Below are 72089 nucleotides of genomic sequence, written 5' to 3' on the forward strand. Positions count from 1 at the left end.
TCCTCTCCCTAAGTCCATGTAATTACTGAAGGGTGGCCCTGCCTTGTTCCACCCTAAATTCCTGATGGTATTTCTATACCATAATTGTGGACATTTATCACCGTCAGTTCTCTAGGCAATCTTATGACTTGGACAGCAGAAGTATCTGATGTTTAGCATTTGCTTTGTACACTTCCCAAGTGCTAAACAACCTTTCATTACCTGTCTTTGGCAGCAGCCCAGAAAACTTCAGCTTTTCAAGCCCATATGAGGTTGGGAACACTAATAAAGTAGCATTCTCAGAATCCTGGATCTACCTTTACTTCTGCTGCAATTTCTGTGTTTTTTCAGATAGGTAAGAGCCCCAGAAAGCTGCTGGTGCAATTTCTCCACCTTTATACCAGGTATCTTGCAGTGCTGCATCCCTCCAACCGCATTGTGAATGCACATAGGGAGCCAGAGAGCTGTGGTGACTGAGGTATTGAATCCAAGTGAAGAAGGTGGGCTTAGAGGGTGAAGGTATAAGCTCAGGCCTTTACATGATGTCAGTGTTCCAATTAGAGTGAGCTTGAACCTACCTAGAAGAGGTTGAACAGGAACATCCATCGCTTACTTCATCCAAACACGCAGTTGTCAACCTGGAGACCCCCATAGCAGGGCTGCTGATCATCTGGTGAGCTGGAGGTGTGGAGAAAAGTCTTCCAAAGAGTCCTTCGGGTCAGTTTTAGAGGATGAGGCTGCCTAACAACTTAAAGCTTTCCATTTTGCAGAACTCACATAATCTAAGTGCATTTTTTTGTGCTTGTTCTGGAGTAAAGTAGTTGAATGCCTTCTTGGGGGAAAAGGGATTCTTGTGCTTCAATCATTAGGGAAGGCCACAGTCTGTGCATTTCCAGAGATGTAAGATAAATCACAAATGGTGGGATTCAGTGGTCTATCGTTATGTTAGGGATTTTTCCCCACAAAAATCACCATCCAGTCTACTGGCTGCTGTATCAGGGCAGGAATGGGCTCAGCAGACAAACTACAAGCCCTGGCACACTCAGGGCTTAAAAAGCAAACCAAACAGGTAAACCAAAACACAACAAACACACAAGCAAGCACAGAAAAATGACAGAGGGCTGGGAAAATACCTGAAATGCTTTTTATCTCGATGTGTTTTTCTGATTTCACACTGCTCCCTTCTCATGCTATACATGAAGTGTTGTTACATATTATTACTGTTAACAGCAATATATAACAGCACATCAGAGAGAGGGGAAAAAAACCTAAAAGACAATCTTCTCGAAAGAACAAATAAGTCTAATAAATTGACCATGACTAAATGTATCCTTAATTACAGACAGTTTTTAACTATCAAAGCGTAAGTATTTTTCTTCTAGTGCAAGCAGCACACACAATACAACTCATTCATTTATGCTTTTAAAGGATTTTAAATTTTAAAGAGAGGATTTTCACCTCCTTAAACTCTAAATTACTCCAAACATACTTGCATGTCCCTTTAACAAGGAACGGTGATGAGTCCAATGCCTGGAAAGAGTGAAAAGCCAAAATTCCCAGCTGTTTGGGATGAAGGAAACACAGATTCAAGCACCCAAACTGAATGAGAAAAAGCAAAAATGTGAACTTGCACTGGCCCTCCTAGATTAAATCTTGACCACTGGGACAGTTTCTTTCTCAGGACAAAATAATAAAAAAAATCATCCTGGTCTCTGGCATCTTTTCTAACGCAAATTTCAACACAGCTGGTATGCTCCTAGGAAACAATGATGTTTTGACAAGTCCATATCTCTTCCTGACTGCTAATTTAGTGGGGAAATATTCATCTTGCTCTAGTTAGAATCTCCCTAGTCCTACCTCAGTGCTGTAATTTCACGCTCTGCCACAATCTTCACTATAACTTTCAGGTAGTCACTTCATTTCCTGCATACCCATAGCGCTGCATGATGCTGTGATTTTACCTCTCCATAAACTTTTCCAAGAAATGGAGTGTCTATAATTGTGACTATAACTCATAGCTTCATCTTCACATCTCAGAGTACAACTGCAATAAAGCTCAGGGCAAGAAAGCTGCCTGGAGAGATCAGCCCCGTTCAATCTGAGTTCTTGGACTGAGTGTTTTAAAAAGCTTTTCATATGCAACGATCCCTCAGGTTGCACAATGTGACTCCCAGTACCTTTAGCATCCCAATAGGGACACACCCATTCATCCAGAGCCAGGTATAAGTCAGCAGAATACAAATTCCCCACGTTCAGCTCATCATGAAGATGTAGCAAACTTCTGTGAACTTCAGCTGTGCACGTAACCAGGCCTGCGAGAACAGCGCGTGAGAGTGTGTTCACCCACTGAATCACAACAAACTGCTGGCTTTCAGTAGCTACACAGCGCTGCAAAATCACTGCATTATTCATTCAAAGCCATAGTGCAACTTCCTCTTATTGATTCTGGATTTAATGCCTGCTCCAGCAAAGGGAAGGGTCAGATAACAATTATGAAAGGCTCCACAGAGCCCCCACAAAGCTACCTTAGATAACACAATGAGTCATTCCATGTACTTGCCCCTTAATCTCTGCCTGGGGCCACCACTAGTCTCCCACTAGCACTGGCAACTAAATAGGTATGATTACACCTCTGGCTGTATGAGTGTTGTGTCTATGAGCACATGTGTATAAAAAGGAAGGATTGTTTTTTTCCTATTGCTACATAGGCAGTTCTCCCACCATTTTCTGGGAGAAAATATTCAAATCAGTGCTGTGTCTGAAGATTAGATTTACAGGCAGAGGCTTGTGCAGTGTGTTTTGAAACAAACTACTACTAAAAAGCAACGACAAGCAATCATATAGATCTGTCCTTGCAATCCACTTCTACTCACTTTCACTACATTTTAGTGAAAACAGATGATTTAGTAACATTTTCTTGTAGACAGCATTGCAGCTCATAGAGAATCCAGTCTGTATTTTGTAATCTCTCACATTCCATCAATACAATTCTTAATCAGCTTTGAGAGGCAGAGCCAAACTCCATTGCCCTCTGATGCACCTTCACACACCCTCTGAAACTTCAGGTGTTGCAGAACTCTTACTGAGGGCAGAGCAGTGAGAACTGTGACAAGAGTACAGTGTGGAGTTTGTCTGGCAGAATTTTCCCTTAGTGCCCAATGCACTGTAAGCTATTCTGGTCAGATTTAACAAGTTATAACTGTGTGCCTGATTTTTTATTAATAAATCTAGCAGACATAGTAGATACTGAGAAGTAAACACACATCTCACTAATTGTACATCATAACAGAGCCACATGTTAATAAGACTTTGTTAATTTATCAGAGAAGTTTGAAAAACAAAACAACCTCTCTAAGATGCTAATCTAAACTTTCTTTCACTTACTTTCTGCCACTTAATTCCTAGGGCAAAGCTATCAATTTTCACCATGGATTTCTTCTATTTGAGAAGCTGCATTATTTTTTTCCTCAGGCCATCAGACTCCTTATGACTCACCCTCTCCTGCCTGTCTTTAAGATCATCATAGAATCACAGAATGATTTTGGTTGGAAGGAACCTTTAAAGATCATCTGGTTCCAGCCCACCTGCCATGGGACACCTTCCACTAGATCAGGTTGCCCAGAGACCCCTGACCAGCATCACTTTGAATGCTTCCAAGGAAGAGACATCCACAACTTCTCTGGGCAATCTGTGTCAGTGCCTCACCACTCTCACAGTAAATATTTTCTTTATAATATCTAACCTAAACCTACTCTCAGTTTAAAGCCTTTATCCCTTAGTCAAGAATTCCATATTTGACAACGATTTGGGATAGCCACCTAAGCAGGCTTCAATATGGTATTTGACCTGAGGCAATACACTTGTATTTTGTTGTGATTTTTTTGGTCAGATTTATAAATACAAGTGAAAAGACTAACATTATAAATCTAGCAAAGAAAAGAAGAATGGAGTCGGGCTTCCCAATTCCTAATGTTTATCTTAAAAGCCATCTGATTATCCCATTCTGTTCTAGTCTGATAACTATTTGAGTATTCTACAACAAAGTAGAAAATGGAAGTAATAGAAAAGAATAGAATATAGAAATAATTCTACCTAGGGAAATAATTCTACATAAAGAAGTTCACAGCCTATATTACTGTGAGATGCAGTGATGAGGTTTTTTTCCTGCAAATTCCTTGTTCCAGTCTCTGCTCTGAATCAGTGGAAAAGGGCTTTGACTCCGATTCCACCACCCACAGATGTGTACCAGAACCACGAGAACAGAATCATCAGAACCAGAGAGAGCAGATCAACCTGCCCTGGTTTGCTTTGGCAACTCAGGCCCTGGGAAAGAGGCTGGACATTTCTTTACCTCTGATGGTTAATTAAAAGAAGTTTGTGCACCTGTGGAATGGCTTTGGTTCCTTGGGAATGAAAGATGCATCTGGACATGTCAGATAATCCATAACACATTAGCTTCTCCACAGCACTCCTGAATATGCTTGCAGGGGATCAGAATAACAGCTTTTTGAAATAAAAATTGGTCTGTGAAAGACAGACTAGTTCTCAGTGCTCCACTTCTTTACCAGTAGGTTTGGTACTGTAAAAATAGGGGAGACACCATGCAGGGATGCAGGTGCAAGCATCCTGCAAGAGCAGGTCACTTCACCATCCCCAGCGTTCCTGCCTGCTTAAACTGTTTGTCTCTGGTGACTGGTGCCCTGGACAGCCAGAGTGCAAATATCAGTGGAGGACTAATCCAAGCTAATCCCCAGCATTATGGATGAATGACACCTATTAACTGTTGTGCTGATGCTTTAACTGAAATTTTGCAACTCATTGAGCACATCAGCAGAAATAATGCTTTCCTGGCCAGAATTACAGCAGTAATGCAGCAGCTTTGCAGTTGGAAAGGGACATAAGAACTTATTATGACAGAAAGAGACAGCAGAAACAGTGGTCCATGCTGTGAGCGTTGCAACTAATTGGCCTAGATTTTACATCTTAAATGTGTTCCTTTTTTATATTTTTCCTGTTTGACATACACAGGAGATAATAGAAGTGTTGATCTGGATCACTTGGTGATTCTCTAAGAACACGTTAGAATAGTCTTTGGTAATCAGCTCCACTGCAAAGCCAGTGGAAGTATCTAAGAGTCACTATTGTATTACACAGCAAACACAATTTAGGAAGATTAGAATTATTTAATTAGACAGTGAAGCAGAATCTATTTGGAAATGCTACCTGTTTTAAAATTCAGTGATTATCTGAATTGATATTTTCTTTGTTAGTTAGGAGAGACAATATTTAAAGGGGGATGAAGAGAAATAAGTATTGCTTTTGCCTTTTTTTTTTTCTTTCAGTGAAACTCAAGCCATCTCTTTTTCTTCTTTATGAATTCATTGTGGGAGAAATCATAACTTTACTCTTGAGATAAAATGAAAATAAAACTAATAAGTTTGCTAGATTATTTGTACCAGATAAGACCACTGGATGCCTGCGAGTACAGCTCATGCAAATACAGCTCTCTGATTACAGTATCCCCACAGTTATGTTTTGTTTTTCTTCATCTAATGTGCCTTCATATAACCTCAAACTCTCTTAACAATAGAAAGGGAGTGTGCACTAGGAGTAATGCTTCTAAGTCCCACAGCAACCTATGTAAATAAACAATTACACAATCCTCTTTGCATACACCATGCTACCTGTAGACTGGTTGCTTCAGGAGAAAACTCACATATACTTTCACTGAAAATACAACCCTATTTGTAATATGAGCTTTCTAAGTGCTGGATTTAAACTTAAAGCCTATTCAGAATGCTACTAAAATCCCATTAAAATGGAAATGAATTTTCTGACTCATTCTTTTATCAAAACTTTCTTTTCAGTTTCCCTCACTGTCAGTGAGTTTACAATTCAGTGTTTGTAGCTTCATATTTAGTCCAGTAGAATAAGCAATATTAGCAGGGTGAAAGCTTATACTAATGCATAAAATCTTAGGTATTTTTAATAGTATTAGGAAGGGAAATGTAAGGCTACAACAGCACAGCTTCCCTTATAATCGTGTCACAGCTTTTACAGAATAACAACTTGTATAATGTGAAGTTCATAAAAAAGGGATGTTGAAGTATTTGGTTAATTTGAGACTCTCAGCACATCATTTGCCATAAAATGGGTTCAGGTAACAAATTCTTACCCAGAATGCAAGCTATAGCAGTAGCAGAGAACCAGTAACTCTTACCTATTGAAGCACTCATTCAACCTCTTTGTCTCTGTACTTCCCTGGTCCAGGTAAGATGAAGCGTTGCTTTCATGTCTAATCCATACTTCACAGGTTACCACCAAATTGCATGGAAATTGCAATCCTTTCTCTGGTTCTGCCACATGCTCAAACTTCACACTTCTTTCTCCTTAGCAGCATTTTCTAATCTCTTTCCCACAATACAGGTGTAAATACAAACACCCAAAGCAGGGGCAATTCAAAGCTTACCATAGGTCAAGCAAGATCATTTTCAGGGTAGTTTTGCCTACCTTAAATGAAGAAAATGCACTAAATGAGCTCCATAAGTTTCCTTCTGTTTTGTTTTCTGTGGCTTCTCTGCTATTTTTTCCTACATAAGGGAGAAGGCCAATACTGACATTGCAATCACAAGTCACTGAAAGCTGTAAGGCACCAATATAGGTATATCTGCTTATCTACATTCATATATACACACCCCTACACCATCATCTTACCTGGTTTGAGCTAGAAAACTATATTTCTAGTTTTTCCCATCAAAAAGTAAGGGAGCTGGACAGGACAGGACTCATTTGCAGCCAAGGGCAGAAGATGGAACAAGCAGCATTTTTAACAAGGTGCATATGAAAGGGCAAAAGTAAAACCAGGACCCTGCTGTGTAGGGTCTGATGTGCCCAGAGGTGAATTTTTTCCACTGAGGTGTTTGTACAGCAGGTTGATGGTTGGCTGGAGCAAGGACACAGACAGAGATACCACACCTTGCCTGGGTGCAGAGGGAGCACTTTAATCTTAGCCATGGAAAAAGAAGAAATGAATAACAACAGAAAATTATAACGCAAAACTAAAGTTTCATTAAAGGAAAAGGATTAGCAAACTCAGTGCTAATGGGCTTCCATTCTACTAGTTCTCTACTGAAGAACAGGCCTTGCTTTTTCCAAGGGAAGTCACACAGTTCCGCTCGATGCTGAAAGCTGGTCCCCACTGACACACTTCAATGAGTAGCAGCACATGTTTTATACATTTTTAAGCACTAGAAAGTATTGGAAACTTTCAAATATTGATAGAAGTGTTGCAGATGATGAAAGACTGAATGTATGTGGAGATGGCCAGCTCCAGCCTTGTTGGAAGACGTGTTTCTACCCATGAGCACAAAGAACTCACTTTGTTAGTTGGGACCTTTCCCAGAAATTTAATTTCTTTCACAAATCTATTACTCATTCAAAACTTCAGAGCTTTACTCAACCACACCCGTGCTAGACTCCTTTCTGGAATATGATGTTTCAGTGTTTTGCAATTGCCATTAAATCCACAAACCTCCTGTCAGCTCCCAACATCACTGCTCAGCTGGATTTTTCCACCTGCGTTTTGTGGACTGGATGAAACCATTCAGATGCTTGGAGGCTGCAACAAGAACAGCACAGCAGCTTCTCCTTTGTCAGGCATCAGCTTTCTTTCACCACAGAGGGCTGGAGCACAGGCACAGAAGAGAAAATCATGAAATAACTGTCAAAGGCATCTAACATCAATTACAATAGACTGCAGGTTAAATTGCACATGACACTTTTTCAAAGCAAATCACCTTCTCCTATAAAGAAGTTTTATGTCATTTTTAAATTATAATGATTTGCTGAAAACTCAATACCAGGAAAAAAAGAAAAAAATCAATTATTTTCTACAGATGGCCGGTGGTCTCAGATGCAGCTGTGGTAGAGATGGGATGGTCACAGTGACATGGCTTTTTCCCTCCTGTTAGCAGAGATTATACTGCATTAGATGGTATTAAGAGGGTGGAGAGAACTGGAATGCTTCTACGACAGTGATGTATTGTAGAGATGGATGAGCTAATTTTAGACCATTTAAACTCAAAAATTGGCAGCAGTTTTTCTGAGAGCTCAGTTAAAGCTAATTTACCTCAAATCATGTACTGAACTCATCCTGGAGATCACAAAAACGTAAAACTATCATGCACTTAGAGGATGAAGAAAATACTGTGCTAGTTCCTGCAGGTTACATAAAAATCCTTTTAGAAGCAGTAATGCCAAGAGGACATGACTTGCATTTTTATACTTATGAATGCTCTTCCACAGTAATTAAAAATGACATACCCTATTAAATCACTTAGTACATACCTTAAAGCATATGATGCAGAGGTTTCTTGAAAAAGCCAATTACACAGTGTAGTTCTGTAAAAGGCCAATGCTTCAAAGCAATTTTCAGATTTTATGAGTTACATATGCTTCATAAAGGGACATTTTTTTTTTTTTTTACTGGCAAGAAGGTACACTGCAAATAACACCCCCTCTACTTCCTTTTTTTGCTGCTGCTTTGAATTAAAAATCCATTGCATATCTTAGCTTCAGCACAAATAGTCACAAATTATTAGAGAGGTCTTTTAATGGAAGAGGCTCCTCTTCAAGCTGAACTTCTGAGTAAATAAAGCAGTAGTAATGATTAAATGATGGAGAGGAGTTTTGGTATTGTTTGCCTATTCCCACCAACACTACTGCTAGAATCCATGGGTAGCCAAAGCCTTGAGTCTTTGCTGTGTAAAAGGATACTGTATTAATATTACAGGACTGCAGAGTCTATGTATGTCATAGGAAACATTTAGATTTCTTTCCATCACCTCTGTTTAGCCAAACACAGTTTTGCTGTGTTGACTCTAAGTAAAAACAGATCATAAAAGAAATTTTTCTCCTACATAAAGATAGTTTTCTTTCCCAGAATTGAAACAGTGGCAGTTTTAATGAAAACTTCATTTTCATCTGGACAAGGTAGAATTTTTCCCTTCTGTCTGAGAAATGAAAGCTACTCTCAGACCAGAGGGCACTGTCAGCACAGGCCCCAAAGTTACAAAAGCACAGTGCTGGGAGAAATAATCAAGAACAGAAAGATCCTTCTTGAAAGGCAGCGGGCTTTGCTGGCAGCACAGCACCAAACACTGAGGTGGGGTCAGACTCTAACAAAACCCATGTGCAAATTGTAAGCAGAAATAATGTCAGGATGATCTTTATCTTGTGAGCTGAGCACACAGTAGGGGCATGTCCCGACATCAGCACCAAACCTGACTGTAGGAGTTGAACAGGGAATCTGATGCTGCTGCTTTTTAACCTCTTACTGAACAGGGAGTACATGGCACCTCAAAAAAATCCTCCTTTAATGCTGAAACTCACAAGTTCATTATACAAATATTTTTTCTCATAGAATCACCTCCTGTCACTTGAAATTCAACCAATTGTTTCATCTTCCTCAACAATACCTGCAAAATTTCTGCTTTGTTTCCACTACTGTAACCACATTGTTCCATGCAAGGATTCAAAGATAAACAAAAATGAAATATTTGAGTGGAGAAGGAGATTTTTGACAGCCTAATTATGTCCATGACACATGCAAACAGCCCTTTTTACTCCAGTATTCTGTTGTTTTTAATAAAAAACCCTATGAGATCACACAAGATTAATTCCCAAGGAAGATAAAGAATACTTCCAACAAATTGTCTTCCTGAAAATACCACTGGAAAACAGACAGGATAAGGGAAAAATAATTTTTGTGATGACAAAAAAAAATATTAGAAGCTGAAGCTGGCTCTTAGCCAGAGAGCTCTTTAAACCTCTAAAGAAGCTTTAAAATGCTCAGGACCCTTTCTCTTGATAAAGTTCATTACAAAATTATATAGTCTTGACATTTTTCCAATGTTTAGCACTGGCTTTGACAGCAACAGCCAGATGTTCCCGCTTATTAGCAAATGCAAAGCCTGGCCCAGCCTAAGAGTAAGTTTATCATAAACACTTCCCTCATAAATTTAAGGGCATAAGTTTAAGGGACAGATTCTTGGGAGATGACAGGTAATTAAAAACAATGACACCTTTTTTATAAGTAGTTGAGAAGATAATTGAAAAATACAAACATGTCTGAGTTAGGGCACCCTAAGTTCAGTTTGCTGAGTGGGAAAGTGCTTTTGCTGCCTGAGCTTGGTGACTTGCTATTGTCCCAGAAAATGAGTCCTGGCTGTCCTTTTGAAACAGCACTTTTGCAAGGTCAAATGTTAATATACAAAGGAGAAGAATGGGACTTGCTTAGCAGCTGGAGCTGAAGGATCAGTTCTAGCAATATCCATATTCATTTAAAGTCAACATCATACATCATTTTGGTTACAGGTATTTATAGACTCACGGGGACTTAATTTCTGAAAATTAAGGGGGAGAGACAAATGGACTGGGGATCTTTGATTCCGATACCTGTCCCTCTGCCCAGACCCTCTTGAAAAGCTGACTGCAGCTGGAGTGGTCATCTGGCACATGCCAGCAGACATTGTCACAGAAAAGGATGGTACTGGGATGGGCAGAAGCAAGTTGGAATGGTGTACTCCCTGTGCTTTCACAGCAGATGTGCCATTCAATAAAACCCAGTAAGCTTCCACATGCTGACAGCAAGCTATGCTCATACACCAGATGTTTGTGTGTTGGAATTGTATTTTACTTAAAAATAACATTGGTGAGATCAGATCTGTGCAAACTACAAGGAAACATGTAAAAACATGTTTAAAAGGCACTTTTTTTGTGGTGGCAATAGAATTTGCTTCTGTTTCCGTCAATAATTTATCCATCTTCCCAAACTGCAGCAAAGGACTGGGAGTTCACTGCTCCATGCTGAAAATGCCACATGAAAAAATAGCTGTAGTATAAAAAGTGCCTGAGAGTTATTACTTGGCATTCAAAACCAAATACCCTAATTATCAAGAGACCAATCCACAACTCTCCAAAAGCCATAAAACTATTTTAAACACTCATTCTGTGCTTCAGATAGTAACATCCCAGGGGTTTCCCGAGGCAAGTCCTCAAATTCCTTGAATACTTGGAATCATTCACTTTTTAAAGACATAAAACTAACTTGGTTGTATTTTAACACATTTTAAACATGAATATTTCTTTGTTAAAAAAAAAAAAAAAAAAAAAAAAAGGATAGCTTTGGTCCAGGATGGAGTATTGTCTATTTGATGTACTTTTTTTGAGACTGTATCACTACACTATGGGATAGAAAATGGCTATCCCATCCCTGGTTAATCTGAAATGAGAACTGGGCTAATGTATTATAGGAAAGCCAGACAACATCACAGAAAATTTAAGATTTATGAAAACACAGTTTGCTGCCCTTTTATTGGTTTTTCAGCTCTCCCATACTCTGCATAAACAGCTCAAGGTATTTGTCTTAGGATGTGAGTCACTTGGTACAGACAATTTCACCATGACCCTTATACACTTTCACTGCTTTCTTTGCCATCTGACTGTGGATGAGAAAAACAATCCTTCACCTCATCTCTTACATTTTCATTATTTTTTCATCATGATGAACTAAGTTTGACTGAAGTTTAGAGAACTGAGAAGTATTAGATAAGTCAGCTAACATTAACATCACTTTTTACCATAGAAGTAATCCTGGTTTCTTTCTCTTTCTTCAGTTCATTGGCCTCTTCTTTGGCACAAACGCAAATATGCAAAGACTTTAGGAAAAAACCAGAAATAGAACAGGCAGCAGCAAGACTGGTTCATAATACTTGTCTCTAAACAGCTATTACTAATTCTAAAATACCCCAAAACCCAAGACAAGGCTTTAATCAGAAGGGCTGCTATTTTCCTCATATTCCTGCTGTGTAAATGCTGGATGCTACAGTCCTATATACAGGATTCATGGACTCCCCTCCATCTGTGGGTTAATCTTACCTTTAGAGTACACAATACAGAAAAGAAACACTCCTCCTGTCACTGCCAATCCTGGGTAACTAATATTTTACTTCAAACAAGTGATCTTGATGCAAAATGTACATCCTAATTTTGATGGAGTTACATATGTCACTTGTTGAAAACAATTTCCTTTTCACCTAAGAACCCAAAAGATCATAATTCACAAGTAAACAAATTTCAAATAAGCTTGTGGTCTTTCTGAGCACAGAAGATCATCTAAGCACTTTACCTACTGTTTTCCTTATTATAGAAAACAGCCTATGTTTCCTTTACTTTTAAAAAAAACTGTCTCATTTTTATAGCAATTCATTCACAAAGCAGTAAATACGAAGAATTTGTTCTACTTCTAATTCAGGAGACAGGACTTTTCCCACTGTGGATTTTAAGGGAGATAATATACACCTGACAAACTACAGAAACCTTCCCAGAAACACAACTGAGAAATAGATAAAGTCATTCTTTTACTAGGAGGAGGCTAATTCTATACACCATCAAGATTTTCAGTCCTTTTCCTGTCCCTGTTTGGGACTATGGCCTGTGTTAATCCAGACATTATTGCTTTAACAGTAGCCAAGAAAAAAAGCCCTCATAAGACAGAAGTTTGCTTATGTGTTTTGGTCTTGTACAGAAGATTCATTTCAGTACCTGCAAACAGTTTGACAAGGCATAGCTCGGAAATTGGGAAGGTAGTAAACACTTGCTTTGTGGGAGACTAACATCCAAGAAAATCAGCACCCTGTGCTACAATCCAGTATTTAGAAATAAGTTAGAATAACTTATGCATTCCAGTTGTTTTTTTTCTGAGATGCCCTGTGGTCTTCATAAATCAGAAGCATCGATTCCTTATTCTACACTAATTCTACAAAGCTTTCACTATGAGGGCTGTGGGCTGAATGAGATTAGAACATTCCTTCAGGATGTTTTCTGCTGTTGAGATATAAACTGTGCACTCTCCAAGCAGATTAATTCTGCTCTCTACACTGACTGCTGAATCTCTGAAGAGAAAGAGTTTGGAAGGAAAGACTCTTAATGGCTACTTGAGCTCACCTAAGAAAACAAGAAAAGCAAAGCAGCAACTGGGGCTGAAGAAGGGCTCCACACAATATTTTTATCTTTGCTTCAGCTACTGGCATCCTAATTTTAATGTAACACAAATCCGTGATAAAGAGTATTAAACTATCGCTTAGTTTCCTTCGCGGTGGGTAAGAACTCCTCAAATTAAAGGTTACAATCTTTCATGTTGTAATAATTAATAAATACATTTAAAGTACCATCATTCTAGAAAAGGATGACTTAGGAAACCACAGGAATAAAAAAACCTACAACATTTAGAGTAAGAATTACCTTGACATTTTTATATTCCACTTGGAAAATCATTAAGTTTTTAAATGCATGTTACTATTTTTAGGGCTGGCTGGAAAAACTGTTTTGATCTTCCAGGTATTAATCATCTACTTACAGCCTAGAAGCAATTGAAAAGCAGCAAGGTGAGCACTCCATAGCATAGCCCACCAAGTCACCTCTGCCAGAGCAAGTGGTGATGCCATGTAAGACATGGAAAAAAGCCACAGTGTTGGCCAAAGTCAGATGAACTGGCCCATGTCTAGTACATGTTGTCTTGCCTGCTTCCTGATACAAATCACAAGGTTTTGGAAGAAAGCTGCATTTAAAGCAATTCTTTTCCTTGAGTCATTAAATCTTAAAAAAACACCAAACCAAAAAACAAACAAATAAAAAACCCAAGTAAGAAATATAGCAGATTTTTATAAGGGGATGTAGTGTGAGTAGTTAATCCCATTTGTTTATGTTAGGTTTAGAGACGATAAAATGTGGTTTTTCATCTTGTATTTTGTTATACATAAATATCACTTAAAAAACCACTAGTGATAACAAAAGTGTGCTAAAAACAATTTTTTTTTTTTTTTCAAGAACAGGAGAAAACAACCACATAAAGAAAGTGTGCCCAAACTCTACTCAGGAACTCATCTTTACAATTTTCTGAATTTTGAAATGTGTTGCTTTCTCAACATCTGACAAATACAGTTGTTTTTCCTACTGAGTTGGAAGAAAGTAACTCTGGGCTTAACAATCTTCTGCAATATTTAGGGGCAATCTATGCTTGCTATCACATGCCACTAGGATGAATTGTAAAGGTAGTTTAAACCCAGACTACAGGTACAGACTTTTGGAATGCCGGAGCAATGCATGGATGGTGTGATACTAAACAACAGCTCTGTCATACCCACAGTATTTTGTGGACAGCAGCAGGACCACAGGAAAAGTGCCAAGCCATGGAATCCCTTCTCAAAAGCACTAAGTGCCTTTTTGTATTTGATATTATAAAAGGGGGGGGTGAAGATGAAAGTGTAAACTTAAGTGTCTGTGGGAATGACACACATCAGAGAAGTTTGTGGAGGACTGTTTTCCCTGGAACAAGCCCACATTGTAGCAGTTGCTGTTGTAGCAGGGAACAGTGTGAGAAAGGAGCAGTGGAAATGAAGAGTTACGACTTGACCACAACTCTCCATTCCCCATCTCCCTGTGGCTCCAAGGAGGAAGCAGAAGAGTTGGGAGTGAAGTTGAGCTGAGGAAGAAGGTAGGTTTAGTTTTTATCTCTCACTATCTTACCCTAATATTGATTAACAGTAAGTTAAATTCTTCTTCCCAAGTCAAGTCTGTTTTGCCTGTGACAGTAACTGATGAGTGGTTTCTCTGTCCTTGTCTCCAGCCCTAAGCTTTCTCATTGTGCTTTCTTACCCTGTCCTGCTGAGGAGGTAGAGAGCAGCTTGTTGGGTGCTTGATGCCACCCAAGGTTAACCCACCTCACCCTGCTTAAAGAATTTGAGCAGGGAAATCTAGGAATTCAGTTTCTCACAGGGCTCCCAAAAAGACCTAACACAACTGCAGGCCATCTGCCAGAAATAGATCTGCATCAAATAGATCCTGTCAGTGACATTGCTCTTAACACATCTCATTTTATAACTTTAAAATGCTGTGCAAACAGCAACTAATCCTCTCACTCATGCAATATAAGCTTATCCTCGGAGACTTTAAGTAACCAACTCAGTCACACCACAGATGCAACACAAAGCAGAGCTCTAACCTCTGCCGTCACTGCCCAGATAACAAACCCAAGTACAAGGCACAAACACATTTTAAAAGTCTGCATTTCCTGCTGATTGAGGTCAGGATCAGCGAGGTGAACTTCAGCCCCTGCAGAGTGCAAACTAAATTAAATGTGAACATCTCAACAGCAGAATCTGAGGCTTCCTAATTTAGAAACTCAGCTCCTTTACTAAGAGCGAGAGACAAACAGGAGCCTGAAGGGAAGGGGCTGTTTAATGATGGTTCATCCAATGTGGGAGGCAGCTGGCCTGCTTCCCAAGCTTTTTTCCCTCCACCTCCCTGGCCCAGCAGAGACCTTCAGTGTTATGGAGATGCCAATCTGGCAGTCAAGGAGTACCTTTCATCACCTTTGAGAGCAATAATCCTTCTAAACCTTATCCCTCTGGTGGAAGGAGGAAAGGGATTGGCAGAGGTCACTAAAATTGACATTCAAGAGCAATAAAAATGTAATGGGGAGATGAGGACTGTAATTGAAAGCCTGGAAAGGGCCAGAGCAAGGGGAAGAGTATTAATTTTTAGAGATGTTTGCTCCAGGGAAAAAATGGGGCCTCTTATTTTGGGGAAAGAGAGTAGGAAAACCTCATGTCCCACAGGGCATGCAATTATCTTGTCAAGGGGGACGGGTGGGTAGAGGAACAGAATGAATTAGGCTGAGGTAAGTTGTGGCTGCAGATGGATGGAACAGTGCATAGTGAAGTCTTTGCTTCCCAGCCTGCCTGCTGGTATCACTACCCAGGAAAGTCGGGATGGAAGGAGCAGACACATCACCTGACAACAAACCTGGTTGATACAGTCCCAGCACACGGTTTTAACCACAAGGGTGTAGATGTTACATGATGATTTTTCTTCCTGCTTGAGGTGAGTGAGGAAAAGAGAGGTAGGTGAAAAACGCCAGATGAAACCAATCCTTCCCACCCCCACCAGTTCTTTCCTTTTCTTTCCTCTTTCCCCTAGCAGTGCACCATGCCAGCCCATGACTTCCACTCCATCACCATCTGCAACAGTTCAGACACCAGTGCTCTAAATTGCCCTCCACCCACACACCACGCAAGCCCCAAGTCAGAGCATGTCCAAGGGAAGATTATGTAAGGAAAAGTCAGTGCCAGGTTTCCAAGTCACCTTTTTACAAGGCAAGAAGGTAGAGAACCAGACCAGCATGTACACACAACCAGCAGCCTCTGCTAAAAGCAAATAGGAACAACAGTGCAAGTGCTACTTGAAGGGATTTCTTGTCAAGACACTCACAGGTTCACAAACCTCAGTTCTCAGTCCACTTAGTTACAACTTACATGTGCCTGCAGTTGGCAGGCACAGAGCAGCAGCAGAAACAGAGAGGTCAAACTGATCAGCAGGGTGTAGTTGGAAAGGGAGACAAAGTGAATTCCTTATAGGTCATGGTAAATACAAAATGCCCCTACTCTTATATTTCATTTAAAAAAAAAGAAAAAAAAAAAAAAAAAAAAAAGACTGCAGTAAGTAATTTTTATCCAAGTTAACTAAAGAAATAGCACTTCTGTCCTTTCAGTGGACAAAACAGAGCTGCCAAATGTTGACAAACCTTGTTTATTACAAATGAAAACTTCCAAAATCTCCTTTTTTTTAAAAGGCTTTTACTGTTTAGAAGTCAGAAATAGACTTTTTAGATTTTTACCACTGTTAACATCCAGAATGTAGGTGCTGTCAGAGTGGCAAATTGTTTAAAGAAAAGCTAGTAAAAAATATTGTAGCTCAAAAAAACCTCCAAACTTGGCTATCTACTTGAACCTCTAGTTAGAGAGTCATTCTTTTCTTCCCTATCCAGATACATCTGCTGCAGACACTTACACAGCTGGTTTCAGTAATTTGATCCTTTCTCCCCATGCAGAGCAAGGGCCACAAAGCACCCACCAGCACGACAGTCATGTTTGCTGGTGCAGAGGAACCACCAGTAGCCCAGCAGATCAGTGACACTGGCTCTGCAAAATAAGCAAATCTTATTTTCTATAGTGCCTTGCAGTTAGCAAGCAGACAATCAGTGCTGCCTGCCAAACATCTTGTCATTCTAACACTTCTGAGCCAGCATAGTTCCTGTTTTTGCTATGCAAAGAAGTTATCTCAAGGGATGGTCACTATTTTTAGGGGCAACACTGGAAAATATGAAACTCAGCTCCAAATTGTGAGCTCACACACCTTAATGGAGGTGAAGATATTCCATCACACACTCACCATGTATTGACAATTAAAAAGGAGTTCTAAGTCTGTCTCTTCATTTACTTGAATTACAACCTGGAGAATAAAACACATAATGTTGCAAACTCAAAAAACATCGTTTGCTTCATTAGATCCACTATCTATTTTTAGTTAAAATGCTTGATCCTTCCTTCCTCTGCTGTTCTCACCGCTTCTAAGGCACATCCAGGAATTTTTCCCTTGCCAATATTTGGGGGAGGCCTGACAAGCACAAGGTTTAAAGGTGTAGGAACTCCATTTTAAAGCTAACCAACCCCTTCTATTTTTCAATTTTCTTCCAGTATGAGATGTGTTGAAAAAGGTAAACACTTCAAGACTTTGTCAAAAGCAGCTCTGAGGGATTTGTGAGAACCTGAAGCTTTTAACAGTTCAGTTACACAGGAAAAGTCTTTCATGTCTATTTCTGTAATTTCAATGCTTATTACAGAATATTCAGCTCCCCTTTTTGTCTCTGACTTGCCCCCACAGCTTTTGCACAGGCCAACAGGCTGCTTGTGTTACTCAAGGCAAATTACAGTGCTCAAAATATAATTAAAACTCATGCTATGAGGAAAGCCATCTACTAATTTGATGATTAAGTGTTTTCCATGTTTACAATAACTATAATCATAACCACTCCTGGACCTGGAATGGATAAATTTCACCAGTAAGTTAAAAACCCACATAGTTTTGCTGTTTATCCACTCTTTCAAGAGCTTCAGTCCAGATACAGAGTGCCACAATTATCAGTGATCTAGACAAAACAGCTAAAAGCAGATTCAGTCACAACTGAGCATTTTCAGATGAAAACTATAAAAGGTTCCTGGCATTACAGCATGAATAAACACCAGAGTATTTTCAGGACATTCTTTCAGAATTTAGTGAACGTCTAAGACAACAGAAGTGTAAACACACCATTTTGCCTTTAATGCCACTGCTGGAACATCCTTACCTCTCAAACTCAGGGTATTTACTTGGTTGTTAAAAGTTCTGCTTCTCAGATTGTATCTTCTTCTCCAACACCTACTGTCCAGCTTAAAATTTTGGCTTTGAACTCTCTTGTTGTCATAGGACATTTTATTTTACACAAGTGACATGTTCACTTCCTCTTGCTATTAGCAACTTACCGTGTATTTTAACTGGAGAGTTTAAAGCTTAAAAGACTAATTGCACAAAGTTCTCAATGCCATCACTCTAAGCGTCACCTAGAGCTGACAGCTTGGGCAAGCTTGACACAAGGAACATCTGCAATTAGTACACTGTTAGAGATATGCAAGTGGTAATTATTGATCAATTAACATGAACCTGCAAATCAAATATGAATTTGAAATAAAACTCAATTAGTGCTTACTAATAGCAAATTCAGGACTTAATCATTCATCAACTTGGCTTCCTTCTTCACTCCCTTCCAGCTGGGTTACACCAGGTAAACTTTGCCATTCTGGGTCAGTTTTTCCTGATATAAAGCCTTCTGAACACTTCACTGTTTACTAAGTTTCATTTCAGCCATTTAGATTTCACAGTCTCCATCATATTACCTGCTCCCAGCTGTCCACCCTCATCCACACTCACCTCCCCTGACTTTTTACAACCGCTCAGATGAGCCTTTGATTCATCCACTGCAACTCAGTTTTACATTATTGTTGCACCTACTTCACTCCAAACTATAACACCTGACGCATTGAGGCAAACTTTCAGACACACATTTTGGCAGTACCACTCTCAAGGGTCACTGCTGCAGAAGTGACAGCAAGCATGTGGCTCTAGCAAATATGAGACCAGAACGAGTAACTCCCCAAAGCTCTGCAGCAAAGTAAGAGCTCTGCAGCAAAGCTCAGCAGCTCAGTGTCTCCACAGTCAAGTGAAAGTGTTTTTCAGTACTACAGGGCCCCCCCAGCAAAACCCTAGTCTCCAGGAGTTATTAAATTTGAACACCAGCAAGAGTTGTTGCTAACAATCTAACTAGATTCTACTGAGCGTCTCTGAGCTGTGTTATAGTTAAACGCTATAACATAGGTATTTAAGATCTTCTGGAATATACAAAGTGGTATAAAATTGTTCTCTTAGTCTGAGCAGAGAGAATTCTGTACACCAAAATAGAAGTATGTTGGATTTCTTGAGCAAGCCTCCAGGTGTGACAAAACAACTTGTTTCTCCATTTAAAAGATTACAGCATGCACAGCTCTAGAGAGGTTTTAATACTGTATGGGATAAACAACATAATTGAAGTACAATAAAATCTCAGGCAACATAAACCATGAGGTCAGACACCACACAGTGTGTTGTATGCATTGTTTATTGAACTTCAAATTCCATGGTACATCACAGATTAAATAGTTAAAAACTGTTTACTATCATACAATGCTCAGAATAGTCTTTCAAAACATCCCTTTGAACAAAACTAAGAGCCAGATTCAAGCACAATTCCCCCAGAACAGTATGCTAGGGATGGAAGAAAGCTTCAGAGTACTGACTGTACACAACACTACACAAAGCACACCAGGTCATTGCTCTGTGCTGCCACACATGATTCAGAGAGCAGTTCTAGGCAATGCTTACTACCATCATGGGCAGGCACCTACTTTATTAGTGGGGCAGAGTCTGCTCCCCTCAAGACTTCAGTACTCCACTTCAGAGCACAGACTTATAGTTGTGGGTTCTGTAAGGTTTAAAGTTACAGAGCTGAAACCAGACTTGGTCAAATTGCAAGGTCTTGCGCTTATGCTCTTCAACCCTGACACCCAGGATGCCTGCAACTTAAATTTTTATTTTAAAGACATGTCAGCACCTGAGGTCAAACAACTATGAATGTGAACAATAGCAATGTCTCATTTTACTTTGAAGTTTTAGCCTGGTTGAGGTGGGAGACTAGTGCTTGAACTGCACTGCACAACACTGCATTCTACTTGCGCCATCTCGCCTCAACTGAATATACAACTAAGTATAACAAAATTCATCAAAAAGATAAATCAGTCAACTGTAAACTGTTGGCAAGAATCATTCAATTATGTATTTTTTCTTCTATTTCAAGCATTTGTACAAGACACTGGAACCTAGAAGCATCAGCTTTAATTTGTGCAATTTAAGGATTTCCTTCAGGAGGAGTTCAGTCATGTGACTAGAGGGAGGATCTCCCAACCTTGCCTGGAGCCATCAGTCGTAGCTCACCTCACGAGAAGGTTCCGAGCTAGAACGTCAAAAATGCACCACAGTGCTAATTCCAAGCAAAGCCAGGATTTACAGTCCAAGATTTTCCTGCTGTATTACTGTTTCCATGTGCAACACAACTTACTGAGGAAGGCTCTCAAAGGCACCACTCCCAGCTGCAGCACATACAGTGGTACTGATGCACACGTTTACTTTGCTGCTAAGCAGTTGGATGTGTTAGAGCTTCCCCAGAACCAAGTGTGAACAACATGGAAACATGTAAAACAGCAGGTTTAACCTCAGCAGCCCTTCTGACTGATGTCTTGTCCAGAGGCCTTTGTAATATCCATCGTAGTGAACACCTGTAACAGATCAAGAGAACAGCTTGTTTACTGTTGCCTGCATTATCATCCACATGGAGATTGATCTCCTCTTGTAAAGTAACAATACTACATTTCTTTGAACTGTTACAACAGAGAACAGGTTGCAGTGCACAACTAACACGTTTTCTATCACGTGTCAGTATCTTGACGGTTAGGAGTCAAAAAAATACTAAATAAATCTCAAAATACAATGTAGTAGTCTTTCCTTGCATCTAAGTAAAGTGGTCTTCAACAGCAAGTTTTAAATCAAGCTGTGCCTTGCCCCTTCCTTACCTCTGCACAAGTAGGATGGATACCAATTGTTTCATCAAGCTGCTCTTTGGTGAGACCACATTTTATTGCAGCAGCAAAACCTTGGGTCACTTCACCAGCATTAGGCCCAAGAACATGAAGTCCTATCACACGATTCTTTACAACACATGAGAGGAAAACATGAGTTAGTACAAGGCAAAGTGCAACAAAAGCTCTAGTGTGTAACTCCCACTACACTAGAAATGTGTGTTATGCAAGCAAGTCAACAGCAGAGTCTTTAACTACTTCAAATGAAGCAGATCTGCAGTTCTTTCCAGTCCAGTGTAGCAGAATGAAACAAGCTTTAAAATGATTACTCAGCACTAATTCAAAGACACTGCATAAAACTAAATACATTCTAGTTTTATAAGTTGTTTTTATGATTTATAGATATACAGTATCTTTAGTACATTCAGATTTAATATTATTTTTCTATGTTGAAATTAGGTCAGATAGAGGATCTGTTTATACTGGTTGTTAAAAAAATCTGATACTAGAGCTTTCACTGGCTGTTCCTCCATCCCTAAGCAGTTAACAAGAGAAAAAAAGAAAACATAGGGTTGAACTCTGTCTTTAGTCAGATCTAGAGTGATGGCAGTAGGCTACAAGTTAAAAATGGGTGTGGTTTGTTTCAATTTGTTTCCTTAATTGTTTATCAAGAGGGATACAAGCTGTGTTTTAAAACATTTTCCCAGGATGTTCCTACACCTTCAGAGATACCCTAGCACAAGTCTGGTCATGATTTGCAAGACAGGATACAAATTCCTCAAAATGAGTGACTTTAATACACTATTTACCTTACATTCTCCTCAGGCATCCTAGGAAAAAAGCCTTTCACATAAAATGTAAATCAAGTCCCTCCTTCCACTGCATTATTTTGCCACAACAAGAACCTGCTAATCACTGAAAATTCCTGTATCTCATCAGTTTTCAAGGACCAACCACATGTTTCCCAAGTTTCTATGAAACATGCAAAACTGCACTTCTCAAGGGACAAAAACCACAAGGTCCAGAAATCTAAAGCAAAACACCAGGTGGCACAGTTACTCAAACCCATTTAGAAGAAAAACCTCTGGCAAATTTCTTTACAAATCTATCAAATAGGAATTCAGGATGAAGTTTCATAATGTATAAAGCCACCACTTGCTCAAATAGCTGCTAAACAAAAAAACCCAAAACACAAAAAAACCCCATCCAAAACCCCAAACAAAACCATCAGCTCCCTCCACATTGATTAGCCCATTTGAAACAAATGCTTATTTTAACAGACTGGGTAGAGCTGGCCTCAGGCAGGCTGAATAAAAGATCTTAGTCTTTTGGTCTGTCTAAAAAATTTCAATACACTCAGCATATCCACTCCAGCCTGCTACTTACATTGTCCTGTTTATTGCAGATAATCTTTGCATAACAGGTATTGTTATCTCTGCCTGGTACTGTCCATTCAAGTGGCCAGAACAAAGTGTGATAAACCTGGGAGAATGACAAGAAAAAGAGCATTAGAATTTCACAAATTAATTCAGTCAGACGTAATTGTAATTTTTACTACCTTTATAAATAGGTGGTTTGACGTTTACCCCACTAAATGTTTATTATTTAAATAATAAATAGACAAGACAGTGATTTCTGTTTCACCCAGCCCACAGAGGCCATCCTCCAAAAGTCAGCAGAAGACTTGACTCAAACCATGCATCCCTGTTTAAATACTTGATTAAAACAGCAACAAATACACAGCATTTAAGACTGTACTTTTAGAAAGAGAAGTGCAAAGTTAATATCCAGTCACTGTAAGTTTAAACCTCTTCAGCAAAACAGTTAACAGCAGGGGCTAAATAATGCCAAGTGATTTCAAACACGTAAAGAGTTAAACACAAGGCATGCAAGCAGTTTTAATGAAACTCCCCAGGGAGGTGCAGAAGCCAGAAATTACTGAAAAACATGGAAGTTATGCCCAACACTCTTACAGCCATATGATAAGGCCAGGAAAAAACTGATACCCATTTCTGAACCAGTAGAAAATAGTCAGCTCACCTCAGGAGTTTGGTACACTTCAGCAGAAAGTCTTTAATTCATGACAACAAATAACAGTTTTGCAACCCAGGTTTGGCCCCCTGAGGTCCGATGCTTTTCAGCTGCCTGCAAACAGCTACGAGCAATTCTAACGGTATTAAGTCCAGTATCTTATTAGCCAGATGAAAACACTGCCAAAACAGTTCTACCTATCTTGCTAACCTGCTAATCTTGTTTTAACACTATGCCTTGAGAGTAAAGCAGCAAGGCCCAAGAAAAACACTCTCAAGCTACAAGTTAAATGACTCTTGAGTGCTCCTACCTCCAAGTTTTGCTTTCCATATTCTTCTATGGCTCTTTCTTCAGGAAACCCACAGCTGCCATACTCTAAAGGAGTAAACACTGTCGTTGGTACGTTGATATAGTCACACTAAAAACAAAAAATCATATTTAGACTATACAAGTTCTATACATTTCACAACAGAAAGAGTTGTATTAGCAACTCTTTTTTTCTTTTTTACAAAACATTTGCAGAGCCCACAGACAAGTGGAGAAATCAGCTCACACTACCGCAATTTTGAGGCAAAAATAGAAATAAGTTGAAGATGTATGCTCATAGCTTTACCTTTCTGGAACTACCCCCATACAGCCTGCGGGCCAGCAGTCTCCCTGCCTGAATGGCAACTGGGGTAAGTTCAAGCTTTCCATCCAAGATATCCCCAATAGCATAAACATAAGGCACATTGGTTTGTTCTTCATCATTTACAGGTACTTTCCCATTCCTTTAAAACAGACAGAACAAAATTCAGTATCACAACCCTCCTCAGAGCTCCGCAAAAAGACAGAGGGGAGAAGCTCTGCAACAAAGGTGTTAGGCTAACTACTGAGTACATTATATTGAATATGCTTATGCCTTTTTTCACTTCAAAAAATCTTAAAGGTTCACATAAATGCCAGGTATAACAGCATTTAAAAATAAATAAATAAATCAATCCATCAGTACCACTAGGTATTGTTAAAGAGTTAAAAAATCCTTACATTCAGTGGTTTAAGGGAGTTGAGCAATACTCACTTCTCATTGATTTTGACACCAATCGTCTCTAAACCAATATTTCTGGTACATGCATCACGACCAATGGCTATCAAAACCTAAAAACAAAACCCAAAATTAAATACAATAACTTTATGCAAGAGAAGCATAACATAACACTTCCTTTGGTCTTCTGCTGAAAAAACTGAAGCACATGAATGAAGTGACTGTCTCAAAATTTTTTTTAGGATCCACTAACAGTTCAGTCTTTCCCATGTGCAACTTGTTTCAGAGATGCAACAAACAGCAAAACAGTACTTTCAGAACAAAACCAGAAGCAACTGTTCATATGAACTGAATTCCAGGCACAAAGTTCCACCCATTCTGCTGACAGGGTTCAACTGAAGATGAATATTGAATTTTCAACATTTTTTTTTACACCAGTAATTTAGATTTTTCAAGCAGAATTTCCCTTTAAAAGTTGTTCAAGAAAAAAAGTACTTTTCACATGTATCTTTATTCAGTTATTTCAAATCCAGAAATGCTTACAGTGTTATATTCTCCTTCAAAGATTTCCTGTCCCTCAGTAGACTTTGCCGTCACTTTCAGCCTTCCCGGCATGCCTTGCTCCAGCTGCTCAACCTGTGCAAATTATCGTAAGATTAGAATGACCCAAAGAGCAGAGATCATTTACACTGTCACTTCAAGCTTTGACCCACTAATCTATCACTCAACAGTAAAACAGCTTAGCCTCATAAAACATTTACTTCTGCAGAGAGCCAAAGCCTTCCCAGACAACACCTGCATTTTACATGTGCTGTTCAAAGTAACCTTGTGTGGAGAGAAGAAACCTAAAGAAAGCACTTGCCTGAACAGGTACAAACTTCTTGACAAACTTCACGCCGTGTGTTTCCATGTGAGCCCCTACTTTCTCAGCCATTTCTTGGTCAAAGCCCCGCAGAAGGATGGAACGCACCATCACCGTGACATCGAGGCCTAGACCAGCAAGAAATCCTGCACACTCCAGAGCCACATAGGAAGCACCCACAACTAGAGTTTTGCCAGGACAGTAAGGCAGGGAGAAGAGGTCATCACTGGAAAGAGGAAGTGTAAGTTACGAGGTTGTTCCAACACAAGCTTGTTTGACAAAGTTCAGTCTATTATACCTTGTTATCTCACCTTGTAATACAGAATTCTTTATCTCCAGGGATACCCAGATATCTAGGCCTTTCTCCTGTTGCCAGGACAAAAGTCTCTGCTGTGTGATAGGTTACTTGTCCTTTTCTATTAGTTGCCTGTTGATAAAGATGCAGTTAGAGAGTCCTTTTCATAGGTTTTAAAATAAAATCTATGTTTAAGAATCAAGAACAAGTGGTTTGAAACAAGATCTAATGCATTTAGAGATGCCACGCAGGTGACTGAAGAACAACAGGTTTAAATAACAGACTATCAGGCTTTTCTCACATTAGAGCACTTAAAGTCACTTACTCTTTGAATCCTGCCCATTTCAACTACTCATTTATATTGAACTATTTGTAACAACTTCACTTTCAGGTTATAAAAAGCCACAACCAATTAAGACCCTCTCTGCCGCCCCTCCCCCCCAATAAAAGGCCAACACAAGACTAATGGTAGAATAATATCAATTAGCTCTTAGGCTAATGTGGAAATTAAAAAATTAAACTAGCTGAATGATTTCAGAGAGCCTAAGATCCAACCTTAAGTGAATTCAAACTAATTTAACCTCTAGACACTCTTGGTCTTTCTCTCCCAAAATCTCACCTTCATTCTTGCTCTAGTTGGAAGATACCAACTCAGATAAAGGGAAACTTCCCCCCCACATTGAGTCAACAGATAATTCAGGTTGGAAAAGATCTCAGGAGGTCATTGAGTCCAATCTCCTGCTGGAAGTCTTTCTGTTCTACTTCATTTATTGATTAAGAACACTTAAGTAGATGACCTGCATGCCTGGACACTACAACAGTTGGTACATGAGGTACGCTGAACACACTATTATCTTTCACTGCTGGTCTTTGGGTTTGAAACACACGTAGCTCACCCTTCATATTGAAAACAGACAATTACACCCACTGAATGTGACAGCTGCCTTCAATATGCACTTTTCTAGGTTAACCTTGCTACATTATGATCACTTACAGCAAGATTGCCAGCACATGCTTTGTCTTGCAAAACTGACAGTTTAATTTGTATGCTGATACAGCATAAGGTTCCAGCAGTGCTGTTATGCAAGTGCTTAATCTGAATTTAATTTCAATAGTTTTTATGCTTTAGTATGAAGGTTTTCCAAGTTGCAAAATCATCCAGCTAAAGCTTTTTTTTTTTTTCCCTCCTCACTCAGGCTGCTGAACTCAGTCTTGAAGTTAGAGACTGAGACCACCTTACTCTATTCTATTCACAGGTTTACAGATATCCACATTACTCTTATGTAACAGTTACTAGGTTTGCAGACACCGTGGAACGTACTAAAGTACAATAATTATTTAAATCTATAACTTATTTCACAAATGAGCTTTTAACTTCAGTTGACCTAAGCTGGCAATGTTAAGGTGAAGTCTCTTCTGTGCTGGATTTTAAAAGGCAGTTTTAGAACACGAGTTTTCCCTCCCAACTAAGCCTTTTAAATGCAGTGCATACCTTAATTTTGTGTGGTTCGACGAATTCTCCATAAGAATTGAGGTATGTCACAGACTTTTCTCTCAAGGACACTCGATAGCCCCAGTTTAAAGAACCAATGTAGTTCTGAATTGCTTCTACCATGATCTCCCAGTTGTGTTTAACTGAAATAAGACATTAATTTCATATTTAAAGAAATAAAAGTGCAATGGACCCTTTAAAAAAACCTTATTCACTATACATCATGCTAAGAAAACATCATTATCAATAATGAGGATAATTATTAAGGTCTTGTTCTACTATGCTAATATTTACTTGACTTGTTACTATCTGAAATAAGCCCATTCTAGAAGTTCTTTCATTTATTTCAGATAATATAGGGAGCAAAACACAATTAACTTTCAACCCTAAAGGTTTTTATGACTCAAGAAGGAGGATGCCTTCTGATCCACCTAAGAAAACTACTGAACTCTGCTTCTAATTTACTGAGTCCAAAGTGCAAGAACAGTCTTGAGCTCAGCATCTCATCTGTATGGTTTTGGGTTGTCCTCCCTGTTCTTACTAACCTTGTTCTTCATACTGCCACCCGTATTTCCTTGAATCTTGGAGTGCCTGGCCCAGAAGTGCTGCTTGATGCATTAGCTTCTTAGGAATGCAACCTACATTTACACATGTGCCACCAAGTCCTAAGATGGAAAGAACCACGTTATTATTTCCATAAACAAGACATTTATGCTTTTCTTATTATGTGCTTTATATAATCACCCATATATCAGTTGGTGAAGTTTGCTGTAGTCACGCAAGTAACATGACATTTCTGTTGCAAGAGACATTTTAAAATACAATGAACACACTAAGCTTTGTAAGTTTGTATTCAATTTAAGAAGTGAGTAGACTCACTGAACCAAGATGGGCACAGTGTATCTTAAACACAGACCCAGGTTATCTATTCCACAGTGCTTAAGATTTTGGTCAGGTTGGCAAGTAAGCAAGGTAAAAAGCCCTGAGTTCCTAGAGTTCAGTATCACCTATCATGAGGAATTTGAAACACGCATGTGTTTGAAATACTAGCTACAAAAGCACATATATTTCTCAACTCAATAAAATGTCACCAATTTCCTTACTCATTCTCAACTGCCACTATCACTTACAAGGTCAGACAGCAGCTGTCTTCAGTTATGGAAAGATGAGACATATACAGGCACTGTTCTCAAGGCACTTGTCCACAAAATAGAACCAGTGCACACACACTACCCAGACACTTTTTGAAAGTGACCAAAACTAGAACATTTGACAGAGTTAGCAATGCACAAAACAGCAATAACTGTCCAGAATAGCAGTAGAAATGCCAGCAAAACATCTCCTTTTGTTATCTGTTTACCAGAATTACAGGAATTTAGCCTCAATTTCTAAGAACACAAATCTGTAATATATAACATCTCATAATGTATCACTGGTACTCAAGTATCATAAAATACATAACAGAAGTTTACCCCACGAGGTTCCAAGAGGTGTTGGAACAACATAATCCAATACCATTACTTTCTTTCCCAAGGCAGCAGCTTCCTATAAAAGATGGAGAAGACCAATCAGCATTACTCAACCAAGAAGGCCTGTCCAGTCATTTATGTTCATGATGCACTTAGCACTAATAGAAGGCTTCTTTACTACCTTTACTAGTTAGTCTCATTACCATATATGGCTCTTCTATCTCCTTCACTAGACAAAAATTGAAGTCCCTCAAAAACTATTACTTTCTTCCAAACTTTGAATGTCTGCTTACATGTTCAATGCTGCATTCAGATCATCCTACGCTGTCAAAACCCATGAACTGAAAAAGGTAAGAAATGGACTTATGAGCCTGTGATACTCTTCTGCCTCACATGAAGAAATATTTTCGCTGTTAGGTCTCCTTTTCCCTTAGAGGGGCAGGACTGACCTGGCATGTTCATGGATGAGAAAAAAAAAGTGACAGCTGAAAGCACTTCATTTCAGATGACTGATGATTCTGTATCCTAAAGTGTTAAAAGTCTTCAAGAGTAGCCTTTAAGTTTTCTAGATTACTGTTTGGAAGCATTAAAGTGCCTGCGTATTACACATGAAGAGGTACTTAAATATTTGGTTCCACCCTCAGTCAGAAAACTAAAACCTATTATTATGATCAAGACCTGAACAGACATTGGCTAGAAACTGGTCCACACAGACCATTATCTCCTGAGTGAGCACCACTACTGGTTCATTAATTAACAAGTTGAATAATAATACTCATCAAAATATAGACTGTTTTATAGTAATATAATTGAGAGAGTAGCTTTTGAAGAAGTTTTACATACAACCTGCTCTCTAATGAAATATTCATGTCTTACCTTGGAACATGCAAGTCCACCTGAGCCACCACCAATAATAATAAGGTCATATTCATAGGGTTCTGTATCTTTGCTATCCCCAAGAAGTTTCTGCAGTGATCCATCCTGATAAGCCTGAGAGGGAAAAAAAAAATCAAATTAGCACACGCATTTCTGAGCAAACAGCAACTGAGTCACATTGCCTCCTCTGACCTAGAACACCCAGTACAATATGTCACACAAAATTTAATTATGATCAAATAGCAAATTCACTCAGTCTTGTCTACTTCCATCTAATTTTAAAGTCAAGTTACCTGGTACGTTGCATCACAGCCACCTATGTGAGTTCCATTGACAAATACATTAGGCACTGTCCTCTGATTTGTTAACTCTGCCAACACTTGCTGAATACTGGCCCCATCATCTAAGAAAAAAAGAAACAGGTACATTACAAACAATTTCAGGAAGAGAGCTTTTAAAACAATCTGAAGTATTAAGGGTTTGGACTGTGATACACCCCAGGCCTGCCAAGAAAACAATTCTATTATAAACATCACATCTGAGGTTTCCTGAACATAAGCAAGTCTTCAGAAACTACTTCTCAAAGCAGCATGCTTAAATACAGAGGTTAAACTGGTGTTTCAAACCATAATTCTACAGAATGAAGTTGAAGTAATGAGTTTAGTCCTTGTATTTCCTGGATTCTTATCAGTCTCTTCCTGACAGAGCCACAATTGGTACTACACAAAAATTCTTTCCCAGATATCTCAGGAGATCACACAGACAGCTTTTCTTTCATGAGAGCTGTCTGGTTTTGGAGTATGTTCTGTATCCGTGCACATAATTCTGCCCAGCAGCTCCGTACTATGAGAACACAGAAATGAGAAGTATGAGCATGCTTTTTTACTTACCCTAAAGCTACCTTGAAACTTTTTCTACCCACCACAATGCCTTAAACTTTCCAGTTTTAAAATTATTGCTTGACCTGACCTGTCATCTGAATCATTAGTACCTAGACACAGGCTCAATTTGGATGTCCTAACAGTAAATGTGGGAATAAGCATTTACAGTAATCACTTTGACTAAAATCTTTTTATTCCAAGACCTTGTCTATTTCATATCAGTAATCTGAGAAATTGCAAGGGAAATACATTATTAAGTAGGAGCAATTCCAGGGAAAAAAAATAAAAAAGAAAGGGCTGTGCATTGTACTTTGCATATCTTGGGCTATAATTAGTTCACAGTACCACAACTTAGATAAAATGTAAAAACTATGAAGTGATGAATAAATACATACATTTCTCCCAGGTATTGCTGAGATAAAAAACACTTCAAGAAGACATTAGAACTTAAAAAAAAATTGGAAACTTAAGTTTTATACAGAAAAAAAATTGATAATATATATTCAACAGCTTACGAACAGTGCAACTTAAGGTTTATTAAGAATCATGCAAGAAACTACTTGTTCCTAAAACTACATTAAAACCTACATGCACTACGTACATATATGCATAAGGCACTGCACACGTCCTAAAACTAAAGCACCTTGGACTTTAAAAAAACCCCACCTCAAACTAGAAGCAGTCAAGGTTCCTGGAATTTACCCTTCGTTCCAGTGACTCAGCAACTTTCCCAATGAAGGTCACCCACATACCAAGTCAAACATTAACGACTCATCTAAAGCCACAAGAGAACCAGAAGTAGGAAATAACACCACAGGCTTTTTCCCAAAAGACAGTGCTCCTTGCTAGAGAAATCAGACCTCACATCCTCTATCAGTTGCTCATTTTTACAGAGGCAAAACCTTCAGTCCTATTAAAAACACATCCTTTTTTAAAATCCACATTGAAGACTAATTACTTGTATCTCTGCACATATTAAAGTGTATTTTAATTGGTTTTGTATATCCTCCAACTAGTTCAAGATAGCTTAAGGAATCATGCCCAGTCATCCATTTTTTAGTTACATTAAACAGCACATGATGGATTTTCTTTCTCCCACTTACCAGTCACATCAAGCTCCAAAGCATAGTATTCCACACGCATCGAGCGGAAGAGTTCCTTCACCTGCAACACAAACAGACACGAGGGCAGTGCAAAGCTGGCTCAATATCTGACACTCAGCTCAGGGTAAAACCTGATATACACAGGGAACCTCTCAGTCTCAGTTACTACGCTCTGAGGGCTGGGTTCTACGCAGCTTTGCTGAAGTTTCCTGTAACTTCTGTGTTTTGCACTTAAAGCCGGGCTAGTTGACCTTCCGAGACAAGTTTCATTATCTGAAGAAAAAGTTTCTACATACAATTTCCTTAGCTGCAGACTCCTGCATCCCTGACATACCAAAAGCCATGGAAGTGGCTGCCATATAGAAAAACAACAAGGTTCCTTGGGAGTAATAGGGGAAAAAAAGAAAGCAAAAGAAGGGAGTAGAGGATGACATGCAAAACAAAACACTCTCAAGAAAATAAAAAACCCCACATCTGTCATTACAAAAAGCTGCAGAAAATAGTAATACTTTTCAAGTGTACTCAGCTGGGTGTTTTTCTAACCTCAGTTCTGGATGGACAGAGTGTACCATTACCAGATTCAAACCAGGCAGCCTTTTAGAAATGAGATTTTTACAGTAGCATTATTTATTAAACTGCCAGTATTCAAACTGTGAACCATCTTTCCAGATGGACAGTGCCATACCTCATGGCACAGGATGTAGTATTACATACAGCAGTATTTATTCCTTTGAAATATAATTTGCAGACATGTCCATGCAAATAAATATCTTAAGACTATGCATTAAAAAAATAAATCTACTTTAATCATAACTATTTGGATGTGAAAACAGCTCTAGCAAGAATCACTAAATGCCTGTGTGATGGATCCACTTGCCAGCATGGAGTCTGAACATTTTACAACCAGCTTTCTGACGAACCTCAAATTTACTGACATCGCTACATTAAGAGTACGTTGAGTCACAAGATTATTAGAGTGAGTTTAAAGATGTCAAGCACATGATGAATAAAAATGTTTTAAATGTTGCTGTGATCCATGTTGTTACTACACTGAAGACTGAGTATTCCAGTGCTCTCTGACGAAGTTTCAGCTTTATGCAAAATGGAAGATTTTGTATTCTGTACCAACTACATGGTGAGCTTCTTACCATATCATGCATCAACCATAACATACAAAAATAAGCTCTGCCTGTATAATTAACTGTATTAGTTCTACAATTATAGAATAATTGAAGTTGTAAGGGACCTTTGCAGGTCATCTGTGCCAACTCCCTGCTCAAAGCAGAGCCAAAATGTGAACGCTGATCACATTGCTCAAGCACTGTCCTCTCATTCTGAACATCCACAAGGATGGAGACACTAGAACACCTCTGGGCTGGTTCAGTGTTTGACCATCCTCACAGGAAAGAACTTTGATCTCATTGGATTATCTCTCACTGCAACTTCTGTTTATTGGCCCTTATCCTTTCACTCCTCAACTCTGAGAAGAGTCTGGTCATCTTGACAGCTGAGGACAGTAACTAAAATCCTTCCTCAACCTTCTTACGGTTCAACAAACTAAGCTCCTCCTTCACACATCCAGTGTGTGAGACACTTAGTCCTCTACCCATTTAGGTGACCTAAAAACTTTGGTCCTAAGCTCCCCATTACCTTCAGGTTTGCTTCCTGGAATAATTATAGCTACAGGCTGAATGAAAGAGAAACAGCAGTGCAACTGCTCCAGACCTCCTGCTCTGCATCTGCTGTTATTAAGCCCAAGTTGAATGCCATGAAAGATCTAAAAAGCAGAGCTTAAAGAGATTACTACTAGGATGTGGTAAGTTAAGAATCTGGAGGGAAGTCACAAAATTAGCTACTTGGCTGCTGGTCTAGTTTGCAGCAAAGCAGCAGAGTAACAGGCAAGATTTCATTAGTTTGTTTTTGGTTCTTTGTTTGTTTGTTTGTTTAAAAATCTTTACCAAAACATTGCAACAGCAGCTGGTAAGGGGGAGGATAGGACAGAACATCAGTAGAATAAGAAAGCATTAGGCCACCTTTATTCTCTACTGAAGATATGTAGTGAAGAGAAAAAAAAATCAAATGTCAGCATCCTAATTAGAAGTAGCTACTGCACTTTATACTTATGAACACTTTATACTTATGCTAATGAAACTGAAAGAAAGAACAGTAACAAGCATATGAGCAGTTACAAAATCTTCAATGTAGGCAAGAGATAATAGATTACTTCAGTTTGGAAAAGGAAATGATTAGGAGTAGAAAGATAACATACACTAATCATGAGTAATATCTAGATAACGTGAACAGGAAATGATTTCTCAGAAATACTCACTGGAGCACTCAGCAACAACTGCATTTACCAGAAAACAATTCTGAAATGAAAAGGAAGTAAACCTCCCTGTGGAACGTAACCAGAGAACTTACTCCCAACTGACATTGTAAAAGGTAAGAGCCAAAATTAAAAGATCAAAGGAGCTATTAGACCAAATAATGAAAAAAAAAAAATCCACTGAAAACTTTTAACTCAATAAAACTAATACAAACTCAGGTCAAGAAATTCCTGAGTCACACAGTGCTGGAAACTCCAGCAGCATACTGGCAGATTTTCTTCCATATAGCCCAATTCTAAAACTATAATTTCTCCAAGTGTCTGGAATGAGACACTAGGTTGCATACAACCATTTGATTCCCTTCTCACCAATGCAATGGCTCATCTACCTACTAAACTCCTCTAGTTTTCACAAAAAGTGATAGCCTAGAAACTCTTCCAAATATTATTAAACAGTAGGTAATTTCTCTGAAACTGAGAATTGGTCTAACTTTAGAAAACTCTTCCTGGAGATGCTGTCACTAGGGTAGCTCAGCAGGTTTGAAAAAAGCTTCGTACCATAAAAGTAGTAATGGTATGTCCTAAGTCTGCTGTTTCACATATTAGCTAACATTCCATAATAGCTACAGCTGAATTGACCAGAACCCCGTAAGGACTGAGAACATGATCAGTAATAGCATAAAATATCACTAAAATAAACAGCAACTTCTATGTAATCACAGTTGTTGCTCCTAAAATTTCGACATATCACAGTGTTCAGACTTGCCATTTTTTCATGCTAAAAAATCCCTGTGTTTTCTTTATGCATTTCTACCTTGCTTAGTATCTTTTCTGGATGCTAAGAAATTAAAGAACAGCAAAGCTGTTATGATAAGCAAGCAATTCTACCACCATCCCCCCTACACCACTGTCTCCTTAAAGCAATTGAACAACAAATTGCATTTGCAGAAGAACAACTGCACAATTGCCAAGTCATGCTACTAGCTAAACTAAATACAATCAACTATTAATTCACCTACAGAATTTATTTGCAGGGCTGTTTCTGAAGAAAAGCATAACCTTAATTTTCTGCCAGCACAGGTACCTCCATCTGAAATAACAAATTCTTTCCATCCCCCAAATTAGGTCCTTTTTAGAGCATCAGCGTTCGCTGCACTTATGCTAATCATCTTCAGTTTTTCAATTAATCCTACCAAAAGCACATTGCTAACAGCCATCCTCAGTAAAAGACAGACACAATGCACACTATTCATATCTGTCTTTAAGAACTCAGAACTATGTGATTACAGGCTAAGCACCCAAGCTGTAACTACACTTTCAAATTATATCCACTTCATTAATTCTACAGACTTGATCAGCTAGCAAGAATGCTGTGTTACCCATTGTTTTCCCATTCCTTTCACTAATTTCTAACTCTTCAATGGGAGTTGTTAATACCCATAATGCTGCAGATATTTCTGTTTTATCACTTGATGTCTCATGTGAGGCTTCCTTCTCTCAAACTTTCTTCTTCTAATTCTCTGTCTGCAATCTACACCTCTGCTACAAGCTTTCTTCATTATATTACCTTTCTCTTCCACTCCAAACAGGAAAATAAGCCAAGGAAATCTGCTTGCTAGAGTAATCAGCTCCTCTTCACCCAGCCCCATTTGTCATCTGTTCCTTCTGAAAAATTCATACAGGGTCTTTCAACTCCACCTCCTAGAAAAGGCCATGAGAGAGGGCCCTCCTACTCCCAATGTTCATTCTTCCCCTTTGCAAGACAATAAAGATAATATTCCTCATATCTGACTGCTTCCCTGAAGCAAATAATCCTGCCTAATGGAGAAGGCCTGAAGAAACACAGGAAAAAACAATCTGGAATTTAATTAGTACAATCAAGTGCTTTTCCCCTCCTTGAGCTCATTGCCTTAGTCTAGACCTACAGCAACACCATGAACAGACAAAGGAAAAAGGCACAAGGCTTAAAAAGTTACTCTGCCATTGCATGATCTCAAAACCATTGGACTGAGTGTCAGGAGCATCAAGACTTGCAGTCATGATCAGTAAAAGCAAACAGGGCAATACAGACAAGAACAACTAAGTATTTCTAAAGTCCTCAAGAAGAGGATTTCTCCACAACAGAAGGTAACATTTTTGTCAACTGGACTAGACTGGAGCAAGACTCCAACCCTTCATTTACCAAAACTTCCACTGAATAAATTGTTAAGTAAATTTTAGAAGTATTTGAGTAATGTGCTGTACTATCTACCAAAACATAGTTAGAGAGGAGGCGTTGGTTTTGTCTATCCTCTCATACACAGAAGCTTCCTTTCCCAAAACCTCAATTAAGTTTTAAGTGAGATACAATATACTCATATAAGTTTTTTACAAGAGGGTCATAACATCTCCTCCCCCACAAGAGCTTCCGGAACTAAACCCAACCTACACGTGGGAGTGAGGCTTCAGAGTATTTTCCTGGTTGTCAGTTCCATTGAGGAACACCAGAACTCTATCCCACAGTTCCAATTATGTTTTTCCACCACGGCCACATGAAATATGGCAGTGTGGGCTTTAACTAAAACTTCATAACACGCTCTTTGTAAACATCTAAGAATCCCAATGCCTACAAACACCCACATTCTGTATGGTCCGTCCAGTGTACTGGTATTGTAAAATTCTAATGAAGGCCTGGGGTTTTTTTTTTAATGACTCTGGCTCAGTAGTTACAGCCACTCTGTGATACCGATGCACAACCAGAGCTAAAAAGGTATTTTTCTCTAAAAATCACAATTAACCAAGAGTGTCTTTAAAACAAACAAACAAAAAAACCAAACAAAACCACACACCCACATTATAGAGAGAATTTAGAACTTAAACTTTCTATAGAGTCAACCCTTTCCCTGAAATTTAGAAAGAGCAGAAAACTTAACCCTCCCCTGGGACGCCGCTTTGTCCAAGCTGAATGCCAACGTGGTACCCAAACTTCCAGGGAGAAAGGAACGCATCCACCACACTGAGCCTCGAGCAGCAGCTACAGAAGCTGATCAGAACTCTCCACACATCCCATCTACCCGCGTGGCAAAGGGAAAAGAACCACCAAGGACGCCCGTTCGGATCTCTGCCTCGTTTCACGCCCGGTACGTGGTTTCCAAGGGCTGGCACGTGGTGCTCCAGAGGGATGGGCACAGCGCTCCAAACCCTATCCCCACACCGCCTGAGCTCAGCCCCGCTCCCCTGCGCCCTTCCCTGCCCGGGGCAGAGGTGTCCCGACGAACCCCCCGCCGCCGCCTCACCTTGTTGCAGTACGGGCAGTAGCTCTTGCTGAAGATCATGACGCGGTGGGAGGCGATGAGGGTCCGCACGCGGAGCTTCAGCCCGTCCCAGTCGGGGAGCGGGGTCTGTCCGGGCGGCGGGGCCATGGCGGGGCCGGCTCGGGCGGGCAGCGGCGGCGCCTTCCCCGCGGCGGCCGCGATGACCCTCGGCCGCGACCCGCCCCTTCCGCGCCGGGCGGCGCGACGGGCCGGGCCGGCCCACCCGCAGGGAGCGGGGGAGAGCAACACGCCGAGAAGGGCTTTCCTCCCCCCTGCCTTTCAGCCACATTCTCTATGGGTCGTTGTAAAGTAATAAAAGTAATTTTTTAACAGAAGAAGAAGCGCTACCACTCCCCTAAAGGCGCCGTAGAGACTGATAAACTTGCGCTGTTTAAGCCGCCCTCCCCTCTGCAACGAATGGGATGAGCCAGCGGTGGGGGAGGCGGGAGCGCGCATGAGCGGCGCGGGCGCGCGGCCCCGGCGGCGAGAGGGCAGTGCTGGGCTGGGCCCGGGGCGGGGCCGGGCGGGGCGGCCGCGGCTCCGGGAGCTTAATGCTTAATGTGTCTGCGGGGTTGTGGAGAGGGGTCAGTGCCAGCGGGGACAGCCGGGAGCTGGGGCTGGCACGGGGGTCATTCTTTCCCCCATCACGGACCCACCGGCCCCGATCGCCCCGTGGAACAATTGATCGCCTCGGGGCCACCGGGCTTGTCCTCCTTCGGTGCCCTATGAATTAGGGCGAAGTCTGGGAGATAAAAACTACTTTTTATAAGGAGGGAGGAGCGTCCCTCGTCTGCCTTCATCTGTCCCTTGGGTGTCCTGTGCACACGGAGGACATCGAGGACAGATGGAGCGTCTCCTTTAATAAAATGGATTATGGCTTGAGAACATAAGTCAACAGAAACAAGTTCCCTTTTCTTACACATTCCAGGGTTAAAGGAAGGGGGTGCTGAAGCATCTGGTACTGCTTATTGCAGACTGTTCTCTTCCCAAGAACCGCAGTAATTGTCAGGACCGAAAGCTGGAAGGGGATGTTTCCTGGCCAGAACAAGGGAAAGATCCCGTATCAGGGCACAGAGCAGGAGGAATCCTGTCTGGTTACTGCCCTGCTTCGGCTGGGTTTTGGCTGGGGAGTGCCAGGCAGGGTGCTGAGGTCCTAAGAACTCGGTCATCTCCCTGCAGAGCAGCCCCGTGTTTGCCGATTGCTGCAACAGCTTTCTGTGAGCAATCGTAAGGGGTTGTCCTGGTGCAACATCTAAGAACTTCGCTAATGGTAGTAAATCAAATCTTGCAACCTTCCGAGTGACAGGAATTATTTTCCGTAGGTGAGGAAATCACAGAGATAAGTGATTTCGTAAGGTTCAATAGAAGTTTTTAACAAAGCAGGAAGTAATGAAGTCCAGTGCTCCCTCCCACGCCTGCCACAGACCTGTCCTACTGCTATTTACTAATGCTAAAAATAACTACATATAAAAGCTGTAATGCCACCAGTGATGAAAATGGGCCTGGTGGGAGACAATTAACTAGCTTAAATCATTTTTGATCACGTGTATGTATGGTGTTCACTGCACAGTGAGCTTGAAAAATTGTATATTGCATTTACTTGAATGTTGGCCATGAAAGAGTTCTAGACTAAGAGTGTTTCTGCACTCCCCACAGAGAAAAATAAGCCCAAGTTTTGCAGCTTTTTATTGCAGTATCAGCATGTAGGAAAGTGGATACAGTACCTGCAGCTGCTAAGATTTGACATAACATGCAGGGGCCAGACCTACTCATTGTTCTTTGTTCATACTCCAGCCAAAACTGCTTGTTTGGTTCCTAGCTTTGGCTAACTGCTCTCTCTCCTTCTCAGACTATGTGTGAGAAACATTGCTACCCTTAGTATTTTTACAGGAATTAATATCACAAGCTCAAAGGTTTGTACCACTGCCTGAAGGTTGGTAGGTTTTCATATTAAACTTGGTCTGCTTTCTCCAACATAAACATCCATCAGCTCCAGAAAGGTCAGAGAAAGGAATAAATATTAGAAATATCTTTTTCTTTTGGCACACTCAACACTGGTGGCAATGTGCCAAGTTCCATCAGGAATAAATATCCCAGGCAAATTATGCCACTTGAGGGTTTATTTTCCCCTCTGTGCGCTCTCTGCTGTTGGTTATTATTATCACTGTTACCTTGGAGCAAGAATGGGGTAATGGTTTTAAACTAAAGGAGGGTAGATTCAGACAGATATAAGGAAGAATTTTTTTACCATGAGGATGGTGAAACAGGTTGTGCAGAGAAGTGGTAGACGCCCCATCCCTGGAAACATTCCAGCTCAGGCTGGATGGGTCTCTGATCAACCTGATCTAGTTAAAGATGTTCCTGCTCATTGCAGGGGCATTGAAATAGATGAGCCTTAAGGGTCCCTTCAAACCCAAACCATTCTGTAGTTATATGATTCTGTGAAGAATGGGTGGGGGGACAGTGTCAGCTTGCAACACAGATGGGTGATATGGAAGCACTGTGGTGACAGTATATTGCTGACCTTTGCTTTCAGTCACTGTAGATGGTTGGGAGAAAAGGGAAGGATTGAACTCGGGAGAAAGAAGAGAGAAAATGACTGCTTAGTTCTAGAGATGAAGGGACTGCCACATTAGTGTCCTACCTGTGCACCCCAAGAGCTTATAATGGCTCTGATTATCTTAACAGACTAGGCCCTGAATTTGTCTTCTGTTCTGTGACTTTTTTTCTCCCACAGAATACCAGATCATACTCAGCTCTCGGAATCTTACTCTTCAAGTGTTCTGGGAATTGATGTAAGGGGTGGACTAGAGCTGTTTGGGCAACCACTCCACTCTCTAGGAGACTGTGTCAAAATACTTGAAACGGCAGAAATGCTACAAACATTTATGAATGAAGTGGTTTGCAAGAAGAGATTTTGAGGAAGGGGCAAGAGGCCTGTGGAAAAAAAAACCCAGGAAATTGTTTCAAGCATAGAACTGTGAAAGACTTGTTTAATAAAGGTTTAAGCATGCTTGCTTGAACCGTGGCTCCCTGCAGGCCAGTCAGCAGCTGTACAAAGCTTCCCTACCTTCCACATAAAAGGCCTTGGTCTGCTTTCTTTAATATAAACTCTCTCATTAAGGCAGTCCTCTCCTAGGCATTACTCAGCTTAGTCTGAGGATTAGTAAAAACCAAGCCACATAAAATAATTCTTAATGATGTAGCATAGTGTGCTTTGGGAAGGCATTGAGGTAGAAATGGGTGTGGGAAATTTACGAATAGAATAGAATAGAATAGAATAGAATAGAATAGAATAGAATAGAATAGAATAGAATGAAATATGCAATATTCCCACAGCTGTTACACAGGACTAGAGGTCTCCTGGCATTGTAAAGGTCTGATCCCACACTTAAAAGGGTAAAGCTACACACCGTTCTGAAAAATACAGAGTAAGGCAATTTCTCCATTAAAAAAAAGGCTGCAAAAGACAAGTTGATACAGACAGCAGATGTTAGAAGCATTTCTAAATGAAGTTGTTTGCAAGAAGATATTTGGAGGAAAGAGCAAATGGCTGGTAGAAAAGAACCAGAGAAGTGTTTTAAACTAATAGCGTGAAAATCTTTAGCCATCCTTTTGCCTAAAATCAAATTAATTTTTCACCTGGGCTTGCTCCCCTTCCTCGGGTGCATTCAAATAGCCATAAGCCCTGATGCTGCTGAAGGGAGTCAATTTAACAGTGAAAAACAATCAGAGAGTTCCCTGCAGCCATATCCCTTTGTTCCCTGACACAGTGTTCATGTCACAGGACAGGAAAAGAAAGATCATGACCTATCTCCATTTTTATATTCCACTGAGGGTCTATGAAGGGTATTCTCTAAGGTAACTGTCTCTTTAATATATCTAGAATACATAACACAGCTAAGAAAGAGTAGAGAATGTGTCTTAAAGATCAAGAAGGTGACAAAAGGCCTAAACTGTGGCCTCAGTCTTTTTCACATTATTCCAGTGCCTTCACTGATCTTCTGGGAACTTAGTCTCTCTGCACCAGGAGGGGAATAAAGGTACTGCATTTTCAAACTGCATTTTCTGTTTAGGAGAAGGAGCTCCAGATCTCCCCAAAGCCACAAGTATTTCATGGGTAGAAGGAAGAAAAGAAACTGGTTATTTCTTCAGAAAAAAAAATAACAACTTGCTCTCCTTGAATTACCATAGAAATTGGTCATAAGCCAGGAGACAGCCAAAGTCCTTAGCCATGAGCATGGTTACGCCCTTTGTCAACACTGAAAATGGAGAGTCAGTGGAGCCTGAGCCATGCTGGAAGCTGATTTGTTAGCCAGTCATTTGGGTGACGTGTGGATGGCCTGCAGCTCAGAGTTCATGGATTAGTGTTTGTGGTAAACGATATCAAAAGTCTTCTGGCACATTCACAAATGTTGGCACCGTTAAATATATTACCGTCAGCTCGTTGGAGTGCTGATGGTGCACAAAATGCAGAGCACGTAATAACCCTGGGCTCCAGTTCTGAGAGAGGGAGAGCCTTTCAGATCACATGAGACTTTGGCCAGGGAGTGAGGGAGAAGAGCTCAGGGAGAAACCTAAAGAGAGAGGAAAATAAGCTCTTCAACTGAGTGGCAGCACTCTCCAGGAAGGGCTGGGCAGAGCAATAACTTCTGTTAGCAGTGGTATAACTAAAATACAGTGAGCATACACACAGAAGAGGGCAATCATATCTTCATGGTAAAGATTCAACATCTCTCCCAGGAAAGCTTGTCTGGACAGTGGTGGAGCATTGGAATGAGGCCTGGATGTTAGCTGCTAGTGAGAAGTCAATGGGGGGAGCTCAAGACCCACCAGGAATAATTTTCCTTCAAGATCTTGAATAAACAGTGAGAAACCGTTGTGCTCCTTTTTGAAAGACATCACAAACAAGGGAGTTAAAATGAAATAATCAAAGTGGAAGAGTTAGGACCTGCATCTGTTAATGATGTACACATGCATTTTTTGCATGCAAAACTCATGCCTGTGAAGTTGTAAAAGACAGAGTGGGTGCTTGAAGTTCACTTTCCTGGTTTTGCAAACCATCTGCTAGCTTGTCCCTGAAAGTGAGAGATGACTGTATATCTGCTTTTCTGCAGACATGATGTTGATAGTCCTCTGTTTCAAAATTTGGCTCTGGTACGCTGCTGAATGTGTCTCATCTAATCTTACCTGTCACACTTTCAGTATAAAATGCATGGATACTGTCCCTTGAACAGTGTTTTAATTTTTATTAGTGTTGTTTTTGCAAAGTTCTGAGGTGAGAATGAGATTTTCTCAACGGACCATAATTAGATTGCCAACACTTAGACTCAGGGAACATCTCCTCCTGTGGGTGTAGGGCACAGGGTTTGTTGATAATGTTATATGTATTTTACAATAAATAACAGTATAGAGAGTGCTGGGACTTCTTCCTCAGGTGGCTGCAGTGTGAGGGAAAGCAATGAGGTTGTCAGGTTCCAAGGATTTGTGCAGACCAGGTCTTCCTTTGCCCAGATGAAGAACTAATGAAGTGAGAGAGACTCAGGCTGGATTTAAACCTTAGGAATAATGGCCTCCACAGTTCAGTTGTGTTAAGTGCTGCAAGCCAAAAGCTTTTCTAGAGCTGATAGAAAAAGTGCTGGTGCTCAGCTGCTTTACAGGATGAGCCCTTTATTTGTCTGCTTTAATGAATGGCGTGGTATCCGTCTGCCGTGCACTGAAGTCACCTTTCCAAACTAGGTTTCTTATGAAGGCTTTTTAAAAGAAAAAGGAAAGGAAAAAAAAATAAATGCAGACATAAAGGATAAAAAAGTCCTTAATCTTTCAGAAATATGGGAACTTGGCTGCATTTCTAAGCAAAACCAGTTCCTTTAAGTAGTCATATGTGGCACATTTCCCAGGAGAGTGTTTTAATGAAAGTTGGGTTGTTCTTTTTTTTTTTAAATTCTAGCTAGTTTTAGCAAGACCACTCTTTTGCACTTCCAGTGAAGGGGTCTTGACCAGGGTCTACTCTCCTTTGCAATCCTCTCTTCCAGTGAAATTCTTAATGTCTTGATCTGTCCACTATGACTGTGCTATTCTCAATTTAAGAGAGATGGTCAGAAGTATCACAGATTAATATTTCAGAACAGAGAATATTCAAATGTTTCCTACAGTTTCTTTAGCTAGACCAATTTATTTTATCCTGCAGCTGCAGGGGAATGCTCAGCAGGGAGGTCAGATAATAAATTCAAAAGTACAGATTTCTACATTGCCTTTTGTCACAGATTTATTATCAAGTGTGTCTCTTAAAGTCTATTTACATGGTTTTCCCTTTAGGTAATTAAATACTGTGCTGAACAGGGATTCTTCCAGCTTTTCACCCTTGGGGTACCTGCATCAGAGAGAGATCTTTCTGTGCATGCAGATTCCCACCCAGCTTGTAGTTGTCCCCTCAGTTTCTTCCAGTCTGCGGACAAGCAGGCTGGACATCTTGAATCCTTGGAGTTGAGAACTCTTCCCATTGTGCCTTTTCATTCACCCATACTGTGCTCTCTGCTGTTCAGAATAGTGTTGCTGACTGATTGTGTCAAAAGAAGCCGTCCTTTTAGGATTTCCGCTGCTCCAGTGGAGTTAGTTGATTTTTAATAGTAGCTGATGCTGACAAGGATAAGCTGTTGGCTGAGTTTCTGGATCTATTTAAGGTTTCTCATCTGCTAAGTAGGGTGGCTCCTTCAGTATAAACAGGCCCACCCAAGGAGCTCACAATATTTCCTGCTCCTGGGTGGTGATCTCAAGGAGCAATCTTCCTTGTGGTTATCTGGTACTTCCAGACCTGGCTGGGACCCAGGAAGATGCAGGAATGCACAAGAGAAGGTATTGAGGAAAGCAGAAGACTTAACAGACTGGTATTTTCTAAAAGTTTAGAGAAGGCTGAAGCTCAGATTTCAGGGATGGTTCAAATAAACCTGTATTTGTGCTTAAATAGATTGCATGGCCTTGCTAAACACCAGCATAACTCAGACATAAACTCAGACTGCTGTCAAATATCACGATTTAAAAAGAAGTCCCTCAATTTTTGTGTTTTTCTAAAAGCAGTGATAAGTTTCTGTTGCAAACAATGGTTTGGAAACATGAGTCTGACAATCTCAAATATCAGGCTGACTGTGCAACAAACTCAACATTTCTTAATGGTGCAGTTTTAGAGCCAGTTGATTTTTGTAGGCTTTGGTGGCAAGTCAAATCTTTAGAGATTGTCATCTCATTGATATTGTCAACTCCTGATACAGTTTTCAGGTGGACCCTATTTTTCCATCAGGTTAAGCCAGAAATCAGAAGGAAATGTTCCAGAAAGCTGGGGTTTGGGTTTGAATATAATCTTTTGGAATATCTGAAATGTTTTTATTCTTCATCTGCAGCACTAGCAAGGTGCTGCTTTAAAATCCTAGTGCCTTGTGTACTCCCTGGAGTCTCTGTGGCTTACATTGCCAAGACAATATTCACAGTATGTCTAGCTAATTTTAAATTATTGACTTTATAATTACTGAATCTGTGAAAGAAAGCCTTAGTACCATTCAGTGAAGGCCTAAAATCCAAATCAAAACAAATGCAGTTATTGATTTTAATTAACTGAGCCCAGAGTGATAGTAGCTCAAGGTAAGAATTGCCAAACTGCTGTTGTTGCCCGTGAGGTTTCCCAAGGCTGCCTTGTGTTTGTCCTCTTCTCCAGTAATCCACAAAGATCCCTGTCCCCTAGAATGTCAACTGCTAGCACTGCTGTCAAAGCCAAGAGTAGGATGACAGAAATGACTTCTTCCCAGCCCATCCTTCTCTGCTGGGGGGTGCTGCTTGCAGCCAGCTCCATCTGGTGTGGACTACCCGGCATCAGGACTGTGCAGGTAGCGCGGTCTTTGGTCTTGCCAATCTTGCATGTCCTTAGGTTTGTTCATGTAGTTCTTGTAAGTGTTTTGAGGATGTGGTGGACGTGGTGGGAGGAACAAAGCAATGAGACTATAGCAACTAGTTATTTAGCTTAAATAAGTGGGTTTGGAGCTCTGCTTGGAAAGTAGGGACAGGCAGGCTAAGGCAGGGAGCTGTTAGCACTTCTACACTCCCCACCTGATTTTTCAATTGCTTTTGATCTCCCTTGTATGGAATCCATTTTGTTATTTTGAGTTTTCTCTGGCTAAAGTGTTTTATGTAGTACCTTGGATGTTACTCAGCAATCGATAAAGTACTAACAAACCATCTGCTTATCTCAATTGAAGCCAGGAGACAGGCTGCAAAGCACGGCTAGGTTGGGGGCTTTTTTGTTTCGTTCTTTATTTCTCTGTTTAATATGTCAGAGAAAACTGCAGCAGAGGGCACTGTGTGGTTAGGTTTCAGGGGAACACTTACTGAATTGCACTGGGTGGCTGGGAGCAGCCTGCTCCTGAATGCCTGTACAACTAAATAACAGAATATTAAAAGCACTTCCTCCAAACATGAGGGGTTTAGGATTTAGAAAGCAGACTTTTTTATATTTAAAGGCTTGCCTGTTTTAATTTTTAGAGTACCTGGGAAGTGCTAGCATCAGGATCTTTTTCTGTTACGTACAGGATTTGAAAGACAGCCTCATTAAAGGAGCAGCATAGAACACAGATGACATCGAGTAGGTAGGCTACCTACAATAATGTCATGTTTTGTCATTTATAATAGATAGTTCTTCCAAACCTTTGGGATTCCCACGGCACTTGGCAAATTAAATATCTGAACATTGTTAAAGGGAAGCTTGTTCAAAGAGACCTGGCAGCTGTGAAGTGGGACACGGATGCCATTGCAGCAAGAGGTGGAGTGCTGAAATTCCATTTGAGGGAAGTCCCCATTCCCACAAAGCATGTCATGGGACATTTTTAAGTGTCTCTTCAATAAATATGGCCTTGTTTAAGCCATGATTGGAGAGAACTGGATACAGTAAATAACATGCAGTGTTTTCACAGCACTGAGCATTGCCGCAGGGCTCATCCTACAGCAAGCTGTGTGCAACCCCCCTCACCTTTGGCTGACAGTAGGGAGGTGGATCTGACACGCCTGGAAATGAAATCCATGGTTTAAAGATGCTATGTTTGTTCAGACTGGAGCCTGGCAGTACAAAGCCATTTCCCCGTGCCATCCTTTGCTGTCAAGAAAATGCTGAACATAATGTTAATTATTTCTAGATGCTTCAGGTCAGTGGTGGGGGTTTCTCTGGCAGATAGGGACACTGCTGTGATAAATACTGTACTTCCATGAGCTTCCTCTGGTGCAGGGCCTTGGTCCCACAGACTATACCCATTCACAGTGAAGCATAAACTCACAAAAGAGGCTCATGAGGTCAACGAGATTGTTCCTGTGCTTGATGTTAAGCATGTGATTAGATACATAGTAATAGGTTATATTTTATTTAATTCATGAACCTGGATTTCTGGAAGAGGGAAAGAGACCAAGGAGAAGGATGGACTGCTCAGACACCATCCTGTCAAGAGACTGCCAATGTGGCAGGGAAGGCAGATGGAGCCCTAGAGAATGGGGCTTGATCTCATGGGAGCAGGGAGTGCAGTCTGTCTTGTCCTGGGTCAAAATCAGGATGTCCTATTTCAGTGTTAAATTCATGACCTTTCCTAAGTGTTATTAAGGAAAGTGGGAAGTGGAGAAGCTGCTACAAAAATGAACTGCATTAAAACCTCTAAAAATTAGAAGTGGAATAAAAAGAATGAGCAGAAAGCCTTCCTCTCTCTCCATCATATAAATGATGTTCTTATCCTAGTAATGGTGACAGGAGGTGGTCAGGTGGCATTATTTAGCTGAATGGCCTGCGTTTCCATGGGTGCTCAGATAAAGTTCAAAATGACCTTTAAAAAAATCCATTTTTAAAGATTCTTTTTACTTCAGAAAGGTCCAACTTTAGTAGCTTAAATTTAATTTTGTTCTTGAGGGAACTGGCTGTGGGGAGGGAAGGCAGCACCAGAGACACTCACCGTAAACTAATAGCAGGTAAAATGTCATTTTAAAAAAGTGGGTGGAAAGCATGTGTCATCGCAAAGAGGAAATTAATGAATCCTTTTCCTCTAATTCCTTTTCTCGGGTTTCATTTCTGATGTATTTTCTGACTGCCACTGCCTCTGCTTATGTTAACACAAACTTATTAGCTGGCTCACTGAACCCAAGGTCACAAGAACAGGGACTCTGTAGAGGTCAGCTGCACATACAGGCATAGTCATGGGAACACAAGTTTCTCCAGCTCTGGAAGCACAGAGCTCACAGGACTATCTGCACTGCTGCTCTGTAAGCACAGACTACCTCTTTTGCTGTAAATCTCCAGCAACAGAAGGATAAATTGAGTGCAAGCACTTTCACAGCTGTACCCTGTAAGGAACAACAGTGACATGTTGTACATGGCCAGGGACTTCATCACTTCTTAAGAAGCAGTAGTTGCTCTCCTTAGTTCCCACACAAAGGAAATTGGTCTTCATGTTAGTAGTGATGCCAGGCCCAGAAGAGATTGCTGGGAGACTGCTGTCAGGACTGGCTGGATAAGGCATTCTGGCACTGGCTGTTTATACAGGAGTGAAGCCACCTGTCTGATCCTGAGGTGGCTTTTGCTTTCATGGAAAATTGATTTTGAGCTCCTTTCGGTGTTTGCTGATCTTATGTAGAACACACATAGAAGTTGTGCCAATTTTCCCCGGAAAGAACTACAAAATGCACCACTACAGCAGCTGGTAAGCAAGGAAAGGAGTGGGCAAATGTGTGTTGCAACCAACAGAAAAAATCTGCCATCTAAGTCATTGGAATGGGTAAAATAATCCTCTAGACTAATTGCTGTCCATAGAAAAACATCTTTTTTATAATCTCATACTTCCTCTTGGAAGATCCTGACTGGATACTGGGGACAGGTCAACACCTTCATTCTCTGAAATTGAGGGTTCTCATAAAATATACCCCCTGGACGGTAGCATGTCAAGCCTCCTTTTCCCACAACTTATGGACATCCTGGTCTGAGAATTTCTAATGTCAAGAAAAGAACTGTTGCAGAGCTTCCCAGGACACTTATTTTCTTGCTCTTAAAGTACCCAACTGCCTGTTGAAGTGAAGCTGGATTTAGCTGTGCTGATAGCATTGGTTTGGCTTGTCCTTCGGTTAAGCTGCTGACAAGCTAATTCACACTGCTTCATTTTCCCTGGAGATCCCAGCCCTCTCCTGGGTTTGTTTGAAAGTATAAAAGAGATTGGGCTGGGGATGGACAGTCAAGACTGCCCATGTGTAAAAACAACATGGACTGGCCAATATGGGAGGGTCATGCAAGAGCGGCTGGCTCAGTTGCTGCCTTGGGATGGAGGGATAAGAAGCTCACTGTGGACTGATGACTACATGGTGCATTGGCTAAATTTTTGCACATAGTCCTCTCTCTGCCTGGATCTCACTGCAGGACAATGCTGATGGCTTGGCTGTATTGGCAAGGCAGCAGCCTCACCCCTGCTCCCAGCCCCGGTGTGTCTCAGAGATAATGTCCAACAGGAGATCCAATTAGAAGCTTGGCTGGCTAACCAGAAACAGCAACTGGAAGCTGAAGTTGGCATGCCTGCTGTGGATAAAATAGAAAACTCTACCTGCAAATCCATCTAAAGACTGCTATTGGAAATTACTGTGTCTTGATTCTTTATTGCTAAGGAATAGCCTATCTGCTTCCAAGCCTTTGATGCAATGACTCATTCACAGGAGTCCAGTAACTCTTCTTTTTTTCTCTTCCTGCCACCAAACATAGTAGATCTCCCTCCAACAGCAGTTTGTGTTGGAGCTAATTCTCTGTTAGCCGTTATTATGGCAAACAAGAAATTCAAATATAATCCCATTGGCCTCTCCCCACAGGAAGAACTTGGACCACAATGTACTGCCTTCCTGGGAACACCTGCAAGCTCAACTTTTTTTTTGGGTATTATGTAGCTGAGAGTCTGGGCTGTCTGGATGACCCCAGGCAGATAGTCAAAGATGACTTTAAAGGCTGGATAATGTATTTCACAACAGTATAATCCTGCAGTAGCCTGAGGGTTTAGAGTTGTTTTGTACTGTTTTTGATGTAGGGCTTATTTTAGGTTTTATGAAGAGATGTTGCTTTCTTAACTAACACCGCAGTAGCTCATGAGCTGCTCTGCAGAGGACACATTTGCTTTAGGCTCTCTGCATACAAACTAGTGCTTTTGGGGGGCTTGTGTTCAGACATGGGCATGGGTGGAGACGTGCTGCCCCATGGATAAATGCACCCCTGCACATACATGCAGTTCCTGTACTGACACTGCCACATGGAAAAAAATCTTTATCTTCCAACGTCAAATTTATGTATATGTGCAAACACACACTCGTAGGTGCAGAGGGAGAACTGCCTGTTCACATGCACAGAGGAAGGTCTGTACAGAGATGTGAAGAAACAAAGTCATGCATGCACTTCAGTTAAGAGGCATCTCTTTGTAATATTTGTTCATGTCATGGTTGTGCACGTATTGTTGCCTGCATCCTGGCTCTACTCAGATCTCTCACAAGTGACAGTTTAACCTTAGCCTGAGGATACATGAACTAGTGATGAAATCTAGAGAAAAAATGTGGGGCCATAACATAAGAGAATATTGTAGGAGTCCATTTTGAGCTATTTTCCCCACTCTTTTTCCCCAAACCCTTCTATTCTAGTCATAAAAGGTGCTCCTGCTGTTTTTCTCCTCCAACATCTTTCCTTACAAACTTTAATAAGTAATCAGGTGTGATCAATGCCAGCTTCTACTCTCCTGCTCCTCCGCTTGCTGTTCTAGTGCAGAGCGATTGTGTAAAAACGACGTCCCGGGGATCCTGCATTGATTTATTCTCAGCTGATCTGAAACTTCAGCCATTTTCCTTCCAACATTGTCCCTGGTACAGCCTATTCTGGGAAAAGAAGGATGCTGTGAATGCAACTACTGGTGTGTGATCTGGATCTGAAGCCTGAGACAGCCTCTCTGGTGCTGTGGGTGCAGCGGGGCAGACCTGGCTCAGGTTCAGGCAGGGAGATGAGAGAGAGGCTCAAAGGGGGGCATTTAAATGTTCTTCTATTTTTGCATCTATTTCAAGCCATGATACAAAGGCACCATATGTTTTCCTGACATTAGGGCTCACAAGGGAAGTGGTATGAAATACAGAGTTAGGAAGGTAAAGCTCTCTTCACTCATCTTGAGCACAGGAGTTTCACCAGTGCAGTGTGAGAGACAGAGCACAGGGGTAGCTGTTCCAGCTCGTATCAAATAACTACCTAAGCCAAACCCCTGGTATTTTCCAGTAATGGGAGGTGATGGTGGAGCCTGGCAAAAGAAAATAAGAAAGAAGTAAATGTACAGAGTGGTCTTCTCTGCTGTTGCCTCCCAGCAGCTGACGAAGCAGTTCAAGGGACAATCTTGGAGCCTAACATATGTGCTACTGAAAGAATTTTGCAGACAAGCTGGGTTTGCTGCCCCAGGGTGAATCTAGAACACATCAAAGAGGTCTCAGGGCAGAGGCACACAGCCGCCCTACAGGAGACAAAGCAGCAGTCCAGAATGTGAACCTCCTTGAGCTGCAAACACAGATGCAAACAGTCTGCAGTGAACTATGCCAGAAAACTCAGGAAGAATTAGCCCAGCTGCACCATCCTTGTTCCTTCTGCATTTAGAGAAATGAAACTCATGGATTGTACACCTATGCTCAAGGTGCCAGTGTTTACCTGCTCTTCTTTCTAGCTGAGAAAGATGAAAGTAGGGAGGGTTTGTATGCAATCAAAAAGCACCAGAACTCTGGCAACTCTGACAACGGTGTCAACTCTTCCCCTGCCAAATCAAAGGGGTCTTGGTTAAAGCCCTGACGTCAGGGCTGTGTAAGATATACAGGATCACAAGATATGTAAGGTTAGCAGAAAGTTAAAGCCCCAAGCATCAGAATGCCAGTGTTTTCAGCACATCTGTGTTTTCAGTTTGGATTAAGTGCTATGGCACCCTTTGATACAGGAGTCACCTTACAGCCTGCCTGTAGCTGTAACCAACAGAGACTGCTTCTTTTTGCTCCCTCTTCCCTTTTGTGCACAGCCCGTTGCATCACTGGAGTAGGATGAGGATAGGGGAACCCTCTGACCCCAGTGTGCAGCCTCTGTGCGTCTGGGAGAATAAAATCTACTTCTCCCCTCAAGCAATTATAAGTGATAACTATTTTGCTATTCAAGGATCGCGATTTCAACACTCGAGGGGTTAATGCACCAGGGAGGCAGCTGATGCTTTCATGCCGGTATGCTGTATCAAACAGCACAGTTTCCAGGAAGATGAATATCCGTAACCAAGTAGCACAGCAGAGCCCAAAGCCTGTTCAAAAGAATTCTTTTTGATGATCTGGTTTTATTACTTTCAATGAACTGGAGTCTCCAAGGTACCAGTGAATAAGGGATGCTGTAAAGCAGCATCTTGTATACATGTTTCAAGCTGCGTCTGCTGGTGTTGAAAAGGATGAAAGAGAAACTGCTTAGCAATGACCCAAGGGCCCAAACCCAGCTCAAGCTTCCATGGGGCACTTGCTGAGACAAAAAGAAGATCTTAACCATTTGCACTGGGACATGACAACTGGGACACAGCCTACATCATTCGCTTTCTCCACTGGGAAAACTAATCCATTTCCAGGACAGAGCATGTGGCATGTGTTATATGTTTCATAAAAGCTCTTTGCCAAATGGAAATGAAAAATACGAAATCTCAAATCAGGAACAGGTAGATGTGAGTTTTGGGGCTGTGTGCTATCTGGAGAATCTAGGGGATTTAATAATACCCCGTGTGAGACACAGCACTGGTCAGAAACCCTCTAGGGAAATACAGCACTTAACTTCACTGTTCTTGGTTTGTCTGTACATAATATGTGGATTTGGGTATGAAACTGAGCTTGGACTATGACTACATGGACCCACCTGGGAATGTGGTTCAACATAACCCCCACCAGATGTGTGAAGGGAGGCAAAAAAGAGTGAAACCTGATCAAAATCAGCAGAAGAAGAACCCAGCTATGGTTTGTTCTTTAGGCACTAACTTGCAATTTCTGTAACAACACTAAGGAGAAGTTTTATAGCTGTAGACTGGAGCTCAACTTCTAAATGGACAGACACTGAACTGTGTACAGAAACCCAGACTGTTTGAATGTAAAGGAGGTCAGCCAGTGCCCATTCTTCCTAAGCTCTGCATACACCATTATAACAATATTAGCCCATGCATTGCCTCTCAGTGCTTTCGCTTTGGAATTCAAATCATGTGTGTGTTTTATAAAAGGCTCTCTAGTGTGAGCCTCAGAAATACATATGCACTCTCCAACTGTGTGGGTTTTCTCTTTCCTGCCTAGTGCACAAATTACTCATTGTAACATGATAAATGAATGAAGCTGTGTAACCCTCTTTATAGTTTACTGTTTTTATAGTGCTTTGCCACCATATGTTATAAATTCATGAAGCAGTTGTAGCGTGTAACAGGTTTTTCTGTTTGTTTATTTAGTTATTTGCTAATTCTTGCAGCTGTATATAGATGTATGGATGTGTGCAAATATATATATGTTTTTCTGGTGGACTGAAGCCTAGAAGAAAAGATCAGCTGCACCTGGAGAGCACTTGAGAAGCAGAAAACAAGAAGGATAAAAGTATTGTCTTGATATCTGGTGAGAACTGAGGAGATTGAATAGAAAGTCACTTCGCAGGGAAAATTCACATTTCATGGTCTGCAACATTTTGGGGCAATTTCTGCTAAAGTCAGCTATATTGTACAGTCAAGGAAATACAGAATATAAAATTGCATTGTGAAAAGCCTGGGGAATCTTCATGTGATCTGTAGCTTGAAGGCAGAGAACAGAAGTCATGAGCCAAGGAATGAAGAAAAGCAGAGCTTTTAATAAACATCTGGGATTTCAGATAGGCATTGTTATGGGATCCCATAGGCTGCTCCTCCTGAGGAGTGGAAGCTGGGGGAAGGAGCTAAAAGGAGTGGCTGATGGGGAGAGCATCTGGATTCCCAGGTATAGATGTGAAATCTTCTTCTGCTTCAACCTGCAATAGGCTTCCCTCAAGCACCCATACAGCTCAGTGAACTTCTGTGTGGTGCAGTTACAGGAGGAGCAAACCTAGCTGGCCCTTTTGGGGGGGTTATGGTGGGAAGGAGCTATTTGTGAACAGGGCTTTCTTCCTGCCTATTATTCTGTTCCTCTTCCTTCTCTCATGTGACTTCTCTGCAAGTATTAGGCCTATTTGTTTGATTCATCTATTGTGAATAGGGAAATATATTCACCAAGAACCAGACAGGTTGTTTTAATTTCCCCATGTTTCCTGGTGGGAAATCAAGCTGGTATCTTAGTGGAAATCCCTAGACATTAAGACTACCTGCAGTCTGACAACAGGAGCACATATAACTGCCTATGTATCTCTATCTGTGTGACATGCATTATTTTCATATGCACAAGCATAGCTACATGCAGATGTGTATATATGTGTGATCATGTGTATTTATTCTGTGCCTGGCCAGTTTCAGTATCTTTTTTTTTAGCAATTCCATGAGCATCCCCATGTGTCTCACTGTTTAACGGAATTGGGCAGGCCGTGTTTACACTTTATTTAAGAAACACTGTAAAAACAAGAGGATCTTAATCATCACTAGGCATGGTAGCTGCAAATTAAATATCTGAGCTCTTGGAAGCTCATTCATCATAAATATCCTACATGTCTCTAGGAGGAGGACTTAAGGAATCATTCATTGCTAGTCCTACCAGAGGGAGATTATTATGAGAACATATATAGAGTGAGTAAACTGGAATAACACCTATAATTACAGATCTAGTACTTTTAATAAAACTAGTTCCTGGTTTTTTGGTGTCTTATTTTACCTATATCATATATCTTTCCCATTTAAAAACCAGCTTTAATGCAGGACCCACTCTATAAAGGCAGAAGTCCAACTTAGGAAGGCAGGAGAGAATCAAGGAGACTATACAAGGGAGATCAAACAGAATGGAGGATAGAGGTTGTCATAAAATAACAACAATAATTTGCAATATCCTTTCTCTGGCCTTACCAGATTAACCATGGGACCCTTTTGTCTCACAGAAATTACAATGTAGTTGATGATTCAGAGAAAGAAGACTAGCTTAATTAGCAGTTTCATTAAGCCAATTTGCTAATACTTCAGAGTGAAGGAAAATTATTTCTTTGCTGTCCTAGAAGGGTAAATTATGATGAGTATTTTCCCATTAGGCTGTTTTATTTACCTAATGATGTTACAATTGCATGTATATCCTGGAATAAAGCTAAACCTAAACTCTGGATCCAATACTACTGAATTTTGGCAGATGGAAGATTTACACACTGTCTTGGAGTACAAACTTGGCTTTACCATTGTGCTGACAGGCTGAAGTGACCTCTCCGTAGGTCTAATACAAACCATACCTCATCAGAATTGTATGATTTCCATCCCTTGATATTACAACAGACGTGCCAGGTCCTCAGCCCCTCCTGGAAGTCAGACCACTACTTAAGGCTCCTAAACAAGGCTTTTGAGGGCTTGCTTTTGAAATGAAGGAAGGTAGAATTTCTTATTTGCCTGCATAACGATTTAGCTGAAAAAAAATGCTCAAAGTAAACTGCAGACATACAAGCTGTGGATATTACCTGCATCAAGATGATGCAAGTGTGCATAAACTAAATGCAACACACAACTAAACTTCATCTCCACAGAGGCAGGGGTTTACATGCTGTTCTGTAGTGTGGAGTTAGGAAATGGACAGCAACAGTTGGGAATTTAAAAAAGAAACAGTCAAGACTGCTTTAGCCATCTGGAGAAGCAACCTTTATATTATGCAAATGCTTTGCAAGTTTTTTTGGGTTTTTTTTGGTAGGCAGTTTGGGAAGATATGAAGGAACTCTAGGTCCTAAAGTTAACATAGCAGTTCATCAACCTGCACTTTACTCAAAATAAAAGCAAATCACTTGTTTGCTCTAGAAGGGATCACCATCTTCCAGATATTTTTGTTCAGAGATATTATCCACCAGCAGTGATACAGCACCTAGTCTGTATCAGGGGAAGCTACCACTGGTGTCCAGTGTGAGTTGTGTCCATGTCAGTGCATCTAAGTACTAGAAGAAGGGAAAAGAGAGGAACTCACCCTAAAAAGAAGCTTAGAGAAAAAGAAGATTAAAAAGAAAAAAATGGACTGTCTCATTCCTTTCTCCGTGAATCAATTGAGAAAGATTAAACAATTCACTGAATCACTGCCAATCCAATGAAGCATTTACCAGCACAGCTCAAAGAGATCTTTAGAATAACAGTGGAGATGCCTCAGCACTGATAGGACTTGAAAGGTTCAGGGCTACTCTGAAAAATGGTCTTGAAGGCAAGATCTGAGTTGTGCTTTTGCCCAAGGAGTGGTGATGTGCACATCTTGTCCTTCATCACCAGTAAAACGAGTGTTTGCAGAGCTGCAGGATTTCACAACAGCCTTCTGCTTGGGATGTAATCTGATGGGGAGACCTGGGGACGTGCAGTTGTTCCATTACTGGTGAGATCATGGTTGTGATGTTGGCCTGTACTCTGGTGTACAGCAGAGGCTGATCTGGAACCAGTCCCACTGGTGGTTGTGTTGTATCTCTGAGCTGTGCTAAGGAATTTAGCCAGACAGAATCTCTTTATACAGTATCTCTAGGCTTGTTTACACACAGGCTTCACGGGGCCATCTCACCAGCCTGCTTGGCTCTGTCTCCATTTATTCACTGAAGGAAAGCAGGACTTTGGCCTCACACATCTGTTCCAAAGGCATTCACATTCCCTGTCTCTATAAAGCTTCTTCTAAAGGCATCACACGGCACTGCTCCTCCTCTTTGCTTTGTTCCCCATTTTGCTTCAGTCAGATCAGGATTTCAAGGTAAAATCTTGCAGGCAAGAACAAAATAGAAATGGACATAACTTGTGATATTTGCAGATTTTAGATCTACATGCACCAATTGTAATTAATCTAGCCTAAGGTCCTGTTTGAGCCAGAGAATTTAACTCAGTAACTCCTGAGGAATTCCTTTGATTGCTTTGATGTTATTTGACTTCCCCTTTGGCGAGTCATGGTCTCCTGTAAGATTCAATCTCACAATTACCTGAACTCCCACTGTTAAGTACGGAATAGTCCTGACTCCCATGGAGTCTGTTGAAATCAGCTCCGGGCAAGATCAAGCCACAAGTCTATTCTTCCTCCTCCCCTCCTCCTCCCCTGCACATCCAGTTTTGTTGCTTGTTATATTGTCAAGTTCTGCCTTTAAGAGTCACTGGGTAATGCATTTGTACTGCTGTCTACCCAATTCTAACACCTACGAGGTGAGCCTGTGTTAAAATGGCAGATCCTGTATCATAAAATGTCTGATGCCAAGGACACTGAATGCCATCATCAGATAAAAACTGACGTTGGTAGTACATGCAAATTCAGCCAGAGACCCACATCCCAAGCTGCCATGTAACTCCACACTCTGACATCTGCAGGCACATGCCCTTGGTTCAGGATCTTAACTGTGTCAGAGGAGGTAGCTGCCAGGCTTTGACTTCTGGATCTGATTTACAAGGAAAATTTGCACCTCAGTGGCATAACCTTTTCATTGCCTTTGCTCTGAGCAGAAAAATGAATTGTTTCAGACAACTCAGGACATGTTTCCAGGACCACAAATGATAAACTGAGACACAAGTGGCCATCAGGAGAACCACAGTTTCTGCCTGTGGACCTACTCTCAAAACCTCCCCAAAGGCAAGAGAAAATGGTGTTGCTTCAGCTCTCAGGTTTGTGTAGTCAACAGAAGGAATCAGGTTGGGCTAGAAGAGTGATGTGGGTCTTAAGAAATCTTGCCTTCCCACCAAGGCTGCTCAGGTGATTCCAAGAGACTTGTAGGGCACAGCCATGAGGTGGGTTTATTGTGCCCTTCCCCTCTGCTGCAGAGGGACATTGTCAGGGTCTGGCCACATCCATCCCTGTATTCCATGTGTCCATATGAAGGTTTCTCAAGCTTCCTGCTTCCTTCTCTGTGCCAGGGTAGAGTAGCTTCTATCCTAATAAAGATTAGGAAGGCAAACAGCATCATGCTGTACCAGGCAGCATCAGACCTTCTTCCTGCCCCTGGAGAGATCAGTGCTATTTATCTTGTTCTGAATCTCTGTCTTAATATCTGCAGTTTCTTGTTTCAAATGATTAGTGATCTGATGACTGGCATTAACAGTGATTAACAGAACTCTGCTGAGAAAGAAGCACTGACTGTGTATACACCATCTGAACTGGGGCAGTCAGTAAGTAGACTCAAGAGAGATTTATTCTGCATCACTCCCGGCCCTAGAAGAATGATGCTAAACTCTATCCCTGCTTTATGAAGCCTCTTATGGCACCCCACTGCTAGATTCAACAAACCATTTTGCATATATTTACTGTCTTCCTAGCCCATAAAAGCTGGCTTTCCTTTATTAACTACAGTTTACTGCCACTCTCAGCAGAAGCAAATAATGGAAATGAAACTGTACTCATTCTGAAGAACCCAGTACGCTTCCAGATGTTGTTCACATCGGTGGTGCCTTGTCAGACTGTAATTGCATATATTGTGATTATAAAATGGTTAATAAACACGTGTCTGCCAGATATTATCACTTCCTGCACCCAGTATTACCACTGCAATGCATGAATCCTTTGGAGGCTCCTATTGTTTCTATATCCCTGACTCCCATAAAGCCTCAGTGCTAGGAAGTGCTGAGCACACAACTGTGGTCCTCCCCTCCCTCCTTCTAGGAGTACCTGGAGGAGAAGCTGGGAATACTTCCTAGGAGTCTGACTAGAGTAAAGGAGAAGGAGTGAGCATCAGAGTAGGCTTGTCATGCCAATGCCATGACTGCCACTATGGCTCATTCATGTTACTCTTTTCACATTGGACTGTAGCAGGCTGGTCTGTAATGCCCTTTCCTCCAGCTAAAGTGCTCACATTAAAGTATTTTCAGGCTTTACTTCTCCTCAGGTCCAAATAGTTCAGGTCATAATGATGTGCTCAACATCCTGGGTAATTGACTGTACAGAGAATACCAGGAAGATGATTTGCTTTGTGCGTTGGTGGCCACTTAACCTCATACATAGTCTTCCTCTTATTTGGTGGATGGTAGGTGAGGGCTACAAACATTTGTGACTACCCCTTTCCATAGCAGCCAAAATTATTTTGTATGGCTGATACAGGATGCAATTCTGAAGACTTGCAAGTGGCATGTCTCCCACTGCCTGCTGGAGGAGACCACAGCAAAGAGGGTCCTCATGAAAAATCATGGCTGGGAGGTAGACCAGAGCCAGCCCACCAGGAGTCCCATACAAGACAAAATGGCCTCACTGAGCTCTTGCATTACAGATCAGAAGTAAGGACTCAGTTTGGTCCCCTATGCTGAATAAAACAACAATATTTGTAGCCATTTAATATTGTTGTGAGGGGTCGTGGGAGGTGGCTTTCAGTGATCTCATTGTCCCAAAGAATTACTGAGGAGTCTTCTGTTTCCCTGAACAGCCTTCTAAGCCTGATGAAGTTTGCTGATTGCTCTTTACCCAAACAGCCTTGGGGGCACAAATGTGGATCATATCTGTCCCTTTGGTTGGAAGTGTGTGTGTTGCTGTGCTTGAAAGGACAGCACACAGTTGTTGGCAGCACTCTGAGTAAATCCAGCTGCAGTGTTTAGCAGTTTAATTATAATCTCTGTGCCTTCCATCCAAGAATCACAGAGCTCTTTATAAGCATTAATTCATTTTCAGAGGTAATCTGGTAAGGTAGCTAAAAATCCTGTCCGTTTTCTAAATGTGGTGTAGGGAGAGGGGGATGGCAAAAGACGCGAAGACACAGGGGGATAAAAGGTACAAGTTTAATTCATGCATGCGACCATTTTTGACTCCTAATGTATAGGGGTAATTTTTTAGCTAAATTGTAACTCCAGTGCAGGTGTAGGCTTGGTAGGGATCCCCCACCCCACTATGCTCCACTACTGCAATTTTTGGCCAAGTTCAGAATCCAGTTGTGTGGGCATTTTCCCACATGAAACTGCACAGTTGGAAAAATCATAATCCAGACAGCCTGACATAGTTATCAAAAGCTGTTAGCAGAGCTGGGACCACAGTCTGCGTACCTCATCTCTTACCAGCCTGTCTCTGCACCCCTCCTTCCTATTCTGAGTGAAGGCTCCTGAGGATGCTTCCACCACAGTGTTGTATGACTTGGTGCCAGTGGCTCTAATGCAGGTTTGAAACGAATTTGGCAGAATTTCTCAGAGGAGAAAATCAAAGCAGATCTTTGCACTGCTTCTACTGTACCATGTGTGTGGTCATTCTGGTGATAAGTTCTGACAGCATAATCTTACTAAAGTTCATTCCTGACAAACAATATAGATATGGGTATAGGGGGAAAATCACATACTGTTAGCAGTGACAAGGTAACCTTTATCAGGGTACAGTCCTATTAATTGATGCAGAATTCCTACTATAGAGAGGTTCATTGGGCTCACAGTTGGCTCTTCCTCCACTTGCTTTTGTTCCAGTTTAACTTTGACATTATAATTAATTTTCTCTCATTGCCTTCCCTTGAGGCCATTGTCTCTATCAGTCCACAAGGCAGCTCTCAGCAATATTTCAGGAAAAGCTCATAGACTAGATAAACCTATCCAGCTCTGGATTCCAAAATCTGGGCCTGTTTCCTCTCCTTCTGTGCTCTTGGCCTCAAGAAACAAAACGGGTTTTATGATTTAGTGTCTGATTTCTGTGCTGAGGCAAGAATGATGCAATCACTACCATTTGTTTTTGTGGTAGCATCGTTTGTACAAATACATCCCTGATGATTCATAGGCAATTGCAGTTGGTAGGTACCAGGATGTATGCACTGAATGGGTTTTTAGTAATGTATTCACTAGAAATTAAGCTGGAACTTAGAAGCTCATTTTCCAGATGCCACTGATGCAACTGTCAGACAGGAACAACTCCCAGTGCCTGCTTGCTGGAGCCAGAATTGAACTGGAGATTTGCAAGTAAAAAGCTTTGGCTTACAGTTTAATTCACCAGTAGCAATTTTTTTGGCCTTCAGCTTTACCGAAAGTGCTGAAAATCTACTCTCACTAAATCAGGTCACCTTAGCTCTTCTCAGATTGAACACCCATAAGCAGAGACACTGGAAACCACCAGCAGGTTGAGGAAACATTTATTTTTGTTTCCAGCTATGAAAGACTTGAGGCTTCTGTATCTCCTACTTTTAGGTATACAGTGAAGCTTGCTGGTCCTAAAGGAAAGCCTGTCATCCTGAGCACCTTGCAGGCATACAGTGGGAAAAACAGTCTATGCCCTGAACAGCACACAGCCCAGAGCACACAGTCCAGGGTTAGAGGAGGAAGCACAGAGATATGAAAGGTAAAGTTTTCTACATCAGCCCTCTGCATTTAGGAGCCCAGTGCCCAAGTTTTGAGGAGTAAGTCCTGCTGAAAGTCGGTGGCATTCAACGTGTTTTGAAAGTTTGATGAATTTGCTCAAGGTCACCCAGGACATACAGATGAGGAGTAGCAGCTGTGTACAGAACTCAGAAGTCCTTAGCCAAAACTTAAATCGCTCTCTTCCTGCTCCACAACTGTCCCTATCCACACAAGCTCATTATGAAGAGAAGTTGGTGAACGTGCTCAGGCAATATATCTTCTTTTTCTTTTATTTTCTTATTTATTTTTCTGTCTGCAGAGAAGATAGTATTAATTACTCTGCATTCTGGAAAGCAATAAATAAATAAATAGATGGAAATTCAGAGGAAAAAAAAATCCGTAAATTAGAAACTGATGATTTATGAGGCACCACCTGAGGAAAATTCTCCATCTCTTTTATGCTTGGCTATTTCAGTGCTGCATTCTCAGGCTGAGAGAATGAATCCTAATATGCAAATGAAGCTGTGATAATGATTTTGTGCTGCCTGGATTACAGAAGCATATTTTTGATGCAGATGTATTTAAAACATCTTAGCAGGGCTCTGAGTTCCCTGCATAATTTGATGAGCAATAAGTAAGACACAGGTATGCCGTGCAAGCAGCAAAATGTTAAAAGGTTATAGAAGTGTATTACATCCAGCCATGTGAGAGAGCAAATTAACAACGCTGTTCTCCCAAAGAGACACAGGCTGTAGAGGCAAGATCATCAAGTTGATCTCACTGGGAGAGTTAAAAAAAAAAAAAAAAGAATAAAAATGACACTTGCTTCTTTTATGGACTTACCAGCTCTTACTGGTGGGCTGCAGGGACTCAGCTGTTCTTTCACCTGAGTTTGAGTTTACTTTCAATTTTTTGTTATATATTTATTTAAATAACATGGAAAAAATATATTTATTCATGCAGTGGCATTCTCTAGGCTTCTTTGAAATATCAGTAAAAGAGTCTTGGCACCAAAATCAGTCACTTTGGAATATTTTCCCATTAGTTTCCTCTGTCAGTAAAATGGGAAGCATGACTCTCCAGCGTACAATCCCTACTGACATTCAATCAAAACATCTGACCTAACATTTTAGTACTGACACCCAAATTACAGGGCATTTTCTGAATAGCTAACCATTCTTTTTTTTTTTTTTTCCTTTTTCTCCCCTTCTCTACCTCTTTTGCTCTCTCCTCCCTGTCCCCTTTCTTCCTTTAATGCAATGCGTGATTGTTCCTTGTCAGGCTGGAGCACGTTCCCATCCCGCTAAGTGTCAGCGTGCTGCTATCAGCTTGCAGCAAATTGTGCTTTCCCTGAGCAGTGGCTGATGGAATGAATGGCAGCCCGGAGATAGTCCTGTCCTTCACAAAGCAGAAAGGCCGAGAGTTCCCACAATTGCTTTTCCCTGCGAGCGCATTATGGTAGCGGGTCAAGGGAGTCAGATAGTTGGAGAGGAGAGAGAAGAGAATTAAAAACAGGAGCCTAGAAAACTTGGCAACATCCTGGTTATAATCAGATGGAAGCAAAAGAGTGAGGGCATAAAAAAGAATCACCCAGAAAAAACCTCTTCCTCTCTCTCCGAAGTGTTTGTGTCACCTGAAAAAGTGGTTTTGCAAGGCTGAGGTTCAAGGCTTTAAGCTGAGGATGAAACCAAAGCTTCATCTTCTCCTACCCATCATGGATAGAAAGGTGATGTTCTGTGGCAACTCTTGCATCCTTTTGTGCTTGTGATTGAACTTCTCTGCACTCACATCCGACATGTGCTTTCTGCAGAGTGTTCCTCCTGAAAGATTTGCATTAGCCCCTGATGGTTTAGGAGTTCACAGACAGTGAGCTCTGCCCCAGCACTTTCCCTGTGGGGAACCTGGAGATAAACCTTGTTAAATATCTTGATTTTGATGCTCTTCTAGTTTTAAGGTCACATTTCCTAAGTAACATGTCCGAAACTGTATTTCAGCCTCACGTAATTCTGAGATCCATGATGTGACAGCTGTAAACACCTGTGTTTTGTAATTGTCACCCTATTTCCAGGTCACCAAGTTTCACAGGACTAGGGCTCAGTGCAGTTCTTCCCCACCCAAAAGTATCAGTTTCCATCACTCTTGTCATTCCAGGAAGAAATTCTTTCCTGTGAGGGTGATGAGTCACTGGCACAGGTTTCCCAGAGAAGCTGTGGCTGCCCCATCCCTGGGAGTGTTCAATCCAGGTTGGAGGGGGCTTGGAGCAACCTGACCCAGTGGAAGGTGTCCCTGCCCATGACAATGGGTTGGAAAGAGATGATCTTTAATGTTCCTTCCAAACTAAGCCATTCTATGACTCTGTGATCATATTCTGTCATGCCAGCTGATACCTGCTGTGGCCTGGTGCACAGCAGAGCACCCTGGCTCTCTGCAGCAGGGTGCTGTAGCACCACCTCCCATTACACCATTGGCAGCTGCAGGTAGAGAAAAACCCAAACTGTACTAAAAATAGGACCTAGACCTGGATGTCATGCAGCCAGCCATATTAAAGCAGATTAAAGGTGGGCAGTAATTGCATTATATGCTGCATTACACAGAGCTGTTGGTGAAATCTGAACATAGACCTCAGTTTTCCTTCCAGATGTCTGTCTTGGCTGACACACAGAGAGACAGAGGCAGGCCGCATTTTGGATGGGTCTGCTGTCACCTGCCCCACTGAACATGAAAAAGCTGTGAGACTCTGTTCAGGAGCTGATTGAGTAACACCTGTTTCACCCTCACTGTTCCCATGCCAGGGTGGGGCAGAGCTGCCCATTATTGCCCTGTTCTGCACAGTGAATGTGTCAGGGCTTTGTCTGTGTCCAGTGGCTGCTCCCAGCTGCTCCTTTGGTGCTCTGGGTACCCCAGCCTGGCCCTGGGCTCTGCCCCTGCCCCAGCGTTTTGTGGAAGAGGTGGGGATAACTCTACAGCAGCAAAGAGCACAACCTGAGAGCATTGCTGGACATTGCTCCAGGGAGTGCCTGGCTGCTGTTAAACCCTGCCAAGGATGCTACAAGGCTTTCCTGAAGAGCTCTGAAGCAATAAGCACTTTTTTGCCCTCCTGCCACCTCAAACAGTAATAGCAGCTGTTACCAAGCCAACAGTAAAGCAAATGAAGCTCTTGTGCTGGGGTTGGGAGATGCTGCTAATGATATTCACTTGCTGCAGTTCAAAAGTGCTGGCAGAATGATCACGGAGCAGTTTGGCATCCTGGTCATGGAAACACTGGATGTTTATGCAGGGGTGAGTGTCCCCTGTCTATTCACAAATTCTTTGCCTTTTTGCACTCGAGGCTTTATGAGGAGAGCCTAAAGATAATAAAATAAGAAACAAGAGATGCTTTCCAGGGGCCCCATCCAGCTCCATCTCTGTTGCCATGCGTGGGAGTTGCACCAGGCTCTGAGGAAACAGACGGTTTCTCCTTACTGCCTGGGTTGGTGGCATATGGCTCTCCAAACGTGTTTAGTTTAAAGGTTTGAGCTTGTATCCAGCTTCTCGCTTCCAGCAGGTCCCCATCTCGGTGCCTCATCTGCCTGCCAGTGTGATGGGCCAAATGCAGCTCCTGTCTACTTTAACTACGTGTTCCAGTAGCACGAGCAATATTGCAAAGCTGGGCCCAGAGTTATCCATATCTCCCAAAACTTACATGCTGGCATGGAAATATGCTGGGACTATTGCCCTGCTGGGTTCCAGGTTTGCTTCAGTGAATCAGTCCTTGTTCTGCTGCTCCTCCTGGGAGCCAAGTGTTGCCAAGACACAGGCTGTAACTGTCCAGAAAGGGAGGTTTTCGTACACCTCAGCCTTCCCAATGCAAATAAGAGACAATAAAACAGAGCTAAGAGGATGCTTTTCCTGTGACAGTCATATCCCTGGCCATAATTTTCCCTCACATGACTTTTTTTGTCTTTCTAGCCTATGGGATCTTCGGGGCACAGATGTGTCTGTTTGTCCCAGACCTACCACATTTTCATCCTTATAGAATAACATTAATTCTTTCAATTACTTTCTCATCCCAAGCAGTGATCTTCCACTCCCAAGCATAAAAGCAGCCTTACTAAGGCTACCTTACCAAATGCTCCTGCAGGAAACATCTGTCTGTTAAAGGGCTCTTTCAGCAGAAATATATAGTTGGGAACTAATGGCCAGAAGTTGAAACCAGATAAATTCAAAGGAGACATAAGGAAATAAAGTTCACCTTTTTGAACAGTGAGGTTGATTAAGCACTAGTCCAAAGAAAGTGGTAGGTTCCTTAAATTCACCTGGCCTTAAAACAGGCCCGGAAGCACTTTCTGGAAGATCTGTTTTAGCAGACACAGGTTGTTACACTCACACAGGGTTATTGGGTACAATGTAATGGCCTGAAATAAAGAGGAGGTCGTCCGAGCTGTGATAATGGCCTTTTCTGGCCCTAAGCTCTATGATTCAACGAATAGCATGCATATAAAAATATATTCTCTAAGCAAGCTACTTAAATACCTGCCTAACTCTAGCTGTGGAAGTTTTCCACCTCTCTTCTGTGGGACTTGCCTATTAAATCAAGACTCACGTCCTGCAGGCTGGATCTGATACACCTTGAAGTCAGCAGGGATCTTATCCCTGACCACTTCAGGCTGCAGATCAGGCTGTCAGAAAGGCATAAATAGGTTAGTACAACTTCTGGAAGTGCATTTCATGCTGAAAGCACTTTGCACTTGTACGAGTTCTGTCTGATGAAGAATCTCAAAGCACTTTGCAAACATTAATTCGCTACTTAATTAAACTTAAAACACAAAGCAGATGAGCTTTGTGTCTTTGTTCAAGCACCATTTATCAAACGAACAGGTTGCTCCTGTCATGCTGATAACAGCGAGTAAGTTTCCCGCTTGCATTGTGTTTCTAAATCCAGTTTAAGTTGTTTTCCTTCAATATGAATAATTTTTTGAACCATTTTTGAAAGAAAAATGCAATCCAAGCACACTTACTTATTTTGTCGGTGGTGCTGGAAATTAGAGTACAAATGCTTTATCTGCATTACAAATACTATTACAAAGTGCTGTGGTGCTTTAATCTATCTTCTGGAATTTTTTTTTATTATTATTCATGCTTGAAGTGCTTCATCTTAATGCTCACAGTAGTTACCATAGGCACACGCAGTGGCACCAAGCCCACTAGAGGGTTTTCTCTGTTTTGTTTTCTTTTTCCTGATGCTCTTATTACTTGGATGATATTAAAGTATAAACAAGCCAACAGATGTGCCCACAACCTGGTAACTCTCTTGGTGGAAGGAAATACTTGATTGCAGGAAGAGGGGTTTTGTGTGTGTGTTAATGTTGGGATAGTGTCCTAAGTGCTATTTGACGATGGTTTTATCAGAAAGTAGATTGGAAAATGTTGCCTAAAATCACATGGGAGACAGTATATAGCTACAGGGAAAGACCTGATGGTGCTGGATTTATATTTGGGTTGGCTTGACTAATGTTCCAGCCCCTATTCTGAAGCACAGATGAGCCTGTCTCCCTCTGGCTCTTAAAAGCCAAAGGATGATGGATCTGAGGCTGCAGCATGAGGGGAATTACTGGAGCTTCAGTTCCTTCAAAATGAACCATCTGCTTATCAACCAGGGCAAGCCTAAGACAGACCTCTCATTTCCAAGGCTGAACCCTCATATTTAGCCTTTCCTACAGCTAGAGGGAAACCTGACAGGTGTCGTATGTTTTTATTTAAGGAAAGTGGGTCTCTGTGAAGAATAACATCCTAGGTGGATATCCCATCTCCTCTCTCATTACTTGCTAAAACTCAGCATAGGCTCAGCCGGAGACCTGGTGCATCCAGGGACAGAGTTGCTGGAGGAGCAACCACACCAAAACAGCTGCACCCATGACAAAGCAGAGAGGTTTTCCTGTATTGCTGCATTTTGGGGATGAAAGGTCACATGCTATGAAGCAGTGGTTCAATTCAAGCAGCAGCAACTAAGGCACTTTGCAGCAGGTGAGGGTCTGGCCCACAGCAACCAATTCTATTCCATGTCTGCTCAGAACATGCTCAATTGTTTCCTGGATCATTTGATAGTTGGGTGCATTGTGACTCACAGATATTCATATAAAAATTCTCCAAACCAGCTTCTTTTATCTGATTTCCCTCTCCTCCCCCTTTTAAAGCAAAATCTCATCAATCAAGCTATTATGAGGAAATGTTAGTGTTTTAAGTGCATTTGCTATGTATGGACAGAGTCAGCACACACATCCAGCACATAAAAATTTGATAATCCACATTTCAAAAAGAGATATCAAAAAGCATAATTTAATATGTTCTCATTGAAAAAATAATGAACCGCACATTCCTTAGTACTGTATATCCAACAATCCTAATTACTGAAGCTCTTTACATTAGGAAGATGATTTTCACAACCTGAAGGGTTAGAGGGAAATGATGCAGGTGGGCTGTTTTATTTTCTGTTGCATTTTGATTTTCAGTGAATGCCAAGTCTTCTGATTCCTGGGAATCTGATGCACCATCCTCCAGGACCACCAGTGAACTACAGATCAAACCATGAAAACGGCATCGGTCACCATAACGTCTCTCAAGATGGGGAATGACTGAACTGGGCTACTGCATTGGAAAACACCTGGCAGAACCAAAGCCTCTGGGATTCCTTGTGTGGTTATGTTTATATGTGATTTCTGAAACCTACAGCCTGGCAGCTTGTTTCTCCATGTTTTCACACCTGTGGGAGGAGGAGTTGTGATAGTTTGGGGAACACCCCATAGAGCTGACGTGGGTCTGTGGACATACAGCCCATAGAAGCAGAAGGGCAATTGCTTGGTTGGGACAACTTGCGACAGGGTTTTGCCTTTGGTATGTGTTTTAGGACAGATAAGGGCAAAGAGATATGAAATTATTTTGTAACCTGTATTTTAGGCTGACCTACTCCGTTACTGAGATGTTGGGCTGAGGAAAAGGAGCGTTTAGCCCATAAGTATTTGTGATTCTCCCATCTCGCCTCTGTTACACGAAGGTGGTAGCACTTTTGCACAGGAATTTGGTGGACAAACACTTCCTAACAGGAGGGCATGTACCTCTGAGGGAATGTGCTGAGATGTATGCAAATGTATGCAAATGTATGCAAATTTGCAATCTACTTCCCCCCACACCTTCTTTTGCAGAAGATATTAGCAGGTATGCAAAGATCTAAAATTATCCAATTGAGGGGAATGCTGTGAGAGCATCAGGAGGGGTAGGTACACCAAGGCTGGGGATTCAATAGAATGGATGTACACTCAACTCTCTCCTCCCACCCATTCCTAATAAAGAAATTAATCATTCCTCCCTCCTACTGCAGGAAAACCTAAAATCATAAACACCTAATTGTGCTGGGGGCAGTGAATTCATGTGAAAACTGTTGGCCTGCTGCTGAAATGGAAGGAGTTGGCAAACCTGAAGGTAGAGTTCCTTTCACTAGCTTTTTTTTCCCCTGTAATTTGGAAATTCAGTGACAGAAGGATGATTTTTAAGCTAACTCCTCTCTGGATTGCTGAAACACAGACACCCAGAATTTGACATTTTGAACAAAACAATACTTGGTCCAGACAAGTAATACAGCAGCTATGTGATTGCAGTGTGAGGTTCTTCTTCCTCCTGTAACAGATATTTTTCTTCTCTGCTCTCAACAGCAGACCAGAATGTTCTGCACCCTTGGAATTAAACAGTGGTGGACTGGATGATTCCCTCCATGTGCTGGGAAAAAGACATCTTCATTACTTTTTGTCGTCATGTAAAAATTAAAAAAACCCCACCAATCCAAATATGCAGTTATCTATAAAAAGAAACCTTTTCAGAGGTGGGGATTGAGTCTGAGCTGAATAAATCTCTACCTAAAGCCTGAATGCATCCAGATCTGGCTGTTAGTGAGCCTGGAGCACTTCAGATTAATGGTCCTGCATCTCCATTGTGCTGGTTTCACTCAGTGTGCCTGAACTGCCCTGAGGATCTGGATCTGGATTAGATGAGTGGTCCTCTGCTGCCCTTTGCATTGGCTTAGGGAAGTACAAAGTTATTGTCCAGCCTTTGCCCAAACCATTCAACTCTCCACAGTCTTCTGAGCACAACTGGCAATCTCACAAGCAAAGACGTCCTTAGAATCATAGAATCATAGAATCATTTAGTTACAAAAGACTCATCAGATCATCAGGTCCAGCTGTTACCCTAGCAGTGTGGAGTCCACCAGCCAGAGCTATGGAATGATCCTGAGATCGCATCAGTTAGTGCCGAGCTCTGCAGTGCCAGGCAAAAACATGGGCTGGAGAGAAGCAGGTTAAATTAGCCACATGGGGACAGAAAACCTCTGGTTCCACTCCAAGCCTCCGGTTTGGCTGAAGCTGGGGAAGGCTCAGAGGGCCATTTGCCTTTTGAGTCAAACGGTAGCTCCTCTTCCTCCTCCCCGCTGGAAGAATCGCCGCTTTTCAGATCACGAGAGGAGAGGAATCCCCTGGCGGGGGTCTGAAATCCTCCCACTCCCATCCCTTGCTCTTTCAGAGCCCTGACGATCCGGGAGGATCCCGGGGAGAGGTGGCCACAGGGTGTCACTCGCACCCCACGAGTGAACCATCCACCGCACTCCCCGCTCTCCTCTCGGGGCAGGGTGGGGGTGAAAGAGGGTGGGAATGGCTCCAAGAGTTACACTCCGGAACAAGAAAATATAAACCTCCGTGCTGCTGGTCGGGAATCGCCATCCTTTTCCACATCGCTTCTGATAGCCAGGATGCAGCTGGAGTTCCCAGCCTGCTCGTTCCTTCTCCATCCGCGGCAGCCAGAGAAAGTCTCCCAGGGAACGAATTATCACGGTCTAGCACAGACGCAAGTGGGTCTAGAGAGGGATGTGTGGGAGTACGAAGGAGAGGGGGATCAAATAAAGAGAGATTTGCAATAACCTGTACTATTAATGTTTGCACATTTCAAACTGTCTTTAGGCTTTGTTTCCAAATTTCTTTTAACGGGAAGAGGTTAGTGCCAACAAGTTATTTTTTGTTTAGTTTATTTTTCTTGGACTCACAGGATTTTTTGCTTTTGGATCAGGTTCTTGGAACATTTGGTTTTAAGAACAATTCTTATTAAAATCTATCTAGCAGTTTATCTGTCACAGACATTCTCTGCATATACAATTGCACTGTCAAGTGTCTAAGATTTTTCAGCTTGAAAGCCTTACATTTGGAGTTGGCAGCTTGGGGCATGTGAGCCAGGTGGCCTCAGGAAAGCTGATTCAGCACGTGGCTTCTGCCACAGCCTGCAGGGCTTGGCCAGCAGCAGGATTTGTGTCCTGCTGAGGCAACTACGATTTCCAACGAGCTTTGCTTCTTGACCTGGGAAAAGGGATTGGGCAAGGAATGGAGGCACTGAGCTTTCCCCTTCTCCATGCTTTGGCTGCATGAATCACATCTTGCCTGCCTCAGGCATAATCCCTCCTGCTGACTCTGTAATTTGCCCATTTGTGTCAATTTACAGGTTAAAAAGAAGGATCCCAGTCCTGCTGATGATGGGTCTCCAGGCAGCTTGGATAGAACTTTCCACCTGGATATTCACAGTGTTTGGGGATATGGGTGAAGTACACATTCTTCTCGGCATGCAGATCACCAGGGTTCACTGTAAGAATGCTTGGCCCAGTTACCTCTTGCTCCTCCTTTTCTCCTGTGAGTTCTCTAAGCATAAGGAGTTTCTTTTTTGTCTTGAAAGACTCAGCATGATCCACTGAAAAGAAAAAAAGGAGATGGAGTTGACTCCTCCCCCTCTAATATTTGCTGGCTCATCAGCAAATCTGTAGTGTATTTTTTTTCCTGGTTGTATGTAAACCTCTGTTGGGGGGGAAAAAAATTATATGTACGTAGATTGATTTGAAAAAGAGGAAAATATCTACTATTTAAAAATAATAGCTGTCCAACAATTCAAATATACTCAGAGATAAAATCTTTGAATTAATCTTCTCCTAGGTTTCTCTTCACAACCCTTCATGAATAGCTGCAAGAAACTTAGTCTGTGCAAAACACAGAGGAAATGGCACAAATAATTCCTTAGTACACTGCCCCACTCCACAGCTGTAACACTATGATCTGTTGGCTACTTCGACGTCTAGAGGAAGCCAACAGATGCATATGCCTTTTGTATAAATCTGTTCTGTAACGTGCCTGCTTAAGCTGCTCTGGATGATTTGTATGCCCTCACCAGGGGCAGGGGTGCCATTTAGTTTTGTTTGTTTGGAGGGAGTCCCACATGTGCATCCAACACAGGACAAAGCACTGGGATATCTTCAACCTTGGGAGCAAAGAGCCCTGTCCTGAGTCATCCCCTTTCTACCCCTTTCTGTTGCTTCTCTAGGTCCTCCTGACCCATCGAAGTGGGAAATCAGATCTGTTTGGAGCATATGGAGTCATTCCACATCACTAAGTTAGCCTGGAAATGGGAGTTGGCAGTGACTGTTATCTATTACCACTCGACAGAGGGTTGGCTGCCTGTCAGATTTGTCTCTAGAGTCTCCTTCCACAGGCATGTGTGTCCCCATTGCAAAATTCACCATCCCAAATGACATCAACTGTGCCTTCTCTGCAGGAGCTGAATTAGCCCTAGAGACTCCGTCATCCATCGAAAGCTGGAGCCAAGTCATGCTAGGAAAACAGCGGGATGAGGAAATTGTGCTTTCTGAGTCCCACTTGTTTTATGGATAGGTCAAGACCTCCAATCACCAGGGTCATCAATCCAATTATAGAGCGTACTTAGTGAAACCCTGTGAACGCTCATTATCAGCAAGAGTGCTGCAATGTGTGCAACAACCCAGACACAGAGGCAACCCAGAGATGCTGACCTGTTCAAAGGACTTTTCCATGGACATGGTTTCTGTGGCTGCTCCTGCAGCTTCCCAGCCACTATCAGTAAATCAGAGGAAACAGGTATTTGTGAGTTTAATTGTGCCTGCAGTTAATGTGGAGAAGATGGACGCTGTGGGCTATTGCAGGGCTACTTCTTTTAGTTCAGTCTGTGAGAATAATTTCAGTGACCTTCACCTGGTCACTGAAACTCCAGATATTCTTCTAGTGTCTGGCTCTCTCACTTCTCAGATCCAGTTTCAGCTCTCACTGAAGCTGGTTTCTTCTTCAGCACAGATGTCTTTGTGGACATCCTGCTGATCTCTTCCACCGTAGACTGAGGGACTCCAACTTTCAGTTGACAGAAACCATCAATCTAAAAGTGTCCACTGAGTCTTTCAGACTTCCAGGCCAACCATCCTGGCTGTCCTGAAGCATGGTTTGCCTCAGAGAGCCCTATAACACTACAGCTTCCCGAGTGAGCACCTGCTTACGAAAGACTTCATCTCCCCTTGATATTTCTAAACATGATGCTCTGCCCTGCTAAGCAAACAGCTAGAAACCAAAATGGAAACAAGGGAAAATATGACACCCTCTGTTAATAAATGCAAAGCGATGGAAAACAATTTTGCCAACTAGGCAACTCAAATTAGACTTCTCTCTCAGAGGAATATGGTCGATTTGTAGTTCTTATTACAGTGTAATGCTATTTCCCTAAAAGTTTGTGTGTGCATTTTAATGAATTCATAAAACCCGGACTGTAAAAGCCCCATGGGGGAAACCTGGCAGCTCTTTAATTCAGCATTAAAGCTCAACTGATGTCAATTGAATTGATTTCTGCGCATAGAAATTGCATTCGTTGAATGAAAACTTTAGCCCTTGCCATTCCCACTTTTAGAGCTCACTGTAATACAATTGGCTCCTTGAGTCAGGTTCAATTACATGTTGAAAGTTTATAATCTGGTGGGCTGAATGGAGGCTGTGAAATCAAGAGAGAAAACCTAGCTAACCTGATTAAACCTTATTCCACGGCCGTCCTGGGGCAGTGAATCCTTGCTGT

At 41.5% G+C, this 72089-nt stretch overlaps 1 protein-coding gene across 1 annotated transcript; it reads right to left on the reverse strand.

Annotated features, from left to right (window-relative positions):
- Positions 1-19549: 19549 nt before the first annotated feature.
- Positions 19550-36910, reverse strand: TXNRD3 (thioredoxin reductase 3). The gene is made up of 16 exons (XM_050312901.1): positions 36715-36910; positions 31114-31174; positions 29423-29532; positions 29130-29243; positions 28257-28329; positions 27330-27449; positions 26785-26927; positions 25309-25424; positions 24998-25223; positions 24679-24771; positions 24172-24248; positions 23725-23881; positions 23422-23529; positions 22467-22562; positions 21075-21209; positions 19550-20780 (listed from the first exon to the last, which is right to left on the reverse strand). Exons 1-16 carry the CDS (start codon positions 36838-36840, stop codon positions 20718-20720), a joined length of 1818 nt encoding a protein of 605 aa, XP_050168858.1. The 5' UTR covers positions 36841-36910; the 3' UTR covers positions 19550-20717.
- Between the last annotated feature and the right edge of the window lie 35179 nt (positions 36911-72089).

This window comes from Myiozetetes cayanensis, unplaced genomic scaffold (genome assembly GCF_022539395.1).
Source record: "Myiozetetes cayanensis isolate MyiCay16 unplaced genomic scaffold, myiCay2020 scf18, whole genome shotgun sequence".
NCBI classification, from domain to species: Eukaryota; Metazoa; Chordata; class Aves; order Passeriformes; family Tyrannidae; genus Myiozetetes; species Myiozetetes cayanensis.

What these genes read in the sequence shown, in the direction of transcription:
- TXNRD3 (XM_050312901.1), bottom strand. Translation starts at nt 36,840, where the DNA reads ATGGCCCCGCCGCCCGGACAGACCCCGCTCCCCGACTGGGACGGGCTG. An exon ending in TCGAACCACACAAAATTAAG is followed by an intron (nt 25,425 to 26,784) that starts GTATGCACTGCA and finishes CTTTATCAACAG; the next exon opens with GCAACTAATAGAAAAGGACA. An exon ending in ATGGAAAGCAAAACTTGGAG is followed by an intron (nt 22,563 to 23,421) that starts GTAGGAGCACTC and finishes TCATTCTCCCAG; the next exon opens with GTTTATCACACTTTGTTCTG.